Source organism: Hermetia illucens, chromosome 3, assembly GCF_905115235.1.
Source record: "Hermetia illucens chromosome 3, iHerIll2.2.curated.20191125, whole genome shotgun sequence".
Lineage (NCBI taxonomy): Eukaryota > Metazoa > Arthropoda > Insecta > Diptera > Stratiomyidae > Hermetia > Hermetia illucens.
The window spans coordinates 7558602-7619961 of record NC_051851.1 but is presented as its reverse complement, the minus strand read 5'-3'; the positions used below and the strand labels follow the sequence as shown (position 1 = coordinate 7619961).

The 61360-nt window shown below is 48.3% G+C and overlaps 3 protein-coding genes across 3 annotated transcripts; 2 read left to right on the top strand and 1 right to left on the bottom strand.

Annotated features, from left to right (window-relative positions):
- Window positions 1-5893: 5893 nt before the first annotated feature.
- On the top strand, window positions 5894-19194 carry LOC119650843 (probable cytochrome P450 6a14). The gene is made up of 4 exons (XM_038053987.1): window positions 5894-6974; window positions 7055-7441; window positions 18950-19036; window positions 19094-19194. The coding sequence occupies exons 1-4, from the start codon at window positions 5903-5905 to the stop codon at window positions 19192-19194; spliced, it is 1647 nt and encodes a 548-aa protein (XP_037909915.1). The 5' UTR covers window positions 5894-5902.
- A 330-nt stretch (window positions 19195-19524) lies between these two features.
- On the top strand, window positions 19525-21206 carry LOC119652925 (probable cytochrome P450 6a23). The gene is made up of 2 exons (XM_038057312.1): window positions 19525-20684; window positions 20746-21206. The coding sequence occupies exons 1-2, from the start codon at window positions 19613-19615 to the stop codon at window positions 21162-21164; spliced, it is 1491 nt and encodes a 496-aa protein (XP_037913240.1). The 5' UTR covers window positions 19525-19612; the 3' UTR covers window positions 21165-21206.
- An 8733-nt stretch (window positions 21207-29939) lies between these two features.
- Window positions 29940-31636, bottom strand: LOC119651778 (probable cytochrome P450 6a23). The gene is made up of 2 exons (XM_038055533.1): window positions 30469-31636; window positions 29940-30403 (listed from the first exon to the last, which is right to left on the bottom strand). Exons 1-2 carry the CDS (start codon window positions 31538-31540, stop codon window positions 29985-29987), a joined length of 1491 nt encoding a protein of 496 aa, XP_037911461.1. The 5' UTR covers window positions 31541-31636; the 3' UTR covers window positions 29940-29984.
- Window positions 31637-61360: the final 29724 nt, after the last annotated feature.

Genomic DNA, 61360 nt, shown 5'->3' with positions numbered 1-61360 from the left:
GCAGCGACCGCTCAACCGTGCCAATTACCTCGTGGAGGGCGGTTTCTGTGGATTTTCCTTTGAGGTAGGTATGCTGGGACTTAGAGAAAGGCGTTCTCTCCATAATAGTCCTTAAGTGAATGTCCAGGACGCGTTCTAGGGTCTTCAGCACGAATGAGGTCAGGCTGATTGGCCGAAAGTCCTTCGCGGACTCATGACCGCGCCTGCCCGCTTTCGGTATGAAAACCACCCGTGCGCGCCTCCAGGACTGCGGTACGTATCCTAAAGTGATGCAGCTCCGGTAAATCTCAACAAGCCACGGCACAACCCTTTCCTGCTGCTTCTGTAGCATGACTGGCATTATGCCATCTGGCCCAGGAGATTTGTATGCGGAGAAGCTGTTTATAGCCCAGCCGATCCTATCCCCGGTAATTACCGATTTGATAGTCTCGCACAGCTGGGGTTGCCGCAAACCCTCCAAGCGAGGTTCTGACTCACAGTCCTCCTCGCTGGAGGGAAAGTGCGTTTGCACCAGCAGCTCCAAGGTTTCACTAGAAGATTCCGTCCAGGAGCCTTCCGACTTTTTAAGGAAGGATGGACTCTTATGTTCCTTGGACAGAATCTTATTGAGCCTCGCGGATTCACTAGTGCTTTCAATGTTCTGACAATAGTCTAGCCAAGACCGCCTCTTGGCGGTCCTGATGGCCGACTTGTACTTCTTTAGGCAGTCCTTGTATGGCTGCCAGTATTTTTGCCTGTAGCAGATGTTGAAGATTTCTCTGGTCAACTTCCTGAGACTAGAGAGATCTTCGTTCCACCACGGTGGCAGGGTCTTTTTGCTGTACTTAGCAGGGCACGAGACTTTGAAGGCGGTATCAAAAGCCTTCTCCAGAGCCCCGACCTTTGACTCCAGTTCGTCTGTCGTGCCAATCCTACCAATATGTGCACCGGAGAGTTTGTTCTTAATTACCTGACCAAACTTTCTCCAGTCGATCCTCCTGGGGTCTCTAAAGGGCTTGGAGACCTCTGCGGCGAGATCTAGACTGAAGAGTATCCAACTGTGGTCAGAGAAGAATCTCTGGTCAGACACTCTCCAGTCCTCCACCCTAAGAACCCCGTTGTCGGTTATTAGGGTGGTATCAAGGACCTCCTCCCAACCGTCACAGTTCTCCGAGCAGGGGAAATGAAAGGTTGGTGTACTGCCCCTGTTACACACCGATAGATTTGAAGTAATAATAAAATCAAAGAATGACTCACCCCTTTCGTTGATTTCAGAGCTGCCCCAAAGCGTATGCCTTGCATTTGCGTCGCAGCCTATCAGCAGGTTGGCTTTCTTTGGTGTTATGGTGTTCGTCAGATGTTGTAGTTCTTGTGGCGGAGCTGATCGGTCGTGAGCCATGTACGCCGAGGAAATATACACGTTCTCTGCTCCCACCTGCTCCAGCTTGACCACAACTAGGTCACTGGAACTCAGGTCCGGGCACAAAAAAGCGTGCAGACTCTTCCTCGCAAGAATACATGCTCTAGGTTTAGCCTGATCAGCGTCTCCTGTGCTGTGGAATAAATTAAAATATTTGCTTTGGAGCCCTTTGATGGTTCGGTCGCTTCCGACCCAGGGCTCCTGTATTAATGCGATGTCGATGTCTTCCTCTAAGAGGAAGACGAGCAGATTAGCCGAGGCACACTTCGAGTGCTGCAGATTTATCTGCGTTACCCTCAGCATGATCTGCTTGCGTGGGGGGTTCGTCAGCCCCCGTCGGACCGTCGATCGTCATCTCCTCCAACAGCTCGTTGGTGGCGTCGATTGGGTCAAGGTCGTCGTCCGGTTTTGCAGAGCGGAACACTTTAACTTTGGCATTCCTGACTCCGAACCACACTTTGTAATCGGCCTTTTTCAGTGCCTCCAGGCACTCCTCGTTTATGCGGAGTAGTACGGGCTGGCTGTTTATCTGAGGTTCCTCCTCCTTTATAACAACCCAGTCGTCCATGGGAATCCCGGAGTTGTGAAGGCGCAGGAAATGGACAAGCTTGTCCTTCTCCATGCGGATCTTCGGCAACCAAATGCGAGCGACCGGTCTCCTGGGAATCTCGTCGTAAGGGATAGTCTTGAGCTTAACGCCCTCCCAAGCGTCGCTGATCTTAGCGACGCACGAGCCGAGAAAGTCCTTAGAGAACTGGTCCATGCAAGCTATTACGTGGAACCCACGGACCACATGAGATGAATCAAAGTGGGGAGTGAGTCCCGGGTGTTTGCCTCCGGTTTCCACGAGATGTTCATAGACCATGCCCGACAGCCTAGCCTCAACACTGGTCCACACCTCCAGCGTTAGTTTGCCGCTAGCAGAATTGCCATCCGCCAGCGCCACCCATAAGTGACTCCTGGCCACATCGCTGAAGGTCTTCGCAGTACGTGGCCCGCCGGCTGACGGTTGCTGTACAATTTCCTTCGTATGTTGCTTGGCGTTTGCGCTCTTGCCCACTCTACTCCGCTTTTTATCTTGTTCGACCTCGTCTTGAGATCGGTTGCGTTTTAGGGCGATGGGCTTCGCCTTCTGCTCGTCAGCCCGGCGTTTGCTGTTGTATTCATCAACAATCGCCTGGTATTTAGCGAGGTCTTTTTCATCCCGCTCGTCGACAGTACCGGCCTCCTTATTCTTGGCAATCTTGCCGAGAATATGCATGGCCTTCTGGTACTGACTCTTGAGCAGGACACCCGTGGACCTTCGCTTCTTAGCCGGTTTCCGGCGATTCTTGTCGGTTTTCGCTTTCGAGGGATCCCCCGACGCTGAGGGCTTCGGGTCAGGAGTACTATGTCTGGTACTCGCTACACCCAGCCTGACGGCAGTGGGTTCCAGGCTAGAAGCCACTAGTCCGTCTGACGCCTCGCTCCGGGAGGTCCCTGCGGTTGGTTTCAGCATAACGGTGCTACGGCTGGCACCGAGTGTATTGCTCTCGACGGCCACTGTCTCCTGGCTGGAGGCCAGCAGCTCGTCCTCCGATGATGCGCCTGGCATCATCGCCTCCTCTTCTATCGTCGTTTTGGTTTTTTTATTAATTGAGTCCATGTCTTGGTCCCACGAGTAGTCCGGGAAGAATGTCCACCCTGGCTGGCCCGGCCACCAGGGTAAGGGTCTTATTTGAAACTGAAGGTGCCCAAGGTATTCAGAGTTCGCATACTAAAGACCAAGCTCCCCATTGGCCACGCAGCCCTCGGCGTATGCTGTTCCACCTTGGCTTGGCACCTTCTCCGGTGCAGGGAGGACGATCCCCGGGCTGTTGCTTCAGTCCATCCCCCCGCCAGATCTACTTGCCCCTAACACATGACCAGCAGACAAGCAGATCCTCGTCAGTTGGATGAGCCTACTCCCAGCCCGGCCCTACACACTCTTGGCCCGCCCGAAGACGGTTTCCAGCGGCCACCGCGCGGAGGTCGTGTGAGGACTTGCCTAATTATGCAACTTTAACCTGAAGCATAATCAGACCAGGCCGCCAGAGTAATGGAGAGGACTTATCCTTGAGGGATGTCAGCTGGACTTGAGTAGGGAGAAGAAAGGTCCTTTTGGATTTGAACTTACGATTTTCATTCGCCAATAAAGCTAATAATTAGCTTGCACCGGTGCGGATGGAAAGGGAGAACTTCGGAAAGTTTATAAATGAGTCCGCACTACCATGAGGAGTCGAAAGTCTTCTTTGTGCCTTTCTGTCGAAGTCGAGGAGTGTGTGATTGGAGCCACAGTGCTCACCAATGACTGCTTTTATAACCCGCTCGAAGTTCTTGGTGGAGGATGATAGGATCGAGATAGGCCTGTAGCTATCGGGATTTAGAGGATTCTTGTTTCTTTTTTGGGATAGGAACTATCCGAGCACTCTTCCAATCTGTTGGGAATTGGGCATTGATTAGGCAGTGGCTGATCATAGAGCACATAATGGAAGCAATGCTAAGAGTGCATTTCTTTAGAACGATGGACGAGATTTTGTCAAGTCCAACTGATTTTTTATTTTTGGAGGAGGCGATGGAGTGACAAAGTGGATGGGGTAGGTACTTCCACACTGACTTAGGTCGGCGAGTGTTTGGCTGAAGGGATTTTGGGTAGGCTGAGAAATGTGAAACTCGGTGAGAGGGTTGCGGGGAGTATTTATTTCTAAATAGTCTCCGCCTGAGGGTGTTTTTGTACTTGATATCGTTTAAGATATCATCGGGGAGGGTAATGCAATTGTGGTAGTTTAAGGGACGGGATGAGGTCAGTTCATCACATACTTGCTGAATTGCTTCAGTGTATTGACGAACTGTTTGGTCTATGGGGTCGTTGGAAACTGTACTGTTGGATGGGAGTAGGAGGCGTTGAAATTTAAATTTGAGGGCCAGGTTGATGCGTTTTCAGATTGCGCGCTGGGAGTCGGGGATTGATGGTGGGATGGAACGAATGAGCCTATCCGAGAGTTTGATGTCTAGGATCATGGTATCATGATCACTGATGCCTGATGGGTTGGGAATAACAGTTAGGTTACTGCTAATCAGGAAGTGGTCAAGGTAGGAATGGTAGTAATCTTTGTTGAAGGTTGGAAGGGCTGGGCTGAAATGGGCTAGGTTGATAGTGGGATAGGAGGAAACGTGGAGTCGCTTCTCATTCTGGTTCGACCGTGCATCGAACCAGACCGGGTGTCTGGCGTTGAGATCTCCACTGATAATTAAGAACCACTGCTTTCGGAGAGGGCAGGGTTGAGACGCATAAAGAAACTTGAACGAGAATCTCTGTATTTACATTTATTCGCTGATCGTGATGCAGTAGGTGATCTGATCCGAGTCTATACGGGAACTCACCTAAAGTGGAAGGTTGTCTGGTATCATGAGAACCAGAATACCCCTCGAAAATCAGATGCTTCATGAGAATTTCTCGGGCATGGCCAGCGAGAGTTTCAAGGAGGTTGTGGTTGTGTCCACATCGTAATCAGAGATATTCGGGCCTCAAGCAGGGTGTTGTACTGTACAACTCCAGTGCCGCACTAGATAGTTCGGTAGAGACTACAGGCAGGTCCTGCATCTACCAGAGTAATTGGACGTAACCTTCATAGGAACGATAGGAGGTAAAACGTTGTAATTTTGACAGTTAACCAAGCGGCTCTTAAGGAACTTAGGTTCAATCATGTGAACTCTAAACTGTTATGGGAATGCTTTAATGGAATTAATACGCCTGGCGTTCACAGTAAAGGGTTGGATACTCTGGATTCTAGCCTATATTGGGTTAAACCACAATGAGGCATCGACTGGCCAGGAAAAGAACAGGAACGCAACTAAACGACCCAGAACACTTTTGTGAAATTGGAAAGGGTTTCATATCTATCATGCTAAGGAATGAAGAGGAACAGCTGAGGGAGCTAAACTGAACGGACTTACCAGGAATGGAAAAGTAGGGGTGCTTGAAAAGCCACGCGCTCGAAGGAAAGTTCAAACCTCGCGAAGGAAAGCATTAGGATCATAGTAGGAGTACTCACTGATCATTGCAGGCTAAACTATCACTTGGAGAAGCTAGGAATATCGACGAGCCCTGTCTGCAGATCCTGTGAAGAGAGTGACCAAACCTCCATACATATTCTGGGATAGTGTGCGGCATTTATGTGCCAGATGCCTAAACGGAATACCAGGAAGTGGGGAACAACTAAAAATGTCTGCCGGTTGGCTCGATTGGTATATCATAGTAAGTAGGTACGCGAATACTATAACGCTGGTTCCTCAAGGACTTCCCTTGACACTATTATTATTATTATCTCTTAACAACCTGGTATTTGCATGATAAATTATGAATTTCTATTTTATTTTATTATTTTATTTGCAACGCGCGTGGATAATAATAATTGGGACCAGGTGACATTGAAATTCGCAGGAAGTAAGTTTGTAAGTTCAGTTCAGGAGGTTTGCTTGACAATGGATATCCTGCTGATATTAGCTAGTGGCTTAACGTTAATCGTATTTGGTGTACTGTGGGTGCAAAAAAGATTTACTTACTGGAAAAAGATGGGAATTCCCTACGAAGTACCGCATTTCTTATATGGAAACCTTAAAGGCGTTGGGCAATATGACCACGATGGTCTTCTGACCCAGAAGTTTTATGAAAAGTTTAAAGGAATAAGTCCTATTGTTGGGGTCTACTATTCCATTAAGCCAGTTGCAATTTTCATTGATATCAATCTTATTAAGGATATCTTAATCAAGGATTTTGCATCTTTTCACGACCGGGGTATCTACTACAATGAACGGGATGATCCCTTGTCAACCCATTTGATTAGCTTGCCCGGAGGTAAATGGAAACAACTGCGAAACACATGCTCACCAGCCTTCACAAGTCTAAAGATGAAAACGATGTTCTCGACAATGATGGAGGTTGGAGTGAAACTTGAAAAGAAAATTGACCAAGTTTGCAAGAGTGGAAAAGCGCTGGACATTAAAAAAGTGATGTCCCTGTTTACGATGGATGTTATTGGGAGTTGCGCCTTTGGCTTGGAGACAAACAGTTTAGAGGACGAAAATAATGAATTCTTCCGGATGGGGATCAGTGTTTTCGATAATCCTAGATATTCTACAAGATCAACGTTTGTTCTCCAAGCCTTCCGAGGATATGCGCGAAAGCTACGACTTAAACTTTTCCGGGATGAAGTTATTAAATTCTACACGGATCTTGTACGAAACACGATTGACTATCGGTTGAAGAAAAAGGAAGGACGGAATGATTTTATGCAGATATTGATCCAGTTACATACGAGCAAAGGAGAGGATAATTTATCCTTCAATGAGGTCTTAGGCCAAACTTTTGTGTTTCACATCGCTGGTTTTGAGGCTTCCGCCTCCATCCTTCAGTTTTGCTTCTACGAGCTTGCTTGTAACCCTGACATCCAGAATCGGTTGAGACATCATATCAACCAGGTATTGAGAAAACATGACGGAGAAGTGACGTATGAAGCGATAATGGATATGAAGTACCTCGATCAGGTAGTAAACGGTAAGTGGTTTACTTGACTCTAAATTGGAAACTTTGGTTGAAAAAGGATTCAAATCAGAAATTCTTTTAACAATTTCCAGAAACTCTTCGGAAGAATCCACCTTTCGGAATGTTATCCCGAGAAACCACTTTAAACTATAAAATTCCCGGCACGGATTGCATCCTTGAAAAAGGCACTAGTCTGCATATACCAATCTACGCCATACACCATGATCCTGAATTTTATCCAAATCCATCAAAGTTCAATCCAGACAATTTCTCTGAGGAAGCTGTGAAGAATAGACACCCAATTGCCTTCCTCCCATTTGGGGCAGGACCCAGAGCTTGTATAGGGGTTCGATTCGGTATGATGCAAGTGAAACTAGGGGTTATTACTGGACTGCGAAAATTCAAGTACACCTTATCGCCAAAGACTAGACAACCGATAAAGCTTCAATCAAAATTTTTTGTTGCACAACCTGAAGGAGGTATTTGGTTGAATATTGAGTCAGTTGATTGAAAGATGGTCAGTGATCCAAAGGAAAACTGGAGGCATCTTGCGGGTGAAGCCGTTCAAAGCCGAAGTAACCGATGAGGCAGTTTTCTAGGAATTTAATATTTTATAGAAAAAAAATAAATTATATCCTTTTTAGTATCCAGGTTTCTTTGGCTATAGTTATACAATCATTAGTAGCTGCATAGGAACTTCCGGTTCTGTGATTCAGAAGAGGATGGCGAACTCAACCTAATCCATAAAATCCTGGACCGTTGTAATCCCGAAACTCTTCCAGATAAAAGAAACATTTGAAATTATCTTCCTCTTCCTTTCCTTACTTTTCTTCTTCTTCCTTTGTCCCGTTAATATGTGAGGCCGGCTTATCTTGATCAGTTCCACCATTTCGCTCTATCAAGGACCTGGACTGGATGGAGTTGCGAGGAAATTAAATCAACAAGCAACGCGGCAAGTCATTGTTGTTTCGATCGGCTTTTCGGTCGTTTCTTATCGACTCCGATGTTCAGACCAATCTTGGTTATTGAGTTCTCATCGAGGTTTTAGATAAAGGGTAGGATAATTGGCACCAGAAAAGCTCATTTCAAATAGAGAGCAAAGGCTTTTGTTTACCGCCCGAAGTGGGGTGTAATCCAATACCTCTGCACGATGCAACAAAGCAAGAAATGAAAATGCTATTCAAATACGGGGAGCTCTCACCTGAGGCTGTTTTTACAACTAAATGGTGGATTCTCCTAGGAACCCTTTTGCAAGAAGCATAAGCATAGCACTCTTTTAGCGAAGAAAAGGACCAATTGAGCGGGAGGAAATAGCATCGCGGAAGAGGAGATGCCATCGAGATCGAGGTGGGACAAAAAGTCACAGAAGACGTTCCTAGCTCCAAGCTATGCGACACTCTCTTTACGGGAAAGAACCATTAACGAACTCACCATCCGGACGAAATGCAAGTCATCTCACCGGAGAATTTGAACCTCATCCAAAAAGGCATGCACAGAGGAAGAAAGGTTACCTACAAATGCAGGGTGGTGTTTCGAAAAATGAAAGCTGCTACCATCGTCTAGCAAAGGATTCTTTGGAGGGCAAAAATAGCATATGCAAGACGGGGGAATTCCTGGACCTTATCACACACTGGCGAAATTCTTAAAAGACTGAAAAGAGGAGCTGACAAAAAACCGCGTTTGTAGCCCCTAAATACGCAGTTACGTCTCTGCGATTTTACGTGAGTACCTGTTTCGTGGGCTTAATCCCACAGTCTTTCCTAAGACACAAACTGATCTAGTGGCCCCTATCAGAACCCCGCTGAGACAAGTACAACGGTGCCAGTCTACACTGAGCGAATGTCTCGGTATTCATACTGGTGGATGCAAGACCTACCTAATTCTCCACCGAACTATGGGGTGTGGTACCCGTGTTGAAACGCAACACTACGTTGGAGCCTCGAACGTCGCTTGAACGCAACAATATGGAGCTCCCACTAGGGAACCAACCGCAAAAGCCAAGCGCACATGAAACAGGAATACTTCTGAAACAAGTGGATTCATCGGTTATCCCTGTTCCCATGGTACCATTATACCTCTGGTAAAGTTTTATGGTAATGAGATGAGTCCCTGTGCAGATTCGGATCTGATCGCCCTAAAGGCTTTGGAGCATTCGTCTACTACGGCCAGCAAACCAAAGTGATACAGAGTCTGCCAGTGGCACCACTATGGACATTCTCCTCGGCCACTTGGTTTTGATTTGGTCGACAGAGTTCCTCAACGCCACCTCTGAGTACCCGTCTAGATGTGCAAAAAGCGATACTAGGGAAGACGCCAAATCTATCCAGCCGACTTGCACCGACGCAGTATATTTGTCGAACTTAGGTCGAAGACTGACAAAGAGTATATGTTCAGCAAAACAATCCAGAGCAAACAAAAAAATGGTGGTTTCACACCTAAAACCCGTTTGAACTCTCGAAATAAAAGATCAGGACTGCCTGTCGAACAAAAAAAAGGCTGACTAGTCGATAAAAACGGATTACCCAGATGTGAGCAGCCTCAAAGTGTAAGCCAAATCTGTGAACCACGGACGACAAAATATTGCTACTGTCACCGTTCCTGTTAAAACTGTCAGCCAACTTTTTTACTGTGGAAAAAAAAGAATGACAGTTCCCAACTACTGCTTCGGGTGCTGGGCAAACCAGTTTGAAAAAGGCAGGACAGATCCCACTTTTTGATACAAATGCGATTAACGCTGGTACGAAGTGAAAACTTGCACGTTAAAAAAATATCTTGTCCTTAGTTACGATCGCTGTCTGTGAATATGATACATGGCCCATGATGTCAATTCCGGGGTGTGCCAAATATTAAAAGAAAAGTCATAAAAAACCGAAAGTTAAGCAAAATGATCCAGATGGGGATGCGACCGTTCACAATGAGATGGTGCTAGATAAAAGTGGCCTTTTTATCCTTCCTAGAGCTGCATCGAGATAGGAGTTAGTAGTCGGGACACTACGATGGTAAGCTTCTACCTCGGTATACCTGGTACTGTTGCCATTTGGTTGGGGCTATCGTCAACATACGAGTGTGGGGCAACGGTCGTAGTACAGATATGCGTTTGTCTCAGGGCGAAACGTATCTGTGTTCAGTTTTCGTAATGGGCTCGGTGTTTCTGACTACAAGATACGGAATACAGTAGGGAGAGTTTCTTAGGAACGTTTAAGACCCGAACTCTTCAATGAGCCATGGTTCAACCAGATTCCAAGGGAAAACAAATTTTTAAGATGGCCCACACTGGTCGCGTGGGCACTATTCTGAATGCACTTTTTGTCAGTAGTACAAGGATGGCAGGAACTGGAAGATTTTATGACCAGGGACAGGTACATTTCCTCCGAAGTGACAAGTGGCTCTTCTCAATGTTCTGAAATCCACCAAACACCTACCAGATATAACCTCGACGTCGGAAAATTCGCCGGAAATCTCTGAAAAGAGGTGACAGGACCACGAAACTCGGACGTGGTAAAAAGAACTGCGACTTAATCAACAGTGAACTCAACAATGGGCCTTATCACTTGCAATGCATCGGTGCTCAAAAGGAGACTCCGTCACGGAAAGCTGTCTGGAGATAGACAGCTGATATTGCAAATCTACGCCGGATTACACAGCGACCCAGAGGTCATGATGAGGTAAACCTCAAATACGCAGATACGCATACAAAGAAAACGAACTTCAGCATGAAAGTGGTAGGCAAAAAGCATGCTCCCAGCTGGAGCTAACCAAGGGGAATAATAAAGTCTCAAGGAACTTCGAGAATAAGTTGAAAAACTTAGCACTCATGGATCAGATAGTTCTATGGAAGCAGTGGAAGGAATCGTGCAGGTACTTTAAGGTATCTGAACTAACCTTGTCGGTGATACAGGGAGTACTGAGAAATGTCAATCTCAGTACTCTTGACTTTAATGGAACTGGAAGAGGCGGTTTGGACCATGAAGTACAAATAGCACCGTGACGGGATAGTATTCCGAGTAAAGCTCTGAAGCTTGTATTCACGTAAAAGCAGGACTTGCTACTCAACGTGCTGAGCACATGTTTAATATTGGGAGTGTTTGTCTCGTACTGATAAACCAAGGTAAGAGTGACCCTGAGGCTCCGCTAGTGTACCAACATCTGAGTATGTTGAGCACGGAACACAGGGGAAAACCCCTTGGAGAGCTCATGAAGCCAAGGTTGGCTGACACATTACCTGCTGCGGGAAACTTCTTACAGAAACAATACGGATTTTGAGGGGATGATTCACAACGATGCGATTGAGGAAGTGGTCCAAGCGACAAAACTGGTTGAGGCACAGTTTCACCGTGGTTCTTATGACGCTTAATGCAAGACGAGAGTTCTGCGAGGTGGCGCGATATACCCAAGGCGTCCTGTGTGAGGGGCACTTCCTGCTCTACGAGATCTAGAAAGGACATCGTAGAAAGAGGGTCGCATCGAGGGCAGCCCAGAAATATGACATTGGTCCAGCTTTTAGAACGCCTCATACGATAATCTATTGTGACTCGAGACGCCTGGCGAATTGCGTGTGGGGCTGGTCACCGCTCGTACAATCAAACAAGCTCATCACACACTGTGAATGGTGATGGGGCAAGTCAGCAGATAGACACCTGAGCATGGATTCTCCCCTACTCTGGACAAAAATCGAAGTAATCGTTCTGACCAAAGGGAGGGTTCCGCCAGTCCTCCCTCTGGTGGGATTGACTATTACCCCCGACTAGCTAGGCAATTTTTGTTTAAGAATTGAGAAGTTTTAATGGATGCGGATCCATTTGATGTCGGACCGAACTAAATGAAAAGCAACTTACTCCCATGGTGGTCAAAGGGTAGTATAGGTCCCAGGGCGAAACGTGGATTGGTACCCACGATGGAGCATAAAACCTGGGAAATGCCTGCTGAACCAACATCAACAGTTCTACTACCAAACCCTATCTCCACCTCCACGTGGTGACCGCGGGGAGCTCTTTCTTAACGAAAAGCTGCAGACGGAGAAGGATGAAGGCGAGTCTCCCGCGCCTAAAAACGGGACAAATTGTACCAACTGGTCCTCCAGGTTGGGGGTTGGGTAGGGCTGACAACCCTACACGGAAAACAACTCGTTACGAAGCCACAACAGGAGCCTCGGACAGGACAGATTTTCAAATGAGACCGTTGACAATTTCTCCTATCTAGGGTCAAAAATCACAACCGATAACAACTACGATGATGAAATCCGCGCACGGTTGTTGTCAGCCAACAGAGCCTATTTCAGCTTACAAAGACTGTTCCGCTCGAAACGTCTCACCATAGGGTCAAAGCTCTTACTGTACAAGACTATGATCTTGCTAGTCCTCATGTATTCCTCGGAAACTTGGATTCTTAGCAAGAAAAATTGCGAACTCTTGGCCGCGTTCGAGAGAAGAATCCTCCGAAGAATTTTTGGCCCCCTACATGAGGATGGACGATTCCGTAGCCTACACAATGACGAAATCTGTGAGCGATACCATGACCGTCCGGTTGTGGATAAAATCCGGCTCAATCCGTATGGATGAGGATGATTCCACCCGGAAAGTCTATAAGGGCAATATCTATGGTAGAAAAAGAAGACGAGGCAGACCCTGCCTAAGATGGAGCGATGGCGTGGGTCAGGACGCCAGACAGCTTTTAGGGATATCGAATTGGTGGACCTTGGCGCAAAACCGGGATGTCTGGAGTTCCTTATTAAGGCAGGCTTAGACCGGATACCGGTTGTTGCGCCGTTGATGATGATGAACTTACTCCCAACTTTTTGGTCCACGGACTCCCCTTTTTAGGCTTAACACCCAAAGTTCAAAAATTAAAAGAGGGACAAAGACGGTTTAATGTTTTGTACCAGGGCAGAAGCAATTGATGAGACGCTGCTTTACCTCTTCCCTGGGAGCGGCATAACCAAAGCGGCTCGCTGGCTTCATACGGTCCTTTATGTAATTCGCAAAACACAACGTGGAATGATATCGAATGTGATTCTGTTCACACTGTTCCTTCCTGGTGGACTTCAACCAACGAATATGGTCTTTTCACCGTCGGCCAAATCCACATAAGTCATTACATCCTTCATGAACTCAGTTTTTAGTGACTTCACTAAGGTCCGGATTGTTTTAAAAGCAATGAAATAAGTATGACTTCCGGAAGTTTGATGAGGATGACGCACCACGGAAGCAGGCTAGATAGAATGCTACAAAAGAGTCGATGGCGATAGAACCTTAATGTCTACAGATGAGCAAACTTGTTAGCACTGATGAAGGGTACAAGTGGTTCCCGAAATATCGGTATTTGCAAGAATAAATATCCACACCAACGAAAAGGAAACAACAAGTTTTTTATTATTTCAATCGATGGTGTTGTCACATGTTAAAAGGGTAAGGGTAAAACCGGAGTCAATAATTGGTGCAGCTGAAGTCTGACATTTGAAATTGGCTTAACAAGCTAGTGCGCGACATGGGTGTTGAAAAAATCAATTCATCCATCGAGTTCAAGATTAGGATAATGAACATCAAACTCAACGCGAGGAGGAGTATCTGAAAAATGGGAAAAGCAATACATAGCCAGGTTGGTGAGGGAAGGATCAAAAGTGGAGTTCAGATGCTTTCTGGTGAGATTGCTCTAAGGAGTTGTGGAATTCATGAAGGTAACAGAGAAGTTCAGGCAAATATGTATAAGAAGAAGAGGTGATAGGAGCAAAGAGATGGGAATTATATGGATTTGCGTTCGGGAGAGAGAGAAGTAGGAAAGGAAGCTTTCGGAATGGAAGAGAGCCTTCACGACAAGCAAGATGCCATCGAATTCCTCCGTAGCCTGTTCCAGGCCATGGTTGAGAAAGGAGGGAAGAAAGACAGCTGTGGCCTGAATAGCTGAGTTACACCTAAGTTTCTCAAGTGAGTAGGGTGTCACAAACTACGTAGCCAGACCTGCAACATAGTTATTTGAACTCTGGAGCGTTTCCAATCACTTGAAGCAGGTAGAACCGAGGTCACTCCTGAATAGGGTTTTGCGATGTTAAAACTACTCCATGTCGCGAAACCTGCAATATTTGCCTCAAATTAGACGGATGACCGACGACGACCAAGCAAACGTTTAACGGACTATTCTTTCGGATGGTGGAATTTACGCTCCCTGAACAAACTAGGGGCTGTCAAGGCCGACCTTCAACAGGTCGAGATTTACAAATTGAGCATGATTGCAGTCCAAGAAACAAGTTGGATTGGTAGCGAAATATGCAATATGAGTTGGAACTCAATTTTTAAAAGTGGTATACCATTGGGACACAAGGAGTTTGGAGTTGCGTTTATAGTGACCAAACAGCTTAAGCCTCGTGTCATCGACTTCAAACCTATCAACGAGAGGTTGCCTGAGATTCGCATAAGGACTCGTTTTTGGTTCATTAACCACGCCCCGGCTGAAGTCAAGGAAGATGCAATGAAAGACAAGCTTTATGCACGTCTGGAGACGCCATTTGACTCATTTCCAAAAAAATATGTCAAAATACTGTTGAGTGATACAATACAAATCTTGTCGTAAGCTGCACATGCTTCTCACACCGGCGTATTCACAAACAGATCTGCAAATCACCAGACCAATATACGGTCAACCAATTTGACAACACCCTCATTGGTATAAGATAGGTGTCTAGGGTGTTGGATGAGCGATCCTATCGAGGAGCAAACTGCGGTTCAGAACATCACTTGGTGAAGGCAACATATCGGTGCAGAAAGTGCGGGGGCGGAATCAGCCCCACGACAATCTTCGCGGCTAATAAACTTATGAGCGGTGCAAACCCGCAGGCATGTACACCCACCCTGCAGGAGAAACTATCACCTATGCTACACAGCATCAGTAAAATAGATTTTCACGGGGTTTTGCGGAGAACTAAAAGGCACCATCAAGGAAGTCACAGAGAAGGTCATGAATGCAAAATATTACTCAACGCAGAGAACGAAGCCATCAGAAAAAATATCCAATGTGCAACCAGAGCCAAAAGAGGAAATCATGGCGAGCTACAGCGAATAGAATAATTAGACGTAAGAAATGGAAATATTTTGACCAGCAGTTGCTGAACATTTGTGAAAACCTGGCTAATAGAAACACCAGACAAGCATATAGACTAGTGAATACAATTAAGAACGGTTATCATCCCAGGACTATCCCCTTCAATGACAAAGATGGAAACATCTTCCGTGATGCCGATAGCATCAACAAACGCTGGGCATCCTATTTTGAAGAGCTTCCCAAGCCGACACCTGGCGCCCCAATAAAGGTGACCCAAATCGATGGCGGAATTGGTGATCCTGGCCCCACTGCACACCTCCGACAGATGGAGAAAGATAGAGAGATAGATTCCATTTTAAAAACTACAGAGGCATCTCACTAATCTGATCGTCCTATAAAATACTGACGAAAATTCCCGAGAATAGAATAAGGCCATACGTCGAACGACTTATTAGCAAGTACCAAGGCGGTTTCAGGTCAGCTCGCCCCTCAACCGACCAGCTTTTTACCGTTAAACTAATCCTGCCAAAGTGTTAGGAATATAATGTTGACGTGTACCAAATCATTGCCGACTTCAAGCAGGCATACGGCAATAAAGATCGTGGGGTACTTTACTACCTAATGCTTTAATTTGGCTACTGGTACTAGCTCAACTATTACGACTGACAAAGATGGCTATGACCACTTTCATCTCACAGGTCAGGATCCAGAACAGGTTGACTGATTCTTTTGAAACACGTACTGGTTTGAAGCAGGATGAGCGCCGATGCTCTTCAACCTAGCACTCGAATACGCTATCCGAACAATGGATACCAACATTAGCGGGACGTTACTCATCAAGTCGACTCAATTCTCACGAAATGTCGCGTCAATCTGTACAGTCGTTTCTGAGAAAAGGGCATGTGATTGACAGACAGACAGACGGAGGCCAACGAAGACGATGTAAACACTTATCGGAAAGGGGGAACTGGTTCAATTGTAGATCTGACTTTTGTCAGCCCTGCGCTGGCACGTGACACGTCTTGGCAAGTTAGTGAGGACTTCACGTACAGCGATCACCAGGCACCGCCTTTGAACTAAGGACGGAACCACAACGCAGGATACCCGCACCCCGGAAGCCGAAATCCAAAAGAACACCAGGGTGGTCTGCAAAAGTGATGGATGAGCAAAAATTCATGGAAGTGTGGCTAGACCTGCCTGGCAAAGCAGGCACCTCCAAGGATACAGCTCTCCATGTTGCACAAGGCACCTCTAAGACATGTGACGCGTCGATGCCTAGCAGATACTCATTCTCCACTAGAAGACCCAATTATTGGTGGAATAGGGAACTTGCCAGTCTTTGATCGATTTACCACAGAGCCAGACGAATGGCTCAGAGGGCAATAGGTAGAATCGATCAAGGGCAAAAGGTACATGCCTATAGGGAAGCTCGCAAGAACCTCAAGCTCGCTATCCAGCGAAGTAAGAGGGTATGTTTTAAGGAGCTCTGTTCGAAAGCGGACATAAATTCGTGGGGTAGCGCCTATAAAATCGTGACAGGACGATTCAGAGGTCGATCATCTCCGCAAATCACGTGCCCTATGCTCTTGTTGAAAGTAATCCTGGGGTTATTTGCCCCGGAAGAAGGGGTACTGACACTTTCCAGCGTCTCCTGAATGTGATGCCGATTCCATCAGTCACCAGGGACGAGCTGATGGAGATCTGCAGTCGAATACGCGACAGCAAAGCCCCGGGTCTGGACGGCATACCGAATAAGGACCTCAAACTTGCTGTCAAATGTAGACCAGATATGTTCGCGGAGCTGTTTGAAACGTACATGTCCGAGGGTGTCTTTACAGCACCGTGGAAGCGGCAGAAGCTGGTGCTGCTGCCTAAGGCTGGCAAACTGCCAGGGGAACCATCCTCTTATAGACCCATATGTCTTCTAGACACTATGGGGAAAGAGTTGGAGCGGGTCATTTATAATAAACTACTCCCAGTCGTCGAGAGCCAAGGGGGCCTTTCAAATAGGCAGTATGGGTTCTGTAAAGCCAGATCAATCATTGATGCCATCAAAATGGTTACTGGCTTGGCCGAAAATGCAATTCACGGAAGGGTTTGTACCAGCAAATATTGCATGGTGGTCACCCTGGATATGAGGAATGCATTCAACTCGGCCAATTGGAACCTTATACGAAAGTCTCTGGCGACGATTAGTGTTTTCACCTATCTCGCCGCTATAATAGATAGCTATTTGCATGAGCGAACATTCTCGTATAATACCGATGATGGACCCAAGGAATACACTGTCTCCGCGGGTGTCCCACAGGGTTCTGTACTGGGCCCACTACTGTGGAACATCATGTATAATGATATGCTTAACCTTCCGGTTCCGGTGGTGGGTTACGCTGATGATAAAGCACCGGTTGTGGTCGCAAAGGATCTCGAGCATGCTAAGTTGTGCCCAAGCGAAGCAATCAGTGTTGTTAAGACTTGGACTGGCACTCGCTGACGAAAAGACGGAAGCGGTCCTTATCACTAAGCACCGCAAAAGAAATTACGCCTGCATTAGAATCGGGAATCGTACCATCAAGCCGATCATGAAATGCTTGGGGGTGATGATAGACGGAAAACTTAATTTTAAGCAGCACATAGCAAGGATACACCACGAGTATGGCTCTCGCAAGGATGATGCCGAACGTAGGAGAACCGCTGCATACTTGCAGGCTGCTCATAGCCATGGTGGTAAGTTCTATCATGCTGTATGCAGTCCCAGTTTGGGGAAAAGCGCTACAGGTCTTAGGCAATGCATATAAACTAAGTACGGTTTACAGAAAAACAGCCTTAAGGGTGTGTTCTGCCTTCAGGACCGTCTCAGTCGATGCAGCATTTGTCATCTCGGGAATGATGCCGACTGACATCCTGGCAACCGAAATGATGAACATTTATAACACCAGGTCCATCTCTCCCTTATCGCAGGTGAAAAAAACCGAAAAAGAGAGATCCATAAGCAGATAGCAACAGCGATGAGACCAGTCAGAAGAAGGTTGTTGGACTTACAGGTTGATCCCTTCCATCAGGGAGTGGCTGGAGAGAAAGCATGGGGAAATCAATTATAATCTCATCCAGTTTCTCGCCGGCCATGGAGGATACCGTCACTACCTGTACAGGTTTAAATTGGACACCTCTCCTAATTGTCCAAACTGGTACGGGGTCCCAGAGGGCCCAGCGCACGTATTCTTCCAATATCCTAGGCTCGTGGAAAAAAGAAGGTACCTAGAGGAAACTCTAGGTGAAGTGCTATCACCGGAAAATTTTGTCCGGAGAATGGTAGCTTGCCAGGAAGACTGGGATGCGATCAATTCCATGATCGCAGTAATCCAGGAGAAACTGCGAAAAGCAGAAGAAGTGAGGAAGGCGCGGTTACGGACCCCGCGGGAAGATGGAAGAAGACCTGGCTAAGGTAAGCTAACTCCGACCTGTGATGTAATACCTTGAGGTGGTTTCATGGAGTCGGGAGTGGTTTTAGGGTTATCCCACACTCTGGCGTGCCCAGGCCAGAGTCTTTTGAAGATTTCCACCTCCTTAAAAAAAAAAAGACAGACAGACATTGAACCGATTTTAGAAAGGTTTTGTTTTGCAAACAAAACCTTAAAAAGGGTAGGACGCCAGCTCATTCGAACATTTCACATGTTGGAGGTTTATCTGGACTATCGCATTGCTGGTCATTGGCCCCGTTATTGTTTGGAGCCCTTCTCCGCATTTGGAGTATCACCTTCGGTGTCCATCCTAAGCTCTAGGTCGTCCAGGTTCCGTTCTTCACTGGGCAGGGGGTCTACTTCGCTAATTGATCTAGTGCTTTCCGTCTTTTTGACCTCCCAGATTGCTTTGAGGACACCGTCGACCCCGATTGTGAGGAGTCTGCTCTTGAGAGAGTGACTCTCTCCTCATTTCATTTCAAGGTTTACTCATTTTAGGCTGTTTTGTCGACTCTGATAGGGGAACAACAATCAAGAAATGCGAAGATGTCATTGGAAACCCTTTAACGTATAGGCCAGATACCGGTAGGTGTGTTGGATGGGTCATGTTTTAAAAAATGGATATTGGGTTTGGTTTTTTAGCTCCAACAGCTACAATCAATGGGACCGTTGACTTCGGTCATACCCATCCCCTACGTTTACTAGAAGCTCTTAAACAGGATGTTATCGAAAAAATGACCTAAACGTCACTGAATCGCCCCAAAATTTGCTAAAATCTTTTCATCATTGTGACTAAACAAATTCCTAATCAAAAACTGCCACAAAGCATGACTGCGATTCCGAATGAAGAGTTTTTTTTTGTATCTTTGGTTTACTGTGCGCCGAATATTCGAATGAGGGTGCATGGGTAAACAGTGAGTTGAGATAAGGAGGGACAAGTCAGTCGCTATCTATCTGAAAGGTTGCCGTAAAGAACTAAGAGAATCAGCTGGTTCTGTGATTTCTGGCTGGCTCTTATCAATTTGACAATGACAATGCTTTCTAATCTTATGCTTCTTATTGCGTCAACAACTTCTAACCAAACGAGTGGTCATTAGACGTAGTCAGTGTCAATCTTATTCAGTATTCGAATGGAACTGGAGGAATATAGCTTGCTTAGTAATGGTGCTTCTGGTGATCCTAATAAGTGTGCTAAAGATAGCTTTAATGCTAGTCCTCTGGATTCGAAGGAACTATGCGTATTGGAAAAAGTTGGGTGTTCCGTACGAGGAGCCCCATTTTCTATATGGAAACTTTAAGAACGTTGATCGGTATCAACACGATGGTCAATTGATCCAAGAGTTCTACCGGAAATACAAAGGGAAATCCCCACTCGTTGGAATCTACACTTTCTTCAAACCGGTCGCTGTCCCCACTGATATTGGACTCGTCAAAAACATTCTAATCAAGGACTTCAACTTTTTCCACGATCACGGGACATTTTACAATGAAAAAGATGATCCTCTGTCAGCGAATTTGTTCAGTGAAACTGGTCTGAAATGGAAACAACTGCGCAACAAACTTTCGCCAACCTTCACAAGTGGAAAGATGAAGATGATGTTCACAACTATGTGGGATGTTGCAAGGAAGTTTGAATCAAAAATTGATGAAGTCTGCAAAAGCGGGGATGACTTGGATATCCGAAAATTCATGGCCCGGTTTACTATGGATGTTATCGGGACATGCGCTTTTGGCTTGGAAACAAACAGTCTGGACAGTGAAAACAATGAATTTTTCCAAGTTGGAATGAGTGTTTTTGAAACCCCAAAACATGGGACGAGATTCGCGTTTCTCCTAAATGTTTTCCGGAAGTATGGGCGGAAACTACGCTTCAAGCTTTTCCGGGACGAAGTTATAAAGTTTTACACTCGCATCGTCCGGGAGACGGTTGACTATCGTCTGGCAAACCATGTAGAGAGGAGCGATTTTTTGCAGCTCCTGATCAGGTTATATACTACCAATGGCGAGGACAAATTGTCTTTCAACGAGCTCTTAGCGCAGGCTTTTGTGTTCCACATCGCCGGATTTGAGACTTCCTCTACAACCCTCCAATTTTGTTTCTACGAACTCGCTTGTAACCCTGAGATCCAGGACAGGGTGAGAAACCACATTAACGAAGTCTTAGAGAAACACAACGGGCAACTGACGTATGAAGCTGTGATGGACATGAAGTACATTGACCAGGTTATAAATGGTAAGTAACCTCCCCATTATTGCAAGAAAGTAACCAATACAAAATTCACCCCTCATTTCAGAAACTCTTCGGAAGTATCCTCCAGTTGGGGTGCTACAACGAGAAGCAAGTCAGGACTATAAAATCCCAAATAGTGACTTTGTTCTTGAGAAAGGCATCAGCGTGCTTATACCATCTTACGCCATACACCATGATCCTGAGTTCTATCCAAATCCATCAAAATTCAATCCAGATAACTTTTCCGAGGAGGCAGTCAAAAATAGACCATCAGTTGCTTTTCTACCATTTGGCGAAGGACCACGAATTTGTATAGGAGCTCGATTTGGTTTGTTACAGACAAAGATGGGAGTGATCGCCGGTCTGCGTAAATTTAGATACTCACTATCGCCAAGGACTAAACAGCCTTTGAAACTTATATCAAAATTCTTCATTTTGCGTCCGGATGATGTTATTTGGTTAAATATTGAACCAATAAGTTGATTTGTGACTTTCAGGAATTAGAATTAATCAGCTTTTTTTCCAAGGAAATGAGCATTCTTTTGTTTCTTCAGCCTTTGTCCCGTTCATAAGCGGGGTTAGCTCCTTGTGATCGGTTTTGCCATTTGGTTCTATCAAATGCCTGCTCTGGATGCAACCGCGAGACCTTTAAATTCCCATCCAGCGTATCGAGCCACCATTATTTCGGCCGGCCTTTTGGTCGTTTCCCATCGACTTCCATGCTCTGACCAATCTTGGCAAGTGAATTCTCCTCAACATGAATTACGTGGCCATACCATCAAAGACGCCTGTCTCGCAATTTTTCCAAAAACGGTGCAACCCCATATCGATCGCGAATATCCTCATTTCGGATGTGCTCAAAACATGTCACGCGACTAGTCCAACACACCATCTTCGTCTCCATTACTGCAAGACGCCGTTCATTGTCTTTCATAGTTAGCCACACTCAGAACTATAGAGGGCCACAGAGCGGACGGCATTGCAGTAAATTTTAGATTTGAAACATTCGTTAATGCGTCGATCACAAACTACACCGGTTGCGGAAAGTCACTTCATCCAGCGATTTCATCACGCAGTTCTCCATTGAACATGGAATCAGTCCTCTGAGTCTGCCCCACACAAAACACAACCCTGACTGGAGGTAAGGTTTCGCGAGTAGAGAAACTCATTCATGCTACCATGCCCCGTCAGGAGGAAGCCCATCTCAAGCCGAAAGTCCACGACGGAACTTCCTCTGGCGGACACATTTCTGACATGTTAATACGTGACCCAACCTTTCCCACGTTCGTCCCATCTAAGCTGCCACTTAGCTGATATACTCTCATCTAACCCTCTTTTGACGGCAAGCGGTGCTAGACGCTCCACCTGATCCATACTTAGTAAGTCTCCTCAAAGGTCTTCAGTGAACTTTGACGGGTTGCATACGATACAGAGTGTGACGTCCCCGAGGTGTTCGAGTAAGTAGTTCTGACCCCCTCCCTGGCAGTATACCTGCGTCCTAGGTAGTAGCCTCAAGAAAGCTTCTTGGTGAAGAGCGAACCACGAATGACCGGTACACGTGGGGACACGTCGATGGGGTGATGTGAGGGTAGCTCTGCCAAAGTGGTAGTTGTGACGTGTATCAGGACCCAGCCCCTTCGGGACCCTGGTCGGGTAGTGTGCATAGAACCGGTGTTAGTAAACCGCGTTGTCCCGAGCGAGCGTTGATCCTTCCATGAATTTAAGGATCAGCTAAGCTTAGATCAGGGAACTGAGGTAGGGGCTATGTCCCCGAGGGTACACCCGTTCCTGACTATTGTGGCCTGCTCCCTTGCACACGATCCGTTGATTAGTTTTCCATGGAGAATACGCGCAAATTAATAAAAAAAAATCGACGAAACAACAGGGAAGTAGCGACGAAACAACAGCTCTTGCGTTTAGGCGCAGCACAAAAATGCGTCGTTCACCGCAGCGATCAGCAAAAGGAGTAGCAACGGCTGACATACCTGATGTTACACCGGGGCGCCCAAATAAAGAGGAAGCCTTATCAAGCGGCGCAAATGACCGTACGGTGATGTCAACTCCAATACCTTGTCGTAGCCCTTGTTCCGTAAGAAAGCTCAGTCAGAGTCGCTAGTCCTGAACAGATGGATTCGGACACAAACCGAGTGCCAGTGCAGTCGACCATCCTAGCTAGAGCCGAAGAGGAAAGGCTCATGAAGAAATGCGCAGCACTGGTGATTTCTCCAGAGGAACGTTAAAAATTCTTCAAAAAAGAGCTGATGGAACTGGAGGAACTATTGGACCGCATCTCCTTCTATAGACGAACGTGGGGAGCAGCGGAAGACGATTGGAGAGCAGAAACAGGGCACAAAAAAAGAAGATGAAGAAGGAAAAAAGGAAACAACTTACTACGCCGCCAGAGACACGTCTGTCCAAAGACAAGGAGGCTGCCAAACAAAAGCCAGGGGCTTTTGGCTCTGCTCATTAAGCCGACGGAAGTCCTTAGTGAAATTCGCTATGTTATGGTTTTTTTTTTTTTCTTCTTGGGAGTAGGGTAGGTGAATGCGTTTACGCACAGAGTGTTGGACTCCCGCAACAGCACGCTGGCGGACTACCAACTAAACACCTCCCTGTCATCAGAGAACTAGCCTGGAACCGTTTGACACATTACTTCGGGCTAGCCCTCCCGCTCTCCCGGCTTTGGGAGCCTTCAGGTCAGGGAATTCCCTTCACCAACGGGAGGGGAGGGGAGGAAGGGAGTTGTTAGTTCAGGGAATCCCTTTCCGTCCGATCCCTCTGTCGGTCGAGTTCAATCTTCTTCGTAGTAAGAAGAGCCCGAACAAAATGCGCAATACGATTCCAGCTGCCAGCGCTCTTCAGCATCTCTCGCACAATGTTATCTGGAGAGAGCTCCCCTGTGTCTGCATAAAGCTGCTGGCGGAGGCCGTCCCACCTCTCGCAAGAGAAAAAGGTATGTTCAGCGTCATCCGCCACTCTATTGCAGAACACACAGTCAGGAGATCGCGCCTTCCCAACCCTGTGCAGGTAAAACTGAAAACCTCCATGCCCACTTAGAAGTTGGGTAAGGAAGTAATCAATCTCACCGTGCTTTCTGTTCAACCACGGATCTAATTTGTCGATGAGCCGCGCAGTCCACCTGCCCCTTGGCTCATTTTGCCAAGAAAGTTGCCACTCGTTAAGGGTGCGTTGACGTTCTTCACAGGCAACCACTTCTCTTAAGTTTTCGCCCTTACGGCGGTAGATAGCTTTGCGCTCCTTGGCAAGGAGGGCAACGGGGATCACTCCCGCAATCACCATCACAGCCGGTTCGGAGACGGTGCGATAAGCAGACGCCACTCGCAAAGCTCCCCGCCTCTGCACTTGAGCGAGGCGTTTACGATGCACCTCCTTGTCAAGGGCATCAGGTCATACCTCCGCACCATAGAGAAGGACGGACTGCGTTGCTCCCATGAGGAGACGTCTCCTAGTTGATATAGGGCCGCCGACATTCGCCATTAGCCGACTCAAGGCCGCGACTCCTGCTGCAGCCCTGTCCGCGGCTGCTTTGATTTGCTCGAAGAAGCTCATCTTCGAGTCGAGCATTAAACCAAAGTATTTAATCGCTGGTTTTGACTCTATAGTCAACTCGCCGATCGATATGGGACGCAAGGTCGGGATTCTCCTCCTGGTCAGGATGACTACTTCGGTTTTCTCCAGCGCAAGGTTGAAACCGTGAGCAGTCATCCATCCGCCTACCCGTCGCATCAATATGCCAAGTCTGCTTTGCGCCTGTTCAACAGTGCGTCCGGCAACAAGTGCCGCAACGTCGTCTGCATAACCGACCAGGCGCGACTCTTCGGGTATATCGAGTCTCAGCAGACTATCGTAGAAAGCGTTCCAGAGGTCCGGCCCTAGGATGGATCCCTGCGCTACTCCCGGCGTGATTTCCATCCTCCTCTGGCCCTCTAGCGTCTCATAGAACAGGGAGCGGTCTTTCAGATAATCCCTCAATATCCGCAAGAGATAGCTTGGCACGTGAAAGGAGTTCTCTAGTGTGCCTAGCATATCTGTCCATCTTACGGAATTGAAGGCATTTCTGACATCAAGCGTTATGAGGAGCACTATCCGTCGAGATCGGCGGCTGTGTGCCCCGGCTCGATTAAACGCATCTACGACCTCCATAACAGCATCCACTGTAGATTTCCCTGTTCTGAACCCGAACTGCCTTGCGGATAAGTCCCCGGCAGCACGGATCGCTTCAGCGAGTCTACCCCTGATGAGCTTCTCGAGCACTTTTCCGGCCGTGTCAAGCATACACAGCGGTCGGTATGCAGACGGGAGCTCCGGGTCTCCTTTACCCTTACTGATCAACGCGAGTCTGGCCACTTTCCAGCGACAAGGAAAAATGCCCTCCTTCAAGCACGCGTTGAACGCTTCGAGCAGCAATTCTGGCCGTTGGCGGAACACCAGGCGCCTTCCTGTTTTTCATAGTGAGAACCACTTCTTCGAGTTCTCCCATTGTGAAAAGGGGGCAATCCACGACGCTTTCCGTGCTGTTTACATCAACCCGTACAGGGTGTCTGGGGAACAATGCCCGCACAATGCGGTCCATCTGGTCGGTGCTCAATATGCAGGGCTTCCGCAGAGCCCCGATTTTCCGAGTGACAAGCTTATAGCCAAGTCCCCACGGGTCATCATTCACCTCATTAACAAGCTTTTGCCAGCCGCGAGCTTTGCTTTTATTTATAGCACTGCGGAGTCTCCTTTTTGCTGATCTATATTGTGCCTTTATGGCACATGCCTCCTCGTTGGCGTACAAACGTTGTGCCAAACGGCGGAGCTTATGACACTCCTTCCGTAGGTCGGCAATTTCCGCCGTCCACCAGTACATAGAAGGCTTGTCGCGCCTGGGGCCTCTCCCGGGCATGGAAGCCTCACACGCCGTCGTTATCAGGTTCACCATTGAATTTACGACGGTGTCAGCTGCGACACCACCACCCCCCGGAGTGCCCCCCAGCGCGGCCCTACCTGCTCCAAGAGCTTCAACGAACCTTCCGATGTTCACCTTCGCGACATTCCACACGCAGGGGGAACGTCATGTTGGTGCTCGCCGGCAAGTAGCGTCAAACACTTCGAACGCAATGTACTGATGATCACTTGCCGAGAAGTCTTCTAGGACTCGCCACCCGTCCACCGATGATGCCAGAGATTCCGACGCAAAAGTGATGTCGGGAATGCTTCCTTCACAACCTGGGCGCCGAAACGTTGGCGTGGATCCGGTGTTTAAAATTACGAGCCCGGTTCTCGCCGCCATTTCCAGAATCCGTTTCCTTCTGGAGTCTGATTGAGGCATGCCCCATTCAAGAGCCCTGGTATTAAAATCACCGCCAACCAGGATTCCTCCCTCCGTGCTCGAAACGGCGTCCTCCAGAGCATCAAGCCGGCGCCGAAAGTCCGGAATCGACTCATTCGGCGTCAGGTAAACGCTAAAAAACGTTATCCCTAAACACCGGATCCAGACAAATCCGTCCCCCCGGCCTTCGGCAAGAACACGAAGTCGCACGCCGTCCCGAACCCAGATGGCAGCGGTGCCCGATAAGTCGAGATACCATGAGGACGGGTCCTTGTTTCGATATTGCTCGCTAATCAGCACTAGATCAGCATTTACTTCCGCAGCGAACTGTGCTAGCAACTGGTGAGCGGTTGCACTCCGGTGCATGTTAATTTGCAAAATGCGGATCATGGCGTTCGCACCCTAGCCCTCTCCAATTCTGCCCTGAAGATTGGACACCGTCCCGAGCCCGCAGTGTGTGCGACGCTTTCGCCAGACGCGCCACGATCCCTGCAGAGAACACAACTCTCGCTTTCCTTGCAAGTCTTCGCTTGATGACCCGCTTGGCCGCATCTCCGGCATGCTGTCCTCCTGTCCGGACCCTTGCAAGCTGCTGACGTGTGTCCATAGTCCAGACACCTGTAGTACTTGGTGGGGACTATCCGCATTCGTACCCTGCATACTACCCATCCGATTTTGATTCTCCCGCTGTTAAGGAGTTTCCTCGCATATTGCTCGGGGACATCCACCACGGCAAGTTTTTGGCCTCGAGCATTTACAGAGGTAATACCTACCCGGGCATTGGTTACCTCTGGACACTCACGCTTTAGCGCCTCCTCTATTTCGACCTTTTCTGTGAGGCAGTCAAGATCCCGTATTTCTAGAGAGCACATGGGTTCTAGGCTGGAAACAAGAGCCTTCTCCCCCAATAGCCCCTTGACCGCTTCGCAGAACGTGCTCTTGCTGGTCGTCTTTGGGCCCAGTTCGACGAGAACTTCACCACTCCTCGTTTTCCGTATCGAAGACACCTCTGCTCCGTTCTCCTCGGGTTTCATCCTGTAGCGGATTTCACTAAGGACTTCCGCAAATGTCTTGCCTTCCGTCGGCTTAATGAGCAGAGCCGACGGTCTAGTCCTTCTTCGTTTCCTCGTTTTTTCTGCTACTGGCTTTGGGTTGGCAGCCTCCTTGTTTTTGGACAGACGTGTCTCTGGCGACGGAGTCCGTTGTTTCTTTTTATCCTTTTTCGCCTTCTTTTTTTGCGCCTTGGAGACTACTTCGACAAAGTCTCCTTCAGGCACGTCGTCCTCTTTCCGCTTTTTCCCCTGTTCACTTTGCAGGGGGCTATCTGCAGTCCGTTTGACGCAAGCAGCATTCTCAGCGGGGAGTGCGACTGTTTCTGCTCTACAATCGTCTTCCGCTGCTCTCCACGTGCGTCTATAAAAGGAAATGCGATCCAGTTCCATCAGCCCGTTTTTGACGCCTTTGCTAACGTTTCTCTGAAGGAACGTTGCTGACCGCATACTTTTCACCACTGCTGCGCACTTTCTGATGAGCCTTTCCTCTTCGGCTCTAGCGAGGACGGTCGAATGCACTTCCACTCGATTTGTGTCCAAATCCATCTGCTCAGGACTAAAGTTTCTCACTGAGCTTACTTCCAAAACAGGGGCACTGCAGGGTAATGGAGTTGCCCTCTCCGCATGGTCAGTCGCGCCACTTGATGAAGCTTCCTCTTTATTTGGGCGCCCCGGTGTCTCATCGGGTATATCAGCCCTCGTTGCCTCTTTCACTGATCGCTGCGGTGAACGTCGCATTTTTGTGCTCCGCCCAAACGCACCCAGCTCTTCCTCCTTGTCTGTTGTTTCGTCGTTTTTTTTTATAATTTTCAGAATGTTCTCCATGAAAAAGGTACCAGCGGATCGTGTGCAAGGGAGCGGGCCGCAATAGTCAAGAACGGGTTCTGCTTGCTAATTAGCAAGCAATACCAAAACAAGGACCCAACCTCATGGCATCCCGACTTATCGGGCACCGCGGCCATCTGGGTTCGGGATGACGTTGGAATTCGTGTTCTTGGCGAAGGTCGGGGGAACGGGTTTGTCTGGATCCGGTGTTTAGGGATAACGTTTTTTAGCGATTACCTGAAGCCGAACGAGACGATGCCGGACTTTCGCCGCCGGATTAATACTCTCTGGAGGACGCCGTTTCCAACACGGAGGGACGAATCCTGGTAGGCAGTGATTTCAATGCCAGCGCCCTTGAATGGAGCATGCCTCGGTCCGACTCCAGAGGTAAATGGATTCTGGAAATGGCGGCGAGAACCGGGCTCGTAGTTTTAAAAACCGGATCCATGCCAACGTTTCGGTGGCCAAGCTATGAAGGAAGCATAGCTGATATCACGTGCGTCGGAATGTCTGGCATCGTCGGTCGACGGGTGGCGAGTCCTACAAGACTTCTCGGGCAGTGATCGCCAGTACATCGCGTTCGAAGTGGTTGACGCTAATTTTCGGCCAGCACCAACCCAATGTTCCTCCTGCCTGTGGAATATCGTGAGGGTGAATATCGGGAAGCCATTCCCAGTCGCTGGACCATAATCCTCTCCAGGACCTTGCCAAGGGGCGGGGAAAAGAGATATGTCCCTGTACGACCGAGGATTACTCTTATCCTCCTCTGCTGACTTCAGGAGCACAACCACCCTGGCAGTCTTCCAGAATGCAGGGAAATAACCCTCCTGCAAGCAAGATTCAAACAGACAGGACATGGTAGCACATGGTCGTATAGCACTGGTCGTATGATGGTTTTGTATACGCAGAGCTTCGTATTCCTGTGGATATGCTTCGATTTCGTAATGGAAAGCACCAAGAAGAAAGTGTGATTCGCCAAGTATATCCGCCGTTTGACCTCGGCAATCTTTTTGGCGTCCTTTGACAGGCTGCTACCCAGATATATAAAACTGTCTACAAATTCGATCTTGAGGTCCCCTACGTTGGCTTGTGCTGATAAGCAACGACAAAGGCGACCCCGACGCACCCGTCGGGAAAGTTGTCTTAGAAGCTAATCAAGCCAAGACTGACTTAAGCAATACTTGCTTCAGGAGACTACTCAACAATACAATATGGTTTTGGAGCGGGACGATAATAATTATTGCGATTAAGGAAGTTGTCCAAGCGTAAAAACTGGTTGAGGCACTCAGCCGCCAATACCAGCGAGTGGTGCTCCTTGTAACTCGAGATGTAAGAAACGCCTTCAATTCTACGGAGTGGTACCGAATACTTGAGGTACTGCAAAATCGTTTCCATACTCCAGGGTATCTATTGCAGTCCGTGCCCCACTCTATGAGACCCGGAACCTTTGGAACGCCTTATATGATAGTCTTCGTCGATTCGAGATGTCGGATACGAGGATGACATTGCAGAAGCGCATCCTGGGAATGGTGACGCGGCTAGTATGGAAATGGATGGTTGAACATGGATTCTTCCTAGCCCAGGAGAAAACTGAAGTCGTTGTGCTTATCAAAGAGGGAGTTCGCCTAGTCCTCCCTATTCAGATTGATGAAACCATGGTCTTGTCGAAGCGGTCATCATGATAAATACGAAGGAGGAGAAATTCGGCGTAGCTAAGACTCCCTGAATCGGCGGGGTTCCTCCTATACTGAATAGGCCTCGCAGGAGGTAATGTGCCAAAAGGTTCTGGATTAGAGTCCTAGACGCTCCAGGGGGGTGTTTTAGCCGGTAGTCTGTCTGAGACAGGAGTCTAGCCTTTGTCCGTAAATGCATGTCACCATTCTACCCGATAAAAATAGCGACAAAGAACTAACTGAACCTGCTACCTTCTTACTTCAATAATTCAAACAGTTTGCCAAAAAAAAATCAGATTTCTTAATAAACAGATTTTCGTCAAACCAATCTTAAGATACAATTATAAAGCCAAGAAATCTGCACAGAATAACAAAGGAACAACTAGTGGACTTTACGGAAAAATATCAACTCAGCAACTCAATCTATCCGTTCAACGTTTAACCAAACATCTTCCTCAGGATATATAACATTAAATTTTGATAAAAGTTTTAAAGGTTGCTTAGTCCTTGGTGATAGTGTGTATCTAAATTTGCGTAAACCCGCTATCACTCCCATTTTCGTCTGCATCATGCCGACCCGAGCTCCAATGCAAATTCGTGGTCCTTCGCCAAATGGTAGAAAAGCAACTGATGGTCTATTTTTCACCGCCTCCTCAGAGAAATTATCTGGATTGAATCTTGATGGGTTTGGGTAGAATTCAGGATCATGATGTATAGCATAAGCCGGTACAATCACGTTGATGCCTTTTTTAAGGACGCATTTAGTATTGGGGATTTTGTAGTCCTGGCTTGCTTCTCGGGGGAGTAACCCAATTGGAGGATACTTCCGAAGAGTTTCTGAAAGTAGAATAATAGTTTGGAGGTAAAATCCCATAAAATGTAACTCCAGCAAAGATCGTTACCATGTAGGACTTGCTCGAGATATTTCATATCCATTAAAGCTTCATAGGTCAGTTGCCCGTTGTGGTTTTCCAATACTTCCTTGATATGGTTTCTCACCCTATCCTGGATCTCAGGGTTACAAGCGAGTTCATAAAAGCAAAATTGAAGAGTTGTAGAGGAAGTCTCAAATCCAGCTATATGGAATACAAAAGCCTGCGCTAAGAGCTCATTGAAGGATAACTTATCCTCGCCCTTGCTCGTATATAGCTTGATCAAGAGTTGCATAAAATCGTTCCTCTCTATATGGTTTGCCAGACGATAATCAACTGTCTCCCGGACGATGCGGGTGTAAAACTCAATAACTTCGTCACGGAAAAGTTTGAAGCGCAGTTTCCGCGCATAGTCCCGGAAAACATTTAGGAGGAATATGAACCTCATTCCGTGTCTAGGATTGTGAAATATACTCATCCCCACTTGGAAAAAACCATTATTTTCATCTTCCAGGCTGTTCGCTTCCACGCCAAGCACGCATGACCCAATAACGTCGACAGTAAACCGAGTCATCAGTTTCCTGTTATGGAACTCTCCTCCTGTTTCGCAGGCTTCACCAATTTTTGATTCAAACTTTTTGGCAACCTCCCACATTGTTGTGAACATCATTTCCACCTTCCCAGTTGTGAAGGCTGTCTTAAGTTTGTGGCGTAGCTGCCTCCACTTTGTTCCGGGCAAATTAAATAAATTCGCTGATAGTGGATCGTCCTTTTCGTTGTAGTATGTACCGTGATCGTGGAAAGAGTTGAAGTTCTTGATTAAGATGTTTTTCACGAGTTCAATGTCAATGGCAATTGCGACTGGTTTGAGGAAGGTGTACATTCCAATGAGAGGGGATCTTCCTTTGTATTTCCGGTAAAAGCGTTGGATAAATTGACCATCGTGCTGATACTGGTCGACATCCTTAAAGTTCCCGTAAAAAAAGTGGGGTTCCACGTACGGAACACCTAATTCTTTCCAAAATGCATGCTTCTTTCGAATCCACAGGACAAATACAAGAGCGACTGTTAAGATACTTACAAGGACCACGAGAAAATCCATTCTTTGACAAAATTAAACTCAATCTGAATTTTACATGGAGTCGGGGTTGACAACTCGTTTGCAGCACTGAAGCTGTTGATGCAACAAAAAGGCGTTGCAGTCCCATCCGAAAGTGGATAATTATCGTAATTCATATACGACCTCATTTCAATCTTTCAGATAAGCTTTCAAGTCAATTGCGACTGATTTATCTTTTATGGTGCTATCTTCGTCCATTGTTTACAAGTAATTAATTTATGCATAGTTTCCATTTAAGTGTTTTATGACTACGTATGGCAAGCAATAAGTTAGGTTAGAAACTGCTTAAACCTGTCTCGAAAATAAGGGATTACAGATGGTCGTTAGAAAAAGTATCGCTTCTAGAATATTCCCTTGTCGAACTCGCTTTATGACCCCAAATCTCTCTCTTAAATTTGGTTGCGGTACAGAGCATAGTACCGCCGCATCCTGCTCGGATAATAGCTATTAGTTTCCCCGAAGGACCTCTCCTAAATAGAACACTTCAGATACTTCCCCTACTGACGTCGTTGAAAGGTTTCTCGAAGTCGATGAGAAGTAGGTGAAACGGGGATCTTGACCCCGCACACCGCTCCACTAGGATGAAACAGGTGTTAATGGGGTCGGTAATGGACGATGCAGGTCAAAAGCCATACTTTTTGCTCTTGATTAAGCTTCCGAGATATCATTCTATGCTGAGAGTTTTTAACGGTTGTTTTAATATGTCCAACGAATCGATAGAATTCCGACCGTGTTATTTATGCCGCGAACATGGGCATATTACAAAAGCCGCTTGTTTTTGAATCGACAAAGTCACAAATTATTGTAATTATTGTAGCTTTTAAGAAATCAAACGTTTGAAGGTGTGTTCACCGCCGCGGTTGGAGACTGAAGAGACCGGCTTATTTCCATGCGGTCCTTACTGTCCCAACCAACGGCATTTTTCCACCGCTAATTCTCCACTCCCCTGGTGCGTTCCGAAAATGAGTGAGTGGAGAGTTCCGCGCCATCTACCCGTCCGCATCCGCAACATTCGAAATAAATTTCGAATGCTGCAGATCCTGCCGCGCCACATCACTCCGCCCCCAGACGAAACCTAGGGGGTTTCGGCGACGGATCCCGGAACTTCGTTCGCCGTTAATCCACAAAGCGGACACGACGCTGCTTCGGGGCGCACACGGGTTTCAGCCTGGACAAAGAGACCGCCTTTTTGTGACCACCGATCTCGAGCTGGAAGAAATGTTCTCCCCTCTCGAGAACGCGGTACGGGCCCTCATATGGGGGCTGCAGCGGCTTCCGGACGGCATCCGTCCTGATAAGCACGTGCGTGCATGTGTCCAGTTCCTTGGGCGAACAAGCAGGTATGGACGCGTGTCGAGTGGGTGGTGGCGCCTTGATGCGTCGGAGATTGTCCCCCAGCAGACGCACCAACCCTGACTCCGTGAGACCCGATCTCTTGTCGAAGACCGGATCGCTTGGGAGTCTTGGGTTCTCCCCGTATACCAGCTCCGCGGGGCTGGCAGCAAATTCCTCTCGGCGGGTTGTACGAAGGCCGAGTAGGACGAGGGGCAAGACTTGAGTCCAGAACGGGTCGTCGCGTGCCATAATGGCGGCTTTCAGCGTCCGGTGCCAACGTTCCAGCATCCCATTGGATTGTGGGTGGTATGCCGTAGTCCGCTGGCGTTTAAAACCCAGCAGTTTGCCTAACTCCGAGAAAAGGGTGGATTCAAATTGCATTCCCTGGTCAGTGATGACCACTGCAGGGACGCCAAAGCGAGGTATCCACTCTCGACAGAGGGCTTCGGCACAAGATTGCACCGTAATGTCTTTCAGAGGTATTGCCTCAGGCCACCGCGTGAACCTGTCGATGATTGTGAGGCAATACTTGTAACCGTGCGAGTCTCGCAAGGGCCCTATTATGTCGAGGTGTATCGTGTGGAAACGCTTGGTAGTGCGGGGGAATGAGCCCACTTCTTTCCTTACATGCCTGAAGACTTTACACTTCTGGCATGCGATGCACTCTCTGGCCCAGGAATTGATATCCTTGTTCATGGAGGGCCAGAAGTATTTTCCGGTGACTAACCGGTTTGTTGTCCTGATGCCGGGATGCGCCAAGTCGTGAACTGCGTGGAACACTTCCTTGCGAAATGTGGCCGGAATGTATGGCCGAGGTCCCTTTTCCGAGTCTTCGCAGCAGAACGAGAGGTTTGAGCCGAAGATTGGCAACTCCCGAAATTTGTATTTGGGGTTGGACTTGAGGCTCTGAAGTGCTGCGTCATCCTCCTGCGCCTTCGCAATAGCTGAGAAATCGAGTGAGGCGGGGATGTTAACCTCGGAGACACGAGACAAAGCGTCAGCAACTATGTTGTCCTTGCCGTACACGTGGTGGATGTCTGACGTAAACTGGCTTATGAAGCTCAGGTGTCGAAGCTGACGAGGGGACGCTTTGTCGGGCTTTTGTTTCAAAGCATAAGTGAGAGGCTTATGGTCCGTGAACACTGTGAACGGCCTGCCTTCTAGGGAGAAACGGAAGTATTTGATGGACAAGTACGCGGCGAGCAGTTCGCGATCGTAGGTACTGTAGTTCCGTTGAGCGGGATTCAACTGTTTCGAGAAGAAGCTCAACGGCTGCCAAACTTGATCCACCTTTTGGTGAAGGGCAGCACCTACTGCGATGTCAGAGGCATCAACAAAAACGGCTAGGGGTGCATTTTGCAGAGGAAATGCCAAAAGTGTAGCATCAGCCAGTTGCTGTCGGGATTTATCGAACGCGCGGATAGCCTCTTCAGACCACACAATCTCTCTTGTGTCTTTTGTTTTGGGGCCAGACAAGTACGCGTTCAAAACGGCCTGGTGATGGGCGGCCTTGGGCAGGAAACGACGGTAGAAGTTTAGCATGCCCAAGAACCTCCTCAACTCCCTCACTGTTTTCGGACGCGGGAAGCTTGTAATTGCTTGCACCTTGTCTGGGTCGGGCTGTATTCCTTCAGAGGAAATGGAGTGGCCGAGGAATCTCACCTGTTGTTGAAGGAATTTGCATTTCTCAATGTTTAGGACTAAACCGGCCTCAAGGAGACGTTGAAAAATGCACTCGAGATGGGCTAAGTGCTCAGACTCAGTGGAAGAAGCGACCAAAACATCATCCAAATAGACGAAACAGAAATTGAGGTTTCGCAGGACTGAGTGAATGAACCTTTAAAAGGTTTGCGCCGCATTGCACAATCCGAAAGTCATTCGGGTGAACTCGAAGAGTCCAAAGGGTATGCATATTGCCGTCTTTGGAATGTCTTCAGGAGCTACTGGGATTTGGTGGTATGCCTTGGCCAAGTCCAAGGTCGAAAAGATGCGGCAATTCGCGAGGTGATGCACAAAGTCGTGGATGAGTGGAATCGGATATCGGTCAGGAACAGTCTGTGCGTTTAGCCTTCTGTAATCCTCACAGAGGCGCCATTCGCCATTTGGCTTAGGGACCATATGCAATGGGGAAGACCAACAGCTGTTTGAGGGCCTGCAGATACCCTGTTGAACGAGTTATTCAAACTCTTTCCGTGCAATAGCCAGTTTCTGGGGTGGTAGAGAACGCACCTTCGAGAAAATCGGGGAACCAGTAGTATTTATGTGGTGCTGCACATTGTGCTTCACTGGTTTCGAGAGACTACAGTCGGTAGTAATCTGGCTGAACTTTTGGAGGAGTGTACAAACACGAGAGTCGGTGATGTCTTCCAAAAGAACGGAAAGGTTATTGTCAGCGTGAGATACCATTTGGCCCGACGAATTAAGGTTGGTTGTGGGGGGGGACTTATTTTGCAAGTCCACCAGCAACCAATAGTGACACAAGAAGTCTGCGCCTAATATGGGGAAGCTGACATCCGCCAGGATGAAACGCCACGAAAACGTCCTACGCAAGCCAAGACTCACGTCCACTTGCCTGTACCCGTATGTATTGATGCGGGAGGAATTTTCCGCCGCCAGTTTGAGGGGTTGTGGATATAGTCGATGATGCCGGGGTACGGGAAGAACCGAAACCTCCGCACCCGTGTCGACGAGGTAGTTGCGCCTGCTGAGGGGGTCGAAAATAGTTAGGCGACGTGGCGCTGCGCTCTGGGTGGCCGTCGCCAAGACCTCCCGCGTTCAACCTGCCTGTGCCCGTTGTAGAGTCCTGATGGGTTGCGATGCGGCGTTGTTTACGTCGTCAGCTCGTAGCCCTGATGGGTTGCGATGCGGCGTTGTTTACGTCGTCAGCTCGCGATGCGATGACTAAGCGAAATGTTTTCGTACAATCCCCGACATTGTAGCGACTCAGCGAAAGGGAAGACTCGTTTTCGAGCAAGAAAAGTGCAAATCCGTTGAATGTGCTACGCGTACCGGGCTGAAGATCGAGATTTTGGGAAAACACTGCGATCCTTTCTTTGTTGTTTTTATTGCGGAGCAACTGGTAGGAACGATTTATTAGGGTTCGCTGATGCTGGAGTTCCCAAGAATGCTGTTCTTCGGGGTCACCACTATTCTGATTTGATCACAACTTCATCGATTGATTGAACCTTCGGAATTTATCGTAGAGATATATTTTGTTTTATTAGGCCTTTCTCTTTGAAAAGAAGAAAACGGAGAAGAGGAATCAGAATCTACAGTCTATTCAAAAATGAACACAAAAATTTAACTTAATTTAATGTGATGTTTACGCCGCCGCGGTTGGGAACAGAAGAGACCGGCTTATTTCCATGCGGTCCTTACTGTCCCAACCAACGGCATTTTTCCACCGCTAATTCTCCACTCCCCTGGTGCGTTCCGAAAATGAGTGAGTGGAGAGTTCCACGCCATCTACCCGTCCGCATCCGCAACATCCGAAATAAATTTCGAATGCTGCAGATCCTGCCGCGCCACAGACCCATTTGACCGTGCCCCCGATGTTCAGGCTATAATGGTGTCTGTCTCACTCGAGTACTTCAAAGGGGCCTTCGTAAGGTGGTTGCGGCGGTTTCCGGGGGGCGTTTGTTCTAATTAGGACACGCGTGCAGGATTCGAGATCCCTGGGAACGTCAGCCACTGTTTTCGCGTGGTTGATGGGTGGTGGCGGCTCCAGCTTTGGCATTGCGCCCTTAAGCAGACGCAACAGACCGGTAGCATTGAGTCCCCCCTGTTCAGAGGCCAAGTAGAACGAGTGGCAGGACCTCCAAACAGGAAGGGTCGTCTTGGGCTATTAAAGCGCCCTTCAGCGTCCTGCGCCACCTTTCGAGCTTCCCATTGCAATGCAAGTGGAACGCGGTTGTCTAGTGGCCGAGGAGTTTGCCCAACTCTAAGAGAAAAGAGGACTCAAATTGCATTCCCTGGTCAGTGATTATAGTTACCGGCACACCAAAGCGTGGAATCCATTCTTGATAGGGGACCTCAGCACAAGCTTTGGTGGACAGAAGGAATCTCCTACCACTTTCCTCACATGCTTGGTAGCTTTGGACTTCTGGCATGCGATGCACTGTCTGGCCTAAGAGTTGTGATTGAAATGAACGGCATCCGCTGTAACGTTGGCCAAAGAAAAAACACGCAACGGGAATGAATAAAGGAACGAGCAGAAAGAAGGAGCGAAGAAGAAAATGGTCCTGCAACGTCTCTTGCGGTGTTGTTCTCTTTTATGGTTTAGCTAAAGAAAAACAGGTGGCGCCGACTTTTGTGGCCTGACTATTCTAGTTTCTAATTAATTCTAATTCTAATTTCTAATTCTAATTAATAAACAACGTTAAATGATGCTTAAATTAATTTTTGGTCCGGACAATTTTCCGTGGAATGCTTTGGTTTGTTGCTGGAGTTGCGGGAACTTCTTCGAAGTGTACCTGGTTCTCACTTTTTTCTGCCCCTCTCTCCCTAAATGTACTGAGCTCTTAAAACAATAACGTGCTCATGGCACCCACCTTTGATTGTTCTTCCACAAAAATTTCAAAGTATTGGTAGATGATGATGACGGCCAACATCTCCTGAGCTAATAGCTCCTAAAGAATCAGTTAATGTGGTTAGCGCGGCGATTATTATTATTCTGTTAAGGGAAAGTCGCACCGCGTCCTTGAAAAACTATTGTGCCCCTTTTACTGGTTATAGTGTACCTATTGATCATAGTACCTCAATCAGGCCTGTAACCGTTAGGAACTTTAGTATGTTCCCCACTTCCAGAAGTCTCAGTCCTGCATCCGGCACTAAGTGCTCTCCCAGATGTATCGACCTACTTTGCACAAGTGCAGGACACTGTCCCAGGACGTGCATAGAGGTTTCGTCCTCCTCCTCACAAAACCTGCAGGCAGTGTCCGTAGATATCCCTAGCTTCCCTAGGTGATAGTTCAGCCGACAATGACCAGTGAGAATTCCCACTATGATTCGGAGGTTGTTTTTGGTGAGGTTTAAGCAATCCTTTGTACGCATGGGTTCGTATCACCCAATAAGCACCCTGGACTGCTCCATCCCTGGTAGGCCCGCCCAATATAGTTCCCTCAACCGTTTCTCTTCGTTTCTTAGATTCATAGTCATGAAATCGTTTCCGATTCCACAGAAGGGATCTGGCCCGTGTAAAGGGGTCCCTGCTCCCTTCTTGGCTAGTTCATCCGCTGACTCGTTGCCTTCCAACCCAGCATGGCCTGGAACCCAGAGTATCCAGACCTTGTTGGACGAGCCGAGTGTATTTAGTCTCTCAAGGCATTACCATACCAGTTTAGAGTTCACCTGGTTGGACCTAAGTGCCTTGATCGCTGCTTGACTATCGGTGAAAATAGCTATGTTCTGCCCCCTGTAGTTCCTTTGCAGATTAAAGGAGGCACCTTTGTCTATGGCGTAAATTTCCGCCTGGAATATGCTAGTGTACCTGCCCATTGGCTCAAAGTACATTTTCCTTGGACCAATGACACCGGCACCCGCTCCCTCTGCTGTGAGGGATCCGTCAGTGCACCAAGTAATCAGTTGCTGGTTTGAGCCGTATGTCGCAGCCACGCTCTCCCAGTTTGCCTTGTTACTCCAACGTGTTTCAAATTTCTTATCGAAGTGAAACCTCGTTGTCATGTTGTCCCTCGGTATCAGTAATTCGGGATACCTCCTAGAAAGGATATCAATCTTCCTTCGATTTAAGCAGCGCCCCGCCTCACTCATACTACCGGCCATCCTGAATATTGATCTCCTTGCCTGCATCTGTATGTGCAGATGGAGAGGGGTTAATCCCAGAAGGACCTCTAGGGATGCCGTTGGGCATCTCCTCATTGCCCCACTGATACACACGCAAGCCTGCCTTTGGAGCTTATGTAATTCCCTGGCTTCTGTGGTGAGTTGGGTTCTTTCTGCCCAGATTACCGCTCCGTAGGTAATCATTGGCCTTACTATTGCAGTATATATCCAAAGTAGTATCTTCGGGCTGCAACTCCATTTTTTTCCTGCTATGGATCTGCAAGTCATCAGAGCCCTCGTGGCTTTCCGACATGTGTCTTCCAGAGTAATTTTTGGTCTAGCGTGATTCCCAAATATTTGACCTCTGTTTCTCGTTTCACCTCCATATCATGTAATGTTATGGCTTTCAGGTGATCCAGCTTACGCCTCCTAGTGAATGGTACTATGGTGGTTTTGGTTGGGTTGATCCGCAGTCCCACCTTCCTGCACTAGGCACTAGTAACCCTTTAATCCAGTTTGGATTCTATCACCTAGGGTATCTTCATATTTGCCCCTACAGATTAGAACAATGTCGTCCGCGTAACCCTTGACTTGTATTCCAGTATTGGTTAACACGTCCAAGAGTTCATCCACTACATACTCCACATCAGCGGCGATAGTACTCCACCCTGTGGACAGCCTTGGGTGGTGTTCATGATAATAGAATTTGTACCTGTTTGTACCTCTATTTGTCTGCTTTCTAGCATTTTGCCCATCCAGAGTGCCAGGGTGTTTCCCACTCCTTTGCGGCTCAGGGCATCCTGTATCTCTGTGTGCGATGTGTTGTCGAATGCTCCTTCGATATCCAAAAATGCGCACAGTGCAACTTCTTTTGTTTCTATGGCGTTCCGTAGTACCTCTGTCAGCTGATACAGAGCAGTTTCAGTTGACCATCCTGCCCGGTAAGCGTGTTGACAGTGATGTAGGGGATTACGCTTTAGAACGTTAGTTCTAATATAGTTGTCTATGACCTTCTCCACCGTTTTGAGTACGAACGATGTTAGGCAGATTGGTCTGAAAGATTTAGGGTGAAAAGGATCCTTTTTACACGCTTTCGGAATAAAGACCACTTTTGCCCGTCTCCATGCCCTTGGTATGTAACCCAGTGCTATGCTCCCCTTACCACCCTCAAAAGAGACTCTAAGATAATTCCTAGGCCTCTCTGGATAAGTGCTGGGAAAATGCCATCTGCTCCGTTAGATTTCATTGGTTTAAAAGTTCCCACTGCCCATCTTAGCCTAGCTTCTGAGCATACCTCTTTTGCTAGTTTCCAGCTCTCTTTCCTTCCCCTTTTATTCGTTGTTGGGGTGTCAGGCAGATTATTGTCGCCTGCCGCCGAGGGGTAGGACCCCGAGAAATGAGTTCTGAGAAGCAGGTGTACCCTGTCCTCCTCATTCTCGGTGAATGTCCCATCTTCCTTTTTCAAGCAGACAGAGGATATTCCCCCGTCTTTGGCTACAGCCTTGTACAGCCTGGTTGCTTCTGTGATCTGTTCAATCCCTTCACAGAATTCCCTAAAACTGTTCCGTTTCGCTTCCCTGATCGCGTTGCTATGCACAGTCAGTGCATTTTTATACCTCCGCCAGTCCCCGGTTTGTTTTGCCCGGTTAAAGAGTTTTCGTGCCTCTGTTCTCATTCTGGCTAGGTTCTTGATGACTTGACTGTCTTTACCGGACAGCTGGCCTCATATGCGTCAATGACGATTGTGTTGAGGTTTTCCACCACCGTTTCTAATTCCAGTTCGCTCCTGATGTCACCGCCCCCTTGAAGGTGAGCAATGTTGTTGCTCAGGTGCGTTGTGTAGGATTCCCAATCCGTTCTCTTGGGATTCCTTATTATTCTTTTTATTTCGGAGTTACCCTCAATGTCGAATCTGATTATCCTGTGATCACATATTGAGGGTTCATCCGACACCCTCCAATTCCTGACCATCCCGTTCATTAGGGTATTTCCTAGAGTTATATCTAGTACCTCTTGTCTGGTGTTGGTCACAAATGTTGGAGTGTTTCCTACGTTGTATATTTCTAACTTATTGCTAAGAATAAATTCGAGAAGGTACCCACCTCTACGGTTAGTTTCGCTGCTTCCCCAGACTTCATGGTGGGCGTTGGCATCGCAGCCGAGAAGAAGTGGTAACGCCCTCTCCTCGCAATACTTCGTCAGCTTTGTGACGTGTTCCGGTGGAGCCCGGCTCTCGTCTCCTGGGAAGTATCCCGATGCCACAACTGCCTCTCGAGTGCTCCTTCCGGCTTCCAATGAGACTTGGATAGCCACAAGGTCCCCGGTTAAGAACGCTGAAAGACATATGTGTTTTAAATTACGTTTGAGAATTATGCAAGCTCTTGGCTTTTCACAAGAGGAGTCCCAAATTACCTGCATGTCTCCTCCTTGCAGACTGCGAATCTGCCCCCGGTACACCCAGGGCTCCTGAGCCAGCACTATTCCAATGTTCTCCTTGGAATTTGCCCTTGCAATCACTGCAGATGCAGCTCTCGCATGGTGGAGGTTTATCTGGGCTAGCTTAGTGCTGGCCATTGGCTCCGTTATTGTTTGGAGCTCTTCTCCACTGTCGGAGTGTCACCCTCCTCCTCCGACATGGCGCTTTCCTGCGCGTCGCTGTCCACCCCGAGCCCTGGGAGTCCTAGGTCTAGGTCGTCCAGCTTCTGCTCTTCACTGGGCAGCAGGTCTATTTCCCTGGTTGATCCAGTTCTTTCCGCCTCTATGGCTTCCGCGACTTCTTCAGGGACCTCGGTAAGTTTTCCACCCGATGCCTCCTCCGAGGTCTCTTTCCTTGGCTTTTCCTTGTGCACATGCACGGGTATGTTGCCAAATCGGTAGTTGATATGACAACTCCGACGTTTAATTGCCTCCAGGGATCGGTCATCTACCCCGATCGTGAGGAGTTTACCCTTTCCCTCCATCTTGCTTCTGAAGACTCTCCATAGTCGAGTATGGAGATTTTCATTTTGAGCAATTAGGAGTCTCATATGGTCTTCCGTTTCTATTGCCACGGCCTTTGGCAGAAAAACTGTCACCATGTGGGCTCCTGGTATATCATCCCCAGCACATGTTAACAGTCCTACTCCTTCCCAGCCTGGTAATCTAGGAACTATGGTTCTAACCCATTCTGCGGTGCCTTCCGGCGCGCAGTCCACCAGTATAAGGTCTGGTCCAAAGCGTATCCCGGTGAACACCAGTTTCGACGTCCAACCCTTGATCATCTGCTTGACGACAAGTTTCTCAATGATTTCCTGTTCCTCCTGAGTAAGTATTTGCTCGGGAAACCTTTTTGGCAGTATGGCCAGTCGAATGCCCTTGACTGCACTAGCATAGCTAATGCCGGGCTTCCTGGGTTCTGCCTTCACTCCTGACCTGCCCGGGTTTTCTCCTCCCGTGGGTTCAGGTCTGGATTTTTTGGGAGCATTCCCTTCATGCGGGCTGATCTCTGCTGCTCTCCGCTTTCTCGGCTCCGGTAGAGATGGCTTAGGTCTGTCCTGAGCCTTCTTAAGGGCCTCTTCTGGTTTCAGGCCTTCCTTCAGATAGCGCAGGTACCATTTAACCCCGGCGTCACTGAGACCTGTCTCCTTCCTGACGTCTGTTATATTTACCTCAGACGTGCTTTTGCTGGTCCCTGCTCTTTGAGCAGTGGTGTTCGTTGGCTGCAGTCCACGCAATATACCAATGCTCACCTTGGATCCACTGCTTGACGTCCCAACTTCTCCCTTCTCCCTTCTTGGAGACGTGCCTCCGCCTGATTAGTCAGTTTTAGTGCGGTACGGGGCCCCGCTTTTTTGGTTTTTGTTTTCTTTTCTTGATTTGTACTCATTTGATTCCCACGAGTATAATATGTTTTCAACAAGCGTCTTCCTGAGTAGTTTTTGGTCTAGTGCAATTCCCAAATATTTGACCTAATCTGATGACTCTCAGGTGATCAAGCTTACGCTTGCTAGTGAATGGTACTATATTGGCCTTGGCAGGATTTATGCGCTGCCCCGACATCTGGATCAGTTACTAGTGATTCACAGTCCGGTTCTGAATTCTGTCTTCATATTTGCCTCTACAGATTAAAACAACGCCATCAACATAACCCTGGACTTGGATTGCAGTCTTTGTTAGCCCTCCTAGGAGTTCATCATGTCTCATACTCAACATATGCAGTTATAGTACATCACCCTCCAGATAACCTCGGATAGTGATCAAGACAAAATATGTACCAGTCGGTACTCCTGTTTGCCTACACTCTAGCATTTGGCCCATCCAGGGTATTTCCCACTCCCTTCCAGATCACAGCATTTTGTATTTCTGCGTGCGATGTGTTGTCGAACGCTACTTCGATGTCGAAAAACGCACACAGTTGATACAGAGCAGTTTCGGTTGACCGTCCTGCGCGGTAGGTGTGTTGGCACTGATGTAGTTGATTACGTATTAACGTTAGTTCTACTATCGCTGTCTGTGACCTTCTCCATCGTTTGGAGTACGAACGATGTTAGGCAAATTGGCCTGAAAGATTTAGGATGAAAAGGATCCTTTTTACCTGGATGACGACATTTACCTCCTGTCCCTTATTATCTTTAATGCCCATCTTACTCTACATTGTGGTTCCCCAGTTGAATTGCTATATGTCGTCAGTGCCCTTTTGTATCTTGGTCAGTCCCCGGTTTGTTTCACCCGGTTAAAGAGTTTTCGCACCGCATTTCTCATTCTGACAAGGCTCCTGCTGTACCAGGACACTTCCCTTGATGGCTTGACTGCCTTAACCGGACAACTGGCCTCATATTCATCAATGACCATTCTATTTAGGCTTCTCACCACTGTTTCTAGCTCTGTTTCGCTCCTGGTATTACCGGCCAACTGTAGAGTAGTCTTGTTGTCTCCCAGGTGTCTTGTGTAGGAGTCCCAGTCTATTCTCCGGGGATACCTTATCGCTCTATCTACTTCCTAAGTGCTCTCAATGTCGACTCTGATTATTATGTGATCTGACATAGAAGATTCATCGACCTCTTCCAATTCTTGAGCAAACTGATCATTGGAGTGTTCCCTGGAGTTATGTCTAGTACCTCTTGCCTGCTATTGGTCACGAATGTTTGGGTGTTCCCTACGTTATGTGTTTCTAATTTGCTACGGAGGATGAATTCCTCTTCGATTAATGTGGTTGCTTCCCCACACCTCATGGTGGGTGTTGGCATCGCAGTCAGGAAGAAGTGGCTGCGCCTTTATCTCGCACAACTTCGCCAGTCTAACGACTAATTCCGGTGTCGTTTTCAGGCAAGTATCCTGATGCCACGACTACATCTTCAGTTCTTCCCCCGCTTTCCAATGAGACTTGGACAGTAACGAGGTCTAGAAACTCTGATAGACATACGTGTCTTAAGTTTCTTTTGAATATGATGCTAGCTCTTAGTTTTTCACAATAGTTATCTGCATGCTTCCTCCTTGCAGACCGCGATTTCGGCCCCGGTACAACCAGGATTCTTGAACCAGCACTAGTCTAATGTTATCTTTAGAAGTTGCCCCTGGAATTACTGCAAATGCAGCTTTTGCAAGGGTCAAGGTTTACCTGGGTTATTTGAATGCCTGCCATCGGCTGCGTGAGTGCTTAGAGCTGCCAGTAGTGTTGCATAAATAAGGCCTGTTTGACTGTCTCAAACGCTTGGACAGTCTCAGCAGACTACGCAACCTCACGGGGGTCTTGTTCCGGCGCCCGGGCTGCGAAGGAAGCATTCCAGACGTAACCTTCGCGTCGGAATCACTGGTGCCGCTGGTGGACGGGTGGCGAGTTCTGGAAGACTTCTCGGCAAGTGACCACCAATACATTGCTTTCGAAGTGGTGGACACAAACTCTCGGTGTCCGCCACCCCAGCGATCTTTCTGTGCATGGAACGTCGCGAAAGTGAACACCGGGAAGTTTGTCGAAAGTCTGGGAACAGGTGGGGCCACGCTGGAGGGTACTCCTGGGGGCGGTGGCTCCGCAGCTGACACTGTCGTAAATTCAGTTATGAACCTGATAATGACGGTCTGCGGAGTCTCCATGCCCAGGAAGACATCGAGGCGCGGCAAACCTTCCATGTATTGGTGGACAGTGGAAATCGCAGATTTCCGGAGGGAGTGTCACAGGCTCCGCCGCTTAACACAACGTCTAAGCGACCGGGGGGAGTCATGTACCATAATGATGGAGTACAAATTAGCCAAAAGGAGACTCTGCAGCGCAATAAATAAGAGCAAAGCTCGCTGCTGGCAAGAGCTGGTCGACGAGGTGAATAGGGATCCGTGGGAACTCGGTTACAAACTTGTAACCCGAAAAATCGGGGCCCTGCGGAAACCCTGTTCATTAAGGCCGAGCAGATGGACCGCAATGTAAGGGTGCTCTTCCCTGCGTACCCCGTATGGAATGGTGACGTCGGCGCGGAGAGCGCAGAGGACTGTCCACTTTTCTCTGTAAAAGAGTTGGAACAGGCAGTCCTCTCTATGAAAAACAAGAAGGCGCCAGGACCCGATGGTATTCCAGCAGAGGTATACAAACTGGTATTTCAACACCGGCCAGACCTACTGTTCGGCGCATTCAACGCTTGCCTGAAAGTGGGCATTTACCCTGCTCGTTGGAAAGCTGCGAGGCTTGCGCTGATCCCTAAAGGGAAAGGCGACCCCGAATTGCAGTCTTCATACCACCCACTATGTATGCTTGACCCTGCCGGGAAAGTGCTCGAAAAGCTCATCAGAAGTAGACTCGCTGAAGCGATCGCGCTGCCGGAGATTTATCTCCCCGGCAGTTTGGTTTTAGGGCAGGGAGATCGACAATTGATGCTGTCATGCAAGTCGTGGACGCCGTTCGACGAGCCGAGGCACATAGCCGCCGAACTCGACGGGTGGTGCTCCTCGTAACACTTGACGTCAGAAACGCCTTCAATTCCGTAAGATGGAAAGACATTCTAGGCACACTAGACAATACCTTCAACGTGCCGAACTATCTCTTATGAATTTTGAGGGACTATCTGAGGAACCGCTCCCTGCTCTATGAAACACTAGAGGGTCAAAGGTGGATGGAGGTCACGTCGGGGGTAGCACAGGGATCCATCTTAGGGCCGGACCTCTGGAACGCTACCTATGACAGTCTGCTTAAACTCGACATGCCAGAAGAGTCGCGTCTGGTCGGCTACGCAGATGATGTCGCAGCGCTTTTTGCTGGACGCACTGTCGAACAGGCGCAAAGCAGACTCGGCATATTGATGCGACGGGTAAGCGGATGGATGACTACTCATAGTTTCAACCTTGCACTGGAAAAAACCGAAGTAGTCATCCTGACTAAAAAGAGAATTCCGACCCTACGTCCCATATCGTTCGGCGAGTCGATCATCGAGTCAAAGTCAGCGGTAAAGTACCTCGGGTTGACTCTTGACTCAAAGATGAGCTTTTCTGAGCAAATCCAAGCAGCGGCGAGCAAGGCTGCAGCTGGAGTTTCGGCGTTAAGTAGGCTAATGGCAAACATTGGGAGTCCTACGTCTAGTAGGCGACGTCTGTCCTGCTCTACGGCGCAGAGGTATGGGCTAGCGCTCTTAAAAAGGAGGTATATCGTAGGTGCCTCGCGCAAGTACAGAGACGGGGAGCTTTGTGGGTGGCGTCTGCGTATCGCACTATCTTTGAACCGGCCGTGATGGTGATCGCGGGAGTTATCCCCGTTGCCCTTCTTGCTAGGGAGCGTCAGGCCATATACAAGCGCAAGGGAGATGAGCCAAGGGAGGTGGTTGCTCGCGAAGAACGGCTAGACGAGTGGCAGCTCTCTTGGCAAAATGAAACTAGAGGCAGATGGACTGCGCGGCTCATCGGCAACTTATGCGCATGGCTGAATCGGAAGCATGGTGAGACTGACTATTTCCTTACCCAATTTTTAAGTGGACATGGAGGTTTTCAGTCTTACCTGCACAAGATTGGAAAGGCGCGTTCTCCGGATTGTGTGTTTTGCAATGGAGTTGTGGACGAAGCCCACCAAACTTTTTTTTCTTGTGGAAGGTGGGATGGGGTTCGTCAGCAGCTCTATTTAAACACAGGGGATCTCTGTCCAGACAACATTGTCGAAGAGATGCTGAGGACTGCTGACAGGTGGAACCGTGTTGCCCATTACGTTCGGGCCCTTCTCGTTGCTAAGAAGATAGAACTCGACCGGTGGAGGAGCCGGATGGCAGGGGGTTCCTTGAACTGACAGTTCCCTTCCTCCTCTCTCCTCCCGTTGGTGAAAGAAATTCCCTGATTTGAAGGCTCCGCAAGGCGGGAGAGTTCGGGGACTAGCCCGAAGTAATGTGACAAACGGTTCCAGGCTGGCTCTCTGACGATGGGGAGGTGTTTAGTTGGTAGTCCGACGACGTACCGAATCGGGAGTCCAACACTGTGTGCGTAAATGCATTCACCTACCCTACCCCGAAAAAAAAAAAAACCTGACGGGGGGCCCATAGAACTAAGCATTGAGGATCGCTTGGGCAAGAAACAACGAGAGAAGTTTAACCTGGCCAAGAACCTTTGCAGATCCTTCACCGTGGTTGGCGGGGAAAGTTTGTTATTGCTTCAACCTTGTCGCTGGGTCAGGGGTAATCATATGGCCGAGAAATTTTACCTGCTTCTGTATAAATCTGCATTTTTCAACATTTAGAACAAATTCAGCCTGAAGTAAACGTTGAAAAATGCACTCGTGCTCATATTCGGACGTGGAAGCGACCAAAAACGTCATTCATGTATACAAAACAAAAGTTTAAAATTTTGCAAGACAGAGTGGATGAATCTCTGGAATGTCTACATAGCGTTGCACAAGCCAAAAGTCATCCTGGTGAAATCGAAGAGTCCGAAAGGTGTGTAGATAGCCGTTTTCGGAATATCTTCGGAAGCGATTGGGATTTGATGATGCGCTTTGGCTAGATCGGTCGTAAAAATACGGCAGTTTGTAAATGAGTGCGCGAAATCATGGATGAGGGGAAAGGGATATAGGTCGATAATTGTCTGAGCATTCTGATGCCTCTAATCTCCGCATGGCCTCCAATCGCCATTTGGCTTAGGGACCAGATGAAGTGGAGACCACCAACAGCTACTGGAAGGTCTGCACACCCTGTTTCATTACATCGTTGAACTTTTTCTTTGCAACAGCAAGCTTCTGGGGTGAAAGAGAACGCACCAGAAGATCAGGGAGCCAGTAGTGTTGATGTGGTGCGGTATTTTCGGCGAAGTGCGCGAATGCGATGGTCGGCAATGTCCTCGAAAATAATGGAGAGACTGTCGTTTGCTCAGGTGGAAATTTATCCTGACGTCTATAAAGAGCTGGCGAGACTGTTCTGCAGGTTCACCAAAGTGACACAGGAAGTCTGTGTCTAAAATGGTGGTGCTAATATCCGCCAGTATGAATCGCCACGAAAACGTTCGGCGCAGTCCGAGACTAAGACCCACCTGCCAATAACCATAGGTGCAGATGGGAGAGGAATTTGCGGCAGCCAGTCGTAGGTTCTGTGGTATCAACCTTTTTGGACGGGGTACCGAGAGAACCGACACCTAAGCGCCAGTGTCGACCAGGAAGCAACGTCTGCTCAGGGGGTCGAACATTGTAAAGCGAGGTTGTACGATGCTTCGGGTTAACGTCGGCATTTTCTTGTTGCGTTAAAAGTGCATCCGGTGGCACATTCGCTTGAACTCCGAATTTAGAGTAGTACCAGCGAATCGTCGAGGCCGATGAGTGTACCGGTGTGCGACTACCCGAACCCCCATTTCGTTAAGCAGACCTCGGCTCGTCACCGTCCGCAAGTGTCGTCACCATTGTTTTGACCTCGTTGGCCTACCGGGCCGCTTCTCGGGAAACTGCAGCTGAGGGAGTTCGGCAACTCAGAGTCGACCTTATCCCCACCCAGCTGCCTCATTTCCCGAAGCAACTGGCGGGGGGATATGATGAGTAAGCTAATGCTGCCCAGTCTCGAATACGACTACAAACTCAGGACCTTTGGAGCCAAGCCAGCACAACTCCGCGGTTCGACGATAACGTTTGCGAAAATGCAATCGAAGGAGATTATATTCAAGAGTGTGTTAGTTCTCTCCCGGCCTGCTGTCAGGCCGTCAGCTGTGTCCACGCCCGTTCAATGCATCAGCGGAGGGCGATTCACCGCGGCGATGCGCTCGTGGTTCGAGCCTCCAATTGACCGCCATATCATTCCTCCCCCAACGAAACCGTGCTAGTTTAGCGGGGCAACCCGTTGGCACGATCCCGTCAGTAGGGTTACCGGCGAACCTGATACTCCAAGAGCGCTTTTTTGAAGCGTCCGCCGGGCCGTAGAATGGTTTCAATCTCAACAAGGAGACCCACTTGGGCCTCGAACGTCGAGCTTGAAGGAGTGCTCACTTCGCTTCAGAATTCTAAAGAGGCCCTCGTATGATGGTTGGGCGTCCACTCAAATGAACACCTCTGAGCACATCTTGAAGTTTCTAGGGGTGCGTCCTCAGGAAGGTGCAGTCGCAGCTTCGAAACTGCGTCTCTGAGCAGGTGCAGTATGCCGAAGTCGCTTAACCCCAAAATCAGTTAGCCACATGCTAAAAAACAACCCCCTTTTCATACGATTTGTTCCCCTACGGATGGAAGCAGCCTATTCCGGAGCTAATGGAAATTATTCAACCATTCTTCCTTTACAAGATTAAAGCTTCCAGTTTTAGTCCTTAATTGTCCCTCACCCACTTCTTATGCTTTCCAAATGTTATTGCTTCATAGCAATGCCATAATTGATAAGAAAACATCGTAACGACCAAGCACAGCGAAATTTCACGGATTAATTTGAAATGAAAATGAAAATCTCCTCTTCGTCCTTTCGACTTTCAATGTCCAACTTGAGTTCCTATTATTTCCCGGAGCGTTTTTCCCATCAATGTCGTCCCAAAGCAAATTGAAAACCTTTCCGTCTTAACTGAACGCTTGACTCGTTTGTACTTGTCGGATCCGCATTCAGTGAAAAGGCGAAGTCGCTGTGAAAATATCGTGATTAATAGAATTTCACTCAGGCAGCGGCGCTCCTTGCCAGGATAATCCTCGTAATACGCTTACCGGCGAAGCCATTAATCAAACGACCAGGAAAGAAGTCCTCGCTTTTTGCCTTCAAATGTAATAGAAGAAGTGAAAGGAAGCGCGACCGGCCCGACATATTGCCGCAACCATTGTTGTTAGCGTCTTGCCAGGATACCAAAAGGCACCCTTTCTCTGAACAAGTGTCCTTGTTTGATTGTTGGTTTTCAGTTGCGACATCTGCTTTCTGCCATTGTCATCCTTTTGCTATTTATCACGTGCCAGTCGGTGCCCAACAAGGAAGCATTCAATATTAAAGTTAAGCGAAATTTTTGCTGAAAAACAAAGTCGTCCTTCTAAAGTATGGAAATGAAAGGACGCTGGGATGACGGCGAAGGAGATTGGGGATTTCAGGCTTTTCATGGCGGTTAGTAAAGAAAATTAATCTGGAAATCTTCGCGAAGATAAATGATTCAAGGAGAAATCACATAATTGAAATATTGGTCGTAATTTCGGGGAATACAAAGGACTATTTATAATATTTCCTTTGATTCGATGCTGGTGGGGTTTGCTTGTTTCTTTGGGTTCAAATAAAGGGGATGGGATTGGTTGGGGTGGGAAGCATGCTTAGCCCTCTCTTGAAGGTTATACAAGTCGGTGTTCTGATTTGGTTCAGACTTTGATCCAGTCCTCCAAACTCTTTCATGAACTTGAGAATGCTTCCCACCATTAACCGTAAACTTGCCCGCGCCATATGTCAGGAATGTCCTTTACGACTAAGCGAAACAGCCTCACACTGTAATATAACGCTAAGCAAACAAAATGAAAATTACATCAACCCCACAAACACCACTTTCACTCGGGAGGTCAGCCATTAAATGTCCTGTTTGATATCAAACATTCCCTCCTCCGCCGCTATTAAGGCAAAACTGCTAAGGCCTCCTTGCTTACAGGCTAAAGGAGCCCCGAATCCAAAATATTTCTGTTAGCTTTGCGGACTCCATGAAAACATAGCAAAAAACAGAATTTTTCCCAATAAGTATGCCAAGGAAATTGCTCATTTGTTATCACACTCTCCCGTTTGTTAGCTCGGACGCTAGGGGAGGGACACCAGGCGATCCTGGTCTCTATTCAGTTTCTGTTAGAGGCCGCCCGGACCGTCGTTAAAGTTTCATGAGGAAAATCGTAATTAGAAGACAAATAACGTGGAAATTGCCTATCAGGTTGCTTCAATTTTCTTCTAATAGGTTAACTTTTCCCCATCAGTGTCTGCAAATTTTAGCCAGTAGACGAAATTAAACGGAATGACTTGGAGGAAATGGTGGAAGAGGGAAAGTTTTTTGAACTCGTAGGAAACGTGCAAGGAGGGATGATTCGATCCTATCCGAGGGTGGTTCGAGTTAATGCCTCAGGTTCCGGTTAAATATTAGTTTGAATGGTGTGCTTTGATGGGCCGGAACAAGGATAGGGTTCGTATTGAAGGAATGAGCCATGCTGCCCGCGGTCCATACCAACTTATTGAAATTAAGGACTTAATGAATGTGTGCATAAATTAGCTTCCATAAAGATCATAATTTCGCTAAATACAAATCATGTTTCTGCGTTCACAGGAAGGGGTATATAGACTACATAAGCGGCAGTCGCTGATCCCCATAAACAGGAAGAAAGTGGGGAGCGACTGGAGCTGAATTCTCTTAGTTTGTTTCGGTTATCAACTTAGCCATCTGCATGAAACGTTTTCTCACTTGGGAAAAGGCTGATGTAGCCACCCTTCTATGAAGGTTTGCTCGTCCATTGTTTTAGCTCCACTTCGAACAGCACCTCATCGTGGTGGGGGAGACTGTGACAGTACTATACTAACCACAATCACATGAAGATGGAAACAAAGAATTGTAACTTTCTAAGTGGTAAGAAGTCACAAACTTCGAATCCACTCGCAATTTTGAGAAATCAGGTCGTGGACGAGGTACGGATTTTGGAGGCCTCACCAGATTCATGGCCCCGCGGAAAAATCTGTAGAAGACAGGCTCTGAATTTGAGTGGAAAATCTGCACCTAGTGTCTACGGAATAGTCAGCCAGCAACTCCCTTAATGAGAGGAATTGGAAACCTGACTACGGCCGGCCTGTCGGTGACTCTGTTGCCTAACTCTTCCAAAAAAAGTGAGAAGAAAGCTCGGCAGGAGGAAACTTCAGCCGCAAAGAAAAAGGGACTACAGGCTTGCCTGTCAGAACTTTCTCCTCCGCCTGTACCGAGGAAAACGCAAGAAAGGGAAGCTGGTAATGTGGACGCAACTGGTCTAATGCTGGTATGTGAAAATTGATCCACCGGACCGGACACCGTAAACCTGGGAGGGCTTCTAATCGACGACAACGGAATGCACTACGAAAGAAGGCGAGGTTCCTTGGGAATGAGAACATGGACGTTGCTACACCAACAAGTGTGGTGATATCCAAAGAAATTAGATGCAAGAAAGCGGAACTGTCAGCAGAATGTGGGGACATGTTCCCATATTAGACTGCACTTATGGTTACAAAAATAAGAGTTAGTCAAATTATCTCAAGCATCCCAAAGCCTTTTTCTGTCTACTGGCGGCAAGGCAGGCAAAGTCACAGGACTGTTCTTATATATGTCTGGTTCCCTGTGTGGAGTTGCCAAATCTCCCATCAGGCGCGTCCCTTCGTGCGGATAACGGAATGCTCGGCGAATGTGTCATGGCCATGCACATGCACGCATCCGGAGATGTGCGTGTATGGGCATGTTTATGCGCAGGCCGGGTAGGTGGGAAGTAAACGCCCACCCGTGGATAAAAAAATTGGCTATGGGAAGGATACCCAGAAATAAAACCAAACATGGAGCAGCAGAAGAAGAATGAAGTTACGGTGCAGGGCTTCAGAAACCCAGTGCCGGCGGTTTTTGGGAGTGAACAAGCGGGTTCCCGGCCGTCGATATCCTACGACCGCAGTGCCTCAGTAGTGGGAACCTTGGCTACTGTGGCATCTAATGTTACAAGCGTACGGGAGGAACTTGAACTGGCTCCAGTGATGGATCCGTTCAGAAGGAGCTCGATTTTCCGCAGATCCCCTCCCACACGGGCACAAGCCCCCACGATCGCTACCCACAGTGGGAACCAACCGCGGTGGTAGCGTTTGGGTCAGAGACCAAACGGGCCAAGCAGCGCTGTGGACTTGTGGAGAACAAGCCTTCCAGGAAATAATGGAGCACCCGGAGGAGGGCTTCATCAGAGCGAAGGTGAAGGGCATCCACATCTACAGCTACTATGCTCCACCCAGCGTTACACTCGTCGAGTATGAGCGGATGCTTGCTGCTCTTGTTTTGGATGCAAGAGGACGTTGGCCGATCATAATAGGAGGCGATTTCAATGCGTGGGCTCTTGAATGGGGCAGCCGGGTAACTAATGTCAGGGGACGTGTTCTCCTCGAAGCATTCGCGGAGCTGGACGTGGTACTGGCGAATGTTGGGTCTTCGTACACTTTCCGGGGAAGGGGCCTGGGGTCTATAGTGGACCTGACATACGTGAGTGCCACTTTAGCCAGTAGAATCGCTTGCCATGTCAGTGAGGACTATACTCACAGCGACCATCAGGCAATCTGCATTGAGATCAAGGGCGGATCGAGCTCGAAAAAGTGTTTTCGCAGAATGCCGGGTGGTATGCCTGGCTGGACAGTGAAAGCTTTCTAGGGGGACACGTTTTCCGCGCTGCTCAAATCCGACATATCCCTGAATGGTACGGCTGGAGAGAAAGCCACCCAGATCACTCGATGGGTGACGGAAGCATGCGATCTACTATGCCCAGAAGGCGATTGCTCCCCAGTAGACAACCCAACTACTGGTGGAACAACGAAATCGCAAGTTTGCGAGCCACATGTTTTCGGGCAAGGAGGCTTTGCCAGAGGCTCAGGGGAAAACCCGGTGGGGATGGTCGAGAGGAGGCACACAAGCAATTGCGTGGCCGCCTAAAGGAAGCCATTCGCAGGAGCAAAAAGAACTGCTTGAAGCAGTTGTGCGACCATGCCGACATAAACCCTTGGGGCGAGGCTTACAGAGTGGTGATGAAAAGGCTGCGGAAATCACCCCAGGTGACCTGTCCGCGCCTCCTGACACAGATTGTTACCACTCTGTTCCCTCACCACGAAAATAGGGGAAGGCAAATTTTTACCCAGCTAAATGACGGCATAATACCGCCTGTAACTGTGGAGGAGCTGCGGGAAATATGTAGTAGGTTCGGTGACAACAAGGCCCCAGGGTTGGATGGCATCCCCAACCGAGCTTTGAAACTGGCAGTGAAGACTAGGCCCGACCTTTTCGCCAACACCTTCGAGGCGTGCCTAAAAGAAGGAATATTCCCTGCCCAGTGGAAAAAGCAAAAGTTGGTGTTGCTTCCGAAGCCTGGCAAGCCACCTGGAAACCCAGCGTCGTACCATCCTATCTGCCTGTTGGATACAATGGAGAAGATGATGGAGAGAGTCATCTACAACAGACTCCTGCCCATACTCGAAGCCAGCAATGGTTTGTCTGAACGCCAGTTTGGTTTCCGACGCGCTCACTCTACGGTGGACGCAATTGGCATGTTGGTAAACCTGGCAAAAGGTGCACTGATTTCTGGCGGCTGCTGTGCCGTGGTGGCGTTGGATGTCAAAAACGCATTCAACTCGGCCAACTGGAATAGAATTAAAGGGGCGTTGGCTGACATAGGTGTCCCCGGATACTTAGCGAATTTGGTGGAAAACTACCTCTCAGAGAGAACTCTCTTGTACGGGACGGATGAAGGCACAAAGAGTACATTGTCACAGCTGGGGTACCACAGGGATCGGTACTTGGTCCCCTGTTGTGGAATATCATGTATAATGGGGTGCTTGCTCTTCCCGTCCCATAGGGGACTACGATTGTCGGCTTTGCTGATGACCTAGCTGTGGTTGTTGCAGCAAAAAACCCAGAAGATGTGGAGGTTTACGCAACGGAAACAGCGAGAGCGGTGAAGTCCTGGCTAGAAAAGGCCGGGCTGACCTTGGCGGACGCGAAAACGGAAGCGGTCTTAATAACGAAACGCAGGAAAAATAACACTGTAAAAGTGGAGGTCGGTGGACATACGGTCGTATCAAAGCCGGCTATCAAATACCTGGGGGTAATAATTGACACCAAATTGAGTTTTAGGGAACACCTAGAGTATGCATGCCAAAAGGCAGCCAGTGCCACCACGGCACTTGCAAAAATATTGCCAAATATTGGTGGACCGAAAAATTACCGGAGGTTGGTGCTAGCCGGAGTGGTGCGCTCCATCCTGCTCTACTCGTCGCCTGTGTGGGCAGAGGCGCTTGCAAAGTCTCAGAGACCGAAGCAGGTGAACTCGGTTTCCCGCGGATGGCTTTGAGGGTTTGCAGTGCTTTTAGAACCACATCAGATGAGGCAGTATTGGTGGTGGCAGGCATGATCCCGGTTGACATTCTGGCCAAAGAAATGAGTGTCCTGTACAATGCAAGACATATGGAGGGGCATGCACAGCGTAGAAGTGCGGCAAGGTCAGAATCGCTTGATCTTTGGCAACGCAGATGGGACGAGTCTGCGAAAGGTCGGTGGACGCACAAGCTCATTCCCAACATTAGGGTGTGGCTAGAGCGAAAACATGGGGAGACCAACTACCACATTACCCAGTTCCTCACGGGACACGGTGGTTGCTACAGGCAGTATCTGCACCGCTTTGGGTTGGATGATTTTCCGAACTGTCCCAGATGCGATGGCATACCGGAGGATGCAGAGCATGTGATGTTTCACTGCCCACGATTTGCGATGGAGAGAAGGAGCTTAAACCAGGTGCTGGGCAGGAGCGGGACCCCGCAGAGCTTGGTTACTGAGATGCTGGAGTCCGAGGAGAAGTGGCTTGCGGTTGGCTCCGCAATCATCCAAATGCAGGAGGAGTTGCTGAAGGAACAAAGAAGGAGGAAAGCTGCAAATAGGAGAAGGATGAGTGCCTAAGAGCAAACCTACCCCGCGAAGTAATACCTCAATTGTGGTCCCGCGGGGCTGGGGCTGGAGAGACCGGGGGTGGTTTTTAGTGGGTGTGAATCCCACACTCGCCCGCTGTAGTTCCGCCGTTCGGGCGGCGGAGCTGCGGCGAACGTGTCTTTCTAAGATTTTCCACCTCCGTGTACGCACAAAAAAAAAAAGAAAGAAAAATATATGTCTGGTTCAAGAGCCATTGGTTGGCTTTAACCAAATTTGTGGAATCAGTAAAGGGGACTGGGATCTTCTTCGACGAGATATCCTCGAAACCAAGAGCCTGCGTTCTGATGTCAAAATTGTTCGAGGCAACCATGCTGAGACAATTCTGTTCCCAGGACCTTGTTGCGTTCAATTTACAATACCAGCTTAATGGTAAGAAAAGAAGCTTCATAGTTTCTCCTGCTTCCTGAGCCAATGATTCCTTTTGTTCAAGTGGCCTTAAAGTCTTAATAGGTTGCATTGAGGTGAAGCCAACATAACGTTAGGCAGGGTGGGTTGTCTGTTAATGCATGACAGTTTAGATGCGCAAGTAGGTAGGGAATATTAATCATAATTCAGGATAAATATATAAATTTGAACATGAGGTATTAGAATGTTTGCTTTTATTGTCTTTAGCTTAAAGTGTATATAAAGCCTACTGATGAGTCCACTAGGAATGGACGAAATGCGTATATAGGCGATCCCAATAGGTTCTCAATACCCCAACTAAGGAGTGAAGTTTTCAGAGGTCCTCAAGCATCTCCCCTATTCCCAATGATGCACTGACCGACATTCATCAAATACACTTCCTCCAAAAAAGGATAGTATTAGGATAAATAGAATAGAATATTTCAAGGGCGGGACATATGTATTATGTCACAAGCCAGTAGTTTATTCCAAAATAAGTAATCATGTTAGGTACCTTAGAATATTTAGGCTAACCAACTGAATACACATTCCAATCTTTTTTTGGGGATGTTCTCAGGTTGCACAGGTATACTGTTTGCAGCCTGCATTGTTTTGACCTGTGGTGAGCTGAACCACACTCAGAGGGCAACTCATAGTTCCCCCATGACCCTCACTGAGAGATCGGTATTCGTCACCCAGCTAAAGGTTTGCCTGGGGCACTTCCTGTCTGACTTTTCACCCAGCCGTAGGTTTGCCCGGGGTAGTTCCTGGCTGAACCGACGAATACAAGGATGCCCATTGGAGCGACCAGCCCCTCACTGGCTTTAAAGTATAAAGCACATAGGGAGAGTCTTGCTCAATCAGGAGCATTCTCATTTCATTTTAACACTACTCTTCTTCTCAACTTTGTTTCTGATCTTATAGATCGGTATTCGTCATCTGACGAATACAAGGATGCCGTCTTGGAACGACCTGCCCTCCCTGTACTTTGGAGTGTAAGTACATCAGGGAAGGTCTTGTCTCCATCAGTAGCATTCTCCTTTCATACTCCTACTATACTCCTTTTCTTCTCTCTTACCTCTGTTTGATCTTGAAGTAAGAGGTCGGAGGACATGGAGCTGCCCTAAGTAAAATGTAGCTGCACCTCCATATTGGATGCTCATACTATATCCAAATGAGAGGGGTAGCTGCTTCCATACGAGTAGTCTCAGCCACCTATACGCAAAAATATGGTAGTAAGATAGGAAACCAGATATGCATTAAGATTGCTACACCAGCCTTACGGTAGTCAGTGATAGCAACAAATAATAGGATGAGCTTGTAGCCAGAACACAACAGAAAAGGGCTTGCCTGACGACAAGGACCTGTACTGTGAGTGGGAGGACCTTGTAAGAGAGTAACAGCTGTTGGAGTTTCGTGGATATCTCAAAACGAGAACACTTAATTAGAGAATGGTCACAGGCGGATAGTCCCGGGTCAAGCCAACTTGCAATGTAGAATGCAAGTTGTCGCCCACAAACCGAAAAGTGTGATGTCGGACTACCAACTAACCACCTCCCTCCCATCAGAAAACAAGTCTAGAACCGTTTGATTCATTACTTCGGGCTAGCCCTCCCGGTCTCCTGGCTTTAGGAGTCTTCAAGTCAGGAAATCGCTTTCGCCAACGGGAGAGGAGGAAAGGAGTTGTCAGTTCAGGCAACCCCTTGCCATCCAGTCACTCCTCCAGTGGAGTTCAATCATCCTCGGAATAAGAAGAAGCCGAACATAATGCGCACCATTACTCCAGCTGCCAGTGTTCTTCAGAATCTCGCTGACAACGTTATCCAGAAGGAGCTCCCCTTTGTCTGCACAAAGCTGCTCACGAAAGCCGTCCCACCTTTCGCAAGAGAAAAATGTGTGTTCAGCATCGTCAGCCACTCCATCGCAGAGCACACAATTAGGAGATCGCGCCTTCCCAATCCTGTGCAGGTAAGACTGAAAACCTCCATGCCCACTTAGAAATTGGGTAAGGACGTAATCAATCGTATCGTGCTTTCGGTCCTGCCACGGGTCTAAATTGTCAATGAACCGCGCAGTCCATCTGCCTCTTGGCTCATTTTTCCAAGAAATTTGCCAATCGGTAATGCTCTTCATGGGCAACCACCTCTCTTAAGTTCTCGCTTTACGCTCCTTGACAAGGAGAGCAACGGGGATCACTCCCGCGATCGCCATCACGGCCGATTCAGAGACAGTAAGCAGACCCCCCTCGTAAAGCTCCCCGCCTCTGCACTTGAGCAAGGCTCTAACGATGCACCTACTTATCAAGGGCATCAGCTCATACCTCTGCGCCATAGAGCAGGACCGACTTCCGCAAGGAGGCGTATACTAGTAGATATAAGGCCCCCAACATTCGCCAGTATCCGAGCTGCAGCCCTGTTCACTGCTGCTTTGATTTGCTCGAAGAACCTCATCTTTGAGTCGAGGATTAAACCAAGGTATTTAACTACTGGTTTTGACTCTATAGTCAACTCCCCGATCGATATGGGAGGCAAGGTCGGGATTCTCTTTCTGGTCAAGATGACTACTTTGGTTTTTCCAGCGCAAGGCAGAAACCGTGAGCAACCAACAATCCGCTTACCCGTCGCATGAATATACCAAGTCTGCTTTGCGCTTGTTAAACAGTGCGTCCGGCAACAAGTGCCGCAACGTCGTCTGCATAACCGACCAAGAGCCACTATTCGGGCATATCGAGCCTCGGCAAACTATCGTAGGAAGCGTTTCAGAGGTCCTAGGATGGATCCCTATGCTACTCCGAACGTGATTTCCATCCTCCTCTAGGCCCCTAGCGTCTCATAGAGCTGGGAGCGGTCTTTCAGATAATCCCTCAATATCCGTAAGTTTTCTAATGTGCCTAGCATATCTGTCCATCTTACGGAATTAAGGCATTTCTCACATCAAGCGTTATGAGGAGCAGTATCCATCAAGATCGGCGGCAGTGTGGCTCGGCTCGATTAATCGCATCTACGACTTCCATAATAGCATCTGTTCTGAACCCGAACTGCCTTGGGGATAAGTCCCTGGCAGCACGTATCGCTTCAGCGAGCCTATTCCTGATGAGCTTCTCGAGCACTTTCCCAGCCGTTTAAAGAATACACAACGGTCAGTATGCAGACGAGAGCTCCGGGTCTCCTTTACTTTTGCCGATCAGCCCACCTTCCAGTGACATGAAAGTCCTGGGAGGTTTTAACGTGAGTACCTGACGTGAAGGCATAATCCCACGGTCCTCTTCGGACACGGATTGATTTTGTGACCACAATCAGAGCACCGCCATGCAAGCACAACCGTCCTGGTATATACTGAGTGCAGGCTCAGCATTCATACCAGTGGATGCGAGGCCTATCTAACACCGCTGCCGCAACTAAGGAGTACGGCACCCGAGTTGTACAGCGCAACTCCAAGCTTGAGCTCCGAGGCGATGTAGGCATAACCACAACCACCATGAAACTCCAACTAAGGAGCCAACCGCAAATAACCGGGCCGGGAACACATTCTCCAGGAATTCTCCTGGAGCATATGCTCTCAGAGGACCATACCAGTTCTCATGGTACCAGATAGCCTGCGGTGAGGCTTCGTGGCAGAGCCACTTCAGATGAGCCCCTTGCAGACTCGGGTCTGATCGCCCTCCTCGAGTACGTGGGGACGGAACACCTTCCAGCGACAGTTAAGTCCTTGGGTTTTAACGTAGGTACGTGTCATGCAGACTTAATCCCACGGTCTTCTTAAGAAACGGATTGATTTTGGGACCACAATCAGAGCCCCGCTGTGACAAGCGACAACGGTACCAGTCTATGCATGTGCATGGCTTAGCATTCATACTGGTGGATGCAAGACCTACCTAAATCTCTACCGAACTAAGGAGTACAGCACCCGTGTTGAAACGCAACACCACGCCAAGGCCCGAAGGTCTCTTCTCGCTTGAGCATCACCAACAATCCCCATGAAGCTCCCACTAGGGGGCCAACCGCAAACAACCGAGCTGTACTCATATACAACAGGAGTTCTCCCGAAGTATATGAGTCCAGGGGCTACCCCGGTTCCCATGGTACCAGTATACCCCTGGTAAGGTTTCGTGGCCCAAGCCACTTCAAGCAAGCATTGTACGACTGAAGCAGCAAGTCTGGCCGTTGGCGGAACACCAGTTTGTAAACTTCCGCCGGGATTCGGATTCCGGGAATTCGAGCTCTCTCTGGGGCAATGCGGTCCAGCTGGTTGGTACTTAGTATGCAGGACTTCGGCAGAGCCCCCTAAGACGGGTCCTCATTCACCTTGTTGACAAGGCTCTGCCAGCCGCCAACTTTGCTTTTATTTACCGCGCTGTAGAGTCTCCCTTTTGCTGATTTATACTGTGCCTTTATGGTGCATGTCTCCTTGTTGGCGTGTGAACGTTGCGCTAAACGGCGGAACTGATGACACTCCCTCCATAGAAAGCTTGTTGCAGTTGGGGTCCCTCCGCTGCATGAAAGCCTCAGACGCCCCCTTTATCAGCGTGTCAGTCGCGACGCTACCATGCCTCGAAGTGCCCTCCACCGCGGCTCTGCCTGCTCCAAGAACTTTGTCGAACTTGCCGATGTTCACCCTCGCGACATTCCACAGCCGACAAGCAACGTCAACCACTTTGAACGCGATGCACTGGTGATCACTTGCCGAGAAGTCTTCTAGGACTCACCACCAGTCCACCGATGATGCCAGAAATTCCGACGCAAAAGTGATGTCACGAATGCCTCCCTTACAACCGGTGCGCCGAAACGTTGGTTTGATCCGGTGTTTATAACTACCAGCCGATTCTCGCCGCCATTTCCACAAACCGTTTCCCTCTGGAGTCTGACTGAGGCATGCCCTATTCAAAGGCCCTGGCTTTAAAATCACCGCCTAGAAGGATTCGTTCCTCCGTCTTCGAAACGGTATTCTCCAGAGCATCGAGCCGGCACCGAAAATCCGGCATCGTCTCTTTCGGCGTCAGGTAAACGCTAAAGAACGTTATCCCTAAACACTGGATCCAGAGAAGCCCATTCCCTCGGCCTTCGCCAAAAATGCGCACTCAAACGTCGTCCCGAACCCAGATGGCAGAGGTGCCCGATAAGTCGAGATGCAATGAGGCCGGGTCTTTGTTTCGGTATTGTTCGTTAATAAGCACTAGATCAGCATTTACTTCAGCAGCAAACAGTGCTAGAAATTGGTGAGCGCTTG

Excerpts from the sequence above, each read along its gene's own strand:
- LOC119650843 (XM_038053987.1), top strand. The coding sequence starts at position 5,903 with ATGGATATCCTGCTGATATTAGCTAGTGGCTTAACGTTAATCGTATTT. Across the intron at positions 6,975-7,054 it reads CCTCGATCAGGTAGTAAACG|AAACTCTTCGGAAGAATCCA; the intron begins GTAAGTGGTTTA and ends AACAATTTCCAG. Across the intron at positions 19,037-19,093 it reads AACGTATAGGCCAGATACCG|CTCCAACAGCTACAATCAAT; the intron begins GTAGGTGTGTTG and ends TTGGTTTTTTAG.
- LOC119652925 (XM_038057312.1), top strand. The coding sequence starts at position 19,613 with ATGGTGCTTCTGGTGATCCTAATAAGTGTGCTAAAGATAGCTTTAATG. Across the intron at positions 20,685-20,745 it reads CATTGACCAGGTTATAAATG|AAACTCTTCGGAAGTATCCT; the intron begins GTAAGTAACCTC and ends CCCTCATTTCAG.
- LOC119651778 (XM_038055533.1), bottom strand. The coding sequence starts at position 31,540 with ATGGATTTTCTCGTGGTCCTTGTAAGTATCTTAACAGTCGCTCTTGTA. Across the intron at positions 30,404-30,468 it reads TCTCGAGCAAGTCCTACATG|AAACTCTTCGGAAGTATCCT; the intron begins GTAACGATCTTT and ends TTCTACTTTCAG.